General features: G+C 37.9%; 1 protein-coding gene across 1 annotated transcript; it reads right to left on the reverse strand.

The window, feature by feature from the left end:
- Positions 1–11,882: 11,882 nt before the first annotated feature.
- On the reverse strand, positions 11,883–29,622 carry UNE5 (thioredoxin family protein). Its single transcript, XM_089419152.1, has 11 exons — positions 29,301–29,622; positions 26,751–26,835; positions 26,148–26,245; positions 25,923–25,978; positions 22,286–22,403; positions 21,978–22,005; positions 21,702–21,793; positions 14,805–14,961; positions 14,591–14,715; positions 12,532–12,631; positions 11,883–12,419 (listed from the first exon to the last, which is right to left on the reverse strand). Exons 1-11 carry the CDS (start codon positions 29,447–29,449, stop codon positions 12,348–12,350), a joined length of 1,080 nt encoding a protein of 359 aa, XP_089275278.1. The 5' UTR covers positions 29,450–29,622; the 3' UTR covers positions 11,883–12,347.
- Between the last annotated feature and the right edge of the window lie 42,467 nt (positions 29,623–72,089).

A 72,089-nucleotide genomic window follows, 5' to 3' on the forward strand; every position in this document is an offset into this window, starting at 1 on the left:
GACCCTAGAAATCTACAACCTTATTTGCTCGAGAAATTTGTATCAAAACAGTCAAGAGACTCCTCCTTATACTCGTCCTCCTTGCTACCTCAGATCCGCTTCCATTTCAGAGATAATCCATGATGAGATTGATATGTTCTAATACATCACACACAATATTTATTTATAGGCATCAAGTGGCTCCAACGAATTTTTCCAAGGTTGATTTCCAATTGTCATAAGGTGACCAAAAACACTAGGTCATCCTAAACTTTGTGATACAATCCCACTCCACAACTTCAAAAATTAATCTCTCCAACCACAACTCGAACTCAGGTGATTTTCGTGCGTCGGATTCGTCTCGACGTGTATTATCATCCTTATCCATCACATGTTGAAATCTCTCCATAGTTTTGTCCTCGACATCAATGGGTGCAAAACCCCGAGCTTGGGTTTCAATTCCACAAGGCCACTTGTGGAGCTCCTTCCTCCAAACCCTCGATCCTTAAGGCTTGGAGTACCTCCCAAGCTACCAAAAATTAACACTCCCTCTTAGTAAGGAAGGCACTTCCAAGACAAGAAAGTAACGCATCACCATCCTGTGAGACTAGCCCATTTGGTGTCCATCACTGCAACATACTCTGTAGAAAGAACCCGACAACCTCGATATTGGCTCTGCCTCATCACATATGAACCTGAAGATCCCAAACCTCCATAAGGTTGCTCCCTTTGAGGCTAGACTCCCTTTGAGCCTATAGTATCTCCACTGGCTTAGTCCTACAAGCACGCATCCTCCTAGATGAAATACCACTTGAGTAAATCCCTCCAATCTAGGATATGCAACATCATGATCAAATGAAGAATCTAGCCTACCAACCAGTGGTCCATCACATGAAGCAATCTCGATCATGTTGATCTCACCCATGCCAAAGAATTCCTCGAGTTGTCCCAACCATCCATGGAAAATCAACGGAAGTCTTACCTACAACAAATTGTTGTTCACCAAGCTCTCCACCAATCCACCAAAATTCCCAGCTAGTCTCACTGCCAAGACATTCAAGACCACATCTCCATGTCTTCAGTTGAATCCTCTGCTCCATAATCTAGACACCCACAACTCTCTCTGAGTTGATTCGTTGTGCACACTATGATTCATTGTCCCTCAAAGTAGCTTAGATATGCTCTGATACCATGTTGTTTTTCCACGACCTTGGTATCTGGGATAGAATCTTAAATCTCTGACGCTACCAAACCAAGAATCACAACGAAACTACTTTGCACAGTGGAATATAAACAACAGTAAATCACACATGCACAAAAAAATAGACAACTTTTTAAAATTTTCAACCCAACTTTGTTATATTAATCAACATATAATACAACAGTCTAGGGCTCCCATACCAGGGATAATGGCCCTCATACATCCATTGATACAAGACACAAAAGTAGGGCTTGGTTTCAATCAATCAACAATCAATATTCCCATACACGATACACTGACCATTTGGTTGATGTAGCATGCTCTCTTAGCTCCTCTCGGTTTTACCTTGTATCTGCCTGGTCCTTCGGCTCCTGATTTGCAACTCTTGCCTCTATCAATGCTCCAAGTCCATCTGGCCACTGAATCTTGGCTATTGAATTTGCTCACTAGTTGTGCCTTAGTCCATCAAGGGCACAATACATTGAGACTCTTGTAAAGTTGTTCACAACTCCACTTGTGAAAAACTCTCAATTTGCCCACTGCTGCTCCTCAGCAACTTAGGGACTTCAACCCACTATGGTCTTCTTGCATTTCTCTAATGAAAATTAACATAGGGCATGGAGGGTTGCCACCTATCACTGCAAGATGTCCATCTCCCACAATGAACACGGACTAAGAGGATTGTCCATCATCTGTTGTAGAAGTCCTTCCCCACACACAAGTCTAGAGTTGCTCAACTGCTCCTCTCGCTAATCAAACCTTGACCTCAACTTTTGCCACTCAAGCAACCACCTAGGTCCATGAAGATGGTGAACATCGCACTCCAACTTGGGCACTATCACGCTATCCTCCACCATACCATAAATGCCCAATCACTATCTACACTTGGCCACTCTCATGTTTCCCTCCAACATACCACGAGTGACCATCTTCTCCTAGTTAGGGCATCCAATCATCTAAGAAACCCCTCCTCTTGGCTGCCAATGGACTCCATCAAATATGCCTCTCCAAGGACACAATCCACCTACAAGTCACATCAACTCAAGAGGACTAACATACCTCTCCTCCTGACGCATGCACAACTATTGATGAAGTTTCTCTTGGGATGATTCAACATTGTCCTCTTCTAGGACCCATCCACCAGTGATCAACCATCACCAGGGAGTCATCTACAATAAATTGTTGTTGCCTCTTTGTCCTCGGGATCTGTGCATTCACAGGAGTGGCATTAGGTGAATTTGAGGTCTAAAATGGGTCTCGTAAGGAAATTATAAGATAATAGTGGAAATAATAAAATAAGATTAGATTACATCATCAAATTTTAGAGGGAAAAAATAAAAAACTATTTTTTAACTCGTATTTTCAACTTATCTCCCAATGGCTTTATTGAAATTTCGAACAGTAACACTCGTTGGATGAATAATTTGATTCTTCATCCAAGGAGTACCCATGTTGCATACTTTCGATGGAGTTTGCTACACGAAAAATGAGAAATACATGAAAAACGTAATTGCAGTCACGTTTTTCATGTATTTCTCATTTGTCGTGTAGCATGGTCCATCGAAAGTATGCAACATGGGTACTCCTTGGATAAGGAATTGAATTTTTCATCCAAAGAGTACTCCAGCTCAAAATTTGAGTAAAAACTTAGGGAGATAAGTTGAAAATACGAGTTGAAAAATTAGTTTTATTATTTTATTATTTTTTAACCTTTTTTCTTTTTTACTCCAAAAATGGTGAATCATCCCCCATGGTTGACATCATCATCTTGAATCGTATTGGTTCTTATAAAGTTTATTTTGTTTGTACATTTTTCTTAGGAGACCCATTTTAGACCTCAAAATTCCCCCAATGTTAGGGCACACAACAATAACCCCAAACCACTGTCCAAATATCGTGTTTCCCTTCTATACTTGTTGCTCTCCTTCGTTTCCCTTCAAACCCTTCCTTGACATCGTTATAGGCCTTGGCATACTACACAAGGCACCCTACATCAGTCTACCTGCTACAGCAAGGAGAGTGAGTCTCCTTTCCAAGGGTTACATCGTATGTTCTCATGCGCTGACTTCTTTAGAGGTTGCAACTAGGATAGAGACCCTCACTAGGCCTCTCGACCCTCTTAACAAACCTCCATACACATTTGTACCTCCATCTATCCCTGAGGCCCAGAATAGAGTACAAAGCACTACAAAACAAGCACAGAATCACCCTCAACCTTACCTCTGATCTACGACTCTATTCTGCAAGGAAGCTGCACTCATAAACTATCCAAAGGTTACCCCCCAAGCATCCTCATCGGTTGTCACAAACCCTAGACATCTATGGCCTTATTTGCTCAAGAAATTTGTATCAAAACATTCAAGAGACTCCTCCATCTACTCGTCCTCCTTGCTACCTCAAATCCACTGCCACTTCATAGATAATCCATGATGAGATTGCAACTTAGGATATGTTCTAATACATCACACTTGATCTTTATTTATAGGCATCAAGTGGCTCCAATGAATTCTTATAAGGTGGCTTGCCAACTATCACAAGGTGACCAAAAACACTTGGTCGACCTAAACTTTGTGATACAAGCCCACTCCACAGCTTCACAAATTAATCTCTCCAACCACAACTCGTAATCGGATGATTTTTTATGCATCAGATTCGTCTCAACGTTTACTATCATCCTTATCCATCACATGTCGAAATTTCTCCACAGTTTTGTCCCCAACATCGATGGGTGCAAAACCCCAATCTTGGGTTTAAAGCCCACAAGGCCACCTATGGAGCTCCTTCCTCTAAACCCTCAATCCTCAAGGCTTGGAGTACCTCCCAAGCTACCAAAAATCAACAATTTTGAGGCCCAATACTTACCTAAAAAATTCTCTAATGTTTGGAATTGTTCTCCAAGAACCATCTTGTTGATCTTGAACTTTCTATTTTACTAGGAAACCTCTTTCCTTCTCAATAGATCCCCTAGTAATTTATGCATAAGATTTTTTTCCATCTTCCTTTTTTGTCGTGGAGTTTGAGCCTTTTATGAATGTTTCCTGTAGCTCAATCCTGTCCTGTAGCGGCCTTTGACTACTTATGAGCTTATCCAAAGTTATGGAGCTATTTGCAAAGTTATTTTAACATTTCTTCTTTGTGCTTCTTTTCGTAGACAAACTATCTTTGCTTCTAGATCTTCCCTTGCTTTGTTGGTTTTTTCCAATTCTTTGTTGAGTGATTCTTCAAATTTTTTGGCTTCTTCCAACTACACTTTAAGGTTGATGATGGTTTTATTCGATTCTTCATTCTTGTTGTTGAGGCTTCTAGCGTGTTTTTTACTTCTTTTAATTCAGCTTCCAAGGATTTGAAATTTCCTCTTTCAACTTTAAGATCTTTTATAACTCTGGCCATCTCATTTTGAAATTTGATCTCGTCCATCTCTTCTTTATCTCCTTCTTCAGAAGTTTCCTTTTTGTTTTCCCTAACCATGAATAGCGCTCTACCTATGTCATTTTCTTCGTCGCTATCACTTTCTTCTTCCGATGAAGAGTTGTCTTCCTTAGAGAAAAAAAAATCTTAAATCATTTCCTTTCACCTTGCTCGTTGAATCTTCTTTGACCCTTCTTCCCTTTCCTAGGTGCTTCATCTTTGTTACCAGAGTTCTTGTGAGGACATTTAGCTATGAAGTGACCCATCTCACTACAATTGAAACATATTAAGGGAAGTTTACCTTTGAACCTACTTGTTCCTCTTTTCAACTTTATTACAAAGTTAGCAATTTCCTCATCTGAGTATCCTTCTTCTTTGTAGTTGCTATAGCTTGGTCTTGATTCCTAATTGTTTTGCCATGTCTTCTTGGATACTATGAATGTTGATTCTCGGTTAGATGGACTTTCTTGTTCTTTCCTTATTTCGTATGTTGTAAGTATTCCATGCAATTGGTCCATGTTAAGATTTTCCTAATCATTTTTTTTCCTAGCACAAAGACTTCAGCATCGAATCTCTTTGGAAGAGATCTTAGAACCTTTTGGATAACTAGCTTGCTTTCCATTAGTTCTCCTAATGCTTCTGTCATTCACTATTTCATCAACACAAAGAAAGTAAGTTGCAATGTTTTCCTCTTCATTCATTTTCAGTTGCTCAAATTGACCTCGGTGGGTCTAAATCTTGGCCTCCTTTACCTTCTTGTCTCCTTCATATGTATTTCAAAGCTTGTCCCAAATTTCTTTTGTTAATTTGCAGTGCATTATTTTGACATACATAAAATTTGTCACACCAATCATGAGGGCATTTTTGGCTTTACCATGGCTTTTGTAAACCCTTCAATCGTTATCATCTAAAGGAGGAGTTATAGGTTTCATGTATTTGATCAACACTGTATTCCAAACATCAAATCATTGTGCTTGAAAATATGCCTTCACCTTTCCAATCCAAAATACATAGTTGTTCTCATTTAGTACAAGAATTCCTAACTTATTCCACTCCATAATCTCCTTCCAGTTGTTACACTGTTGGTGAAAGAACATGCTCTAATACCAATTGTTGGAAACACTGAGAGGGGGTGAAACGGTATTTCTTACCAATTAGTAAGACAGTAGACACAAGAATTTTTAGGTGCAACCCCCCTCCGGGACAAAAACCATTGAACGTTTTTCTAATAATTTATGAGTACACTAGTGCTTCAGCTCCAACTAAAAAGGAAAGCCCCAACTCCCTAGTACTCAAGAAAAGTGTTCAATTTTCTAGCTCTAATTGGAAGGACACTCCAGCACCCTGGTTTTATCAACAATTGTTGAAAGTATGTTCCAACGCCCTAACAAGCTCCAACTTTCCCTAGCACCACCCTACCACCTTGAAGTGTTTTCAAGCTCCAACCTAAAGGTGACTTCAACCACCTACCTAGCACCACCCAACCACACTAAAAATGATAAAGAATTTGACAACCTAATGTGGAGTAACATACCAGTGACAATGACCCATTTGCAAAGAATAGACTTCTAAGTATTGTGGGCACCCATACCAAGGACAATGGCCCACTTACAATAAATGTTGATATGACAATAAAATCTCGAAAACCCTTATTGCAAAGAGTGATACCCTTATCCAAACTTCATTTGATCAAACATAAACATCTTATTGTGTTATATAAACATATCCATACTATAGCAAAATTGTGACAGATACACAAGTAGATCTGCAAATCTAGTTTCTGCACAAGATGTGATCATGAAGCCCTACTTCTGCAACCAACTTCACAACTACACCTTTATCCCCTTGATTGTTCATGACATCAATGTACAAGATTACTTATAGCCACCCAACAAAAGTCTTCAACAATCTATCTTCAATACTCATCTTGTTGAGGGATATAAATTATGTCTTCAAACAATACCACTATATTGTGGCAGTGATAATGAATGATTGCAAACATACCTTAATTGATCAACTTTCATGTAAACTTCTTGTCTTTATGAGCAAATTTGTTACTAGGATGAATATGGTTTGAACTGTTGCTTGAAATTGTAGTAGGGTTGGCTCAATCTCTAAATAAGTCGGCTTCTTTCAGAGTTGTAGACGCATGTATACTAGGTTATGATTTTTATTTGAAACCAAGACCTCCTGAGCATATAAAATAATCTTTAAATCCCTTCAAGAAATAAGTTAATCCTTAAAATTTAAAGCTCAAATCCCTTGATGTGAATGGTATGTTGGCCAATGAAAGATTGCCACATCATCTCCCTATGGGGTTTTTCCCTACAAGATGGGTTCTTTATTTTCAAACAAGCATAACTCTCAAACCATGAGGCCTCTCATGGCATACCACATATCACCAAAATTGGCTTGACGAGGAGAATCCAACAAGAATGATCTTGACTCAAAAAACAATGATTTGCAATATCATATTGGTCAACAAAGACAAGGCATTTCCTGGGGTTGCTTGGATTGACATCAATGACAACCACATGGCAATTATTTGTTTAATTACTTATTGGGTACGGGAGGGATTGTTTCACTTTCAAAGGGAATTGGAAAGTTTCAATTCAATTTCGTCATTAATAGCAATGAAACTACTCCCCTTATTATCATTTGCATTCCTTTAATTAGAATATAAATCATTGCATTTTTTACATTTTGCAACTCCCTTTGTTTCGTTCCCTGCATTCATCCCATATTCATTTACACTTAATTTCATTACGTAAGAACTTAAAAAGTATAAACATGATAGTTTGAAGATTTCTGTGGAGGGTATATTGAGTCACAGTGTTTAGAATAAATCCCTCATTGGTCATTTTTGAATTGATGTTTCGTGTCTATAACAAGACTCGTCTCGAGTCTATAACAAGATGAGTCTTGTTATAGACTCGAAACGTCGATTCAAAAATGACCACTATGGGATATATTCTGAACACTATAACTCAATAATAGAACATCTTACGTTGAAACAACAATGGGGCCAATACTGGAAGGTTTTCATTTTCAACAAAGAAAAACCTAATTAGGCATTTATCCATGTTTCATTCTCCACATTTACCTAACTCTATTATAATTTTTTACTAGTTCATTTCATTTCTGCATTTGATTTTCAAAGTACATCCAAGTGCACGTAAACATATATTGCACGTAGAAAGATAAGGCCTTCATTAAAATGAAATATCTTCCAATTATAGATGTGAAGGTGTGATAACCACATGCAATGGATACAAGAGGGGAAGGTGTGATAACCATATGCAATGGATACAAGAGGGGAAGGTGTGATAACCCTATAGTGTCCTTGATATCTTCACAAAGTAGTTGACAAAGGCATATTTGTCAAACTCTAATATATGTAACATTATGGGAGAATGTTGTAGTAATGCTAATTCAATTTCTCCAACTAATGTTTAAAGGGAAATGTTAGAATATATGTATACCAAACTCATATCAAGTTTCACAAAACCACTTTAGTAAATTAAGTTAATTATAAATTAATTTGAGTGACTAATTTAAAATAGTTTGCATTTATGAAAATTCAATGTGTAAATAATCAAATTATGTAAATAATGGAAAATATTTGACATTTTTTTTTTACATAATCGGTAGTTGTTTATATTCCAAAAAAAGATTGAGGAGGCTGAGCTCCTGCATTAGAAGGCATTATGCCCGGGAAGCAAAGCAAGGAAATGCTACAAGAAAAACAAAATTCCTCTTTGCTCCTCTCATTTCTGACTTTTGGAAAACCTAAACAAGTATAGATTCTAATGAACTAGAATAATAAAAAATAGAATTTGCAGGGCATGCTTTGTCTACGTTTATATGACTGATCTGGTGGGCTGTGGACTCTTCTAGCTTGTTGTCAACATCAACGTTCCTTAGACTTGAAGAGCTGGTGTTGGGAACATTTCTTTTTTCCATCATGAACTTCAGAATGTTGATGGACTCCTGGGCATGGCTGCATTTGTTGGAGAGATCATTAAACTGCTCCTGGAGTGAAGAAACTCTGTGGAGAAAAAGATTAAGGTCGGCCTCATGCTTCTCGCTAGTGATTCGGGCATGAATGCCGATTTTGGTATCCAAAATCTTTTTGATGAGCACGGATTTGTTCCAATTCTGCTTGCAGATCGACGCAGTGGAAGTAGTCTTCACTTCTCGCCATTGAGGGAGGCCGAATTGTGTTCTCGATGCTTTGAGAGAGAAGAGCTCTACTAAACTGTTGAACCAACGAGGCTGGGAAAAGGGAGCTTGGTGGAGGAATGAAAGTGAAGAGAGAACGGGAGCGATGGCTCAGAGCAGAGGAACAGCTGGAAGCAAACGACAGAAGGAGCGAATGCTGCCAGGGAGAAGAGGAGATGCGAAAATGAGGGAGGGAGAGAGCGGATAAGTAGGCGGGTTCTGACAAGAGGTTTGACGAGGGGTTAAGGGAGAGGGGGGTAGAGATCATGGGAAAATGACGAGGAGGATCACGGGGGAGGAAAGGGCGGGGCAGAGCAACATGGGCGATGGGACAAAAAAGAGTTGTGCGGATCATTTCCAGAGATTCGGTGGAGAAGTCATAATGTTGTCGACTATCTAGGCGTATTTTAGCAGCGATCAGGACCTGAATCTTCTTGAAGACGCTGCGATTGTCAGTGACAGTTGATTTGCTGCAGGTCGTTCTGAGCATTGAGATGATTCTGATCATGGTAGATATTGTTGGGATTCGACTGAGTTGCATAGGAGATTGCCTATGGATCTGCTACAAGCTCTATTGGCACAAGTGTCGACCTCCTTGTTGAAGGTTCGAAGAACATGGAAGAAGCGGAGGTCAGTCATTTGTTGAACGAGAGCTTGACACCGGTTGATAGTTTGTTGTAGTAGCACATTGGAGGCATTTCGGTTGTGAACCATTAGACTAATGACGGCAGCCGAGTCGCCAGAGATCATTGTTGTGTTTATGCCAAGTTTTTGAAGTTGGACAAGCCCTTGGTATAGCGCTAAAGCTTCTGCCTTATTGTTGGAGTTGGAGAGGGGGCCTAACCCCCACTCATAAGTAACTTTGATATCTCCGTTGGCATTGTAGATTACTCCCCCTGCCCCTGTTGTTCCAGGGTTAGATTTGGAAGCACCATCGAAGAAGAGATAGCAAGTGTTGTTGTTTCTAAGCCAAGTTGAGAACTCCTCATCTTTCAATCTTACTTTCCAACTGTGACTAGCATTGTTGCGCTGGTTGTTGATGTTGCTCCCGCTCTGGCTACTATTGCTTTTATCCAACAAATAGCCTATGAAGTTCCTTTCTTCAACACAGGCAAGCGATATCAATTTTCTTTTGACTTTTAACTGAGATGGTTTCTAAAGTAAGACTCCTTGCCTTATTATATAGTTTCCTTGTGATGGTTTCTTCGTCTTTGAAGACCATGTGGTTTCTTGCCAACCAAATGTTCCACAGAAGAGAATAAGAGTATCCCAAACCCTTTTGGCTATATTGTTAGTCTTTTGTTACCACAGATAGTTCTTCTTCCAAAGGTGCAGAACTTCTCCAATAGAATTATGGGAGCTCCAAGGGAGATGGGCGTTGGAGGATATTTCTCTCCAACAAGTGGTGGCAAAGGGGCAGGCGACAAAGAGATGTTATATGGTTTTTTTAGCAGCTTGGCAATTTGGACAGCGAGAAGGTCTGGTTATGCCTCGCTTTTGCAAGTTGTCAAAAGTGAGGATTTTCCCTTTTAGTAGAGCCCAGATGAAAAATTTAATTTTTGGGAGGACCTTTGACTTCCAGACAGTTTTCCAATGTGTCCAAATGGGCATGGGGTGTTCACTGCTACAAATATATTGATGGGCAGCTTGAATTGTGTAATTGGAGCTTGAAGGATCCCAACAAAAACCATCAATACCATTTTTTTTAATAGCAGTTATGCTATGAAGATGCGCCTGGAGAATAGCAAAACTCGACTTTAGATCTATGGGTATAGCTGGAAAGGTCCATCCCGTCCAAATCTGAGATTGGGTATCCCATTGAGAAATTTGATCCAAGTAATGAAGCCCTATGATGTCAAAGAAGGAGAATTTGATCAGTTCCAGTTTGGCTATTGATAGGCCGTTGTCCCATAATTTTATCTGCTCCAATTTTGATATTGGTGCCACCCTCGGGAACTTTAGAAATGTTTTGGACCAAAAAGGGGATTACTTTCTTGCACAATCTCTGGATTTTAAAGTAAACTCTAATAGGGATATCATAATCCAAGAGGTGTTGTCTTGGAAAGTTTAGATATTTGGCCTCCAACACTCTTTTTCACCAAGTGGAATGGCCGCTAATGAATCTCCAAACGATCTTGCCACCAAAAGCCAAATTTAGGAACTTGGGAGATCTAATTCCTAGGCCTCCACGATCTTGAATTTGAATGAACTACTTCCAACTAACATTTTTATGATCACATTACAAATCTAAAATCCCCTCTCAAGCCCTCCCTTGAGAGAAGTTGAATATTTGTATCCAGCTTTCTTAGAATCATCCATTAATGTACTATACAATGGATACAAGAGGAGTTGGTGTGGCTTTCTTAGAATCATCCATTAACGTACTATACAATGGATACAAGAGGAGTTGGTGTGGCTTTCTTAGAATCACCCATTAATGTACTATACAATGGATACAAGAGGAGTTGGTGCGATAACCTTAAAGCATTTACGGAGTATCACAGGGCAGATAATAAGTTGATATCTTCACAAAGGAGTTGGAAAAAAGTCAAGTTTGTCAAACTCTAACATATGGCCAAGGTTCAAAATTACTAACATTATAGGAGAATGTTGTGGTAATGCCAATTCAATCCCTTCAATTAATTAATATTTAAAAAGAAGTGTTCAGATAAGTTCAACAAAACCAAACTTATATCAAAGTTCACAAAGCCACTTGAATAAATTAAGTTAATTATAAATTAGTTGGAGGAAATAATTTTAAATAGTTTACATGTTATGAAAATTTAACACCTAAATAAACAAATATAAATAATGAAAAATATTTGACTTATAATCACATCCCTTTGCTGACTACCACGTGCACTTGGAAAATAACATTTAAGGGTAAAGGAATTCCATTCCATAATCCTGTGTTATAAGGGAATTAATTTGTAACTAACTCCATTTATGACCAATCCATTTAGTATTAACATAGTTACAGAACAAATAATATGAAAATTATTAAACCATGAGCAGGGTATGTTATTACCTTGTGCATCCGGGTTAAGACAAAAATGCATGATACCCACCAGAATAACCAAAAACTATTAACTACGGCCTTTAAATAATGAGATCTCTAGCATTGTTATCAAAGTACACTGGTGTAGTATCGTTAGCGTACATGGTCACAGATATTTATAGTAATTATTGTTCGGGCAAGTTAAACTAGATGTTTGCATATTGTTTACCGCCTATTTCTCGTTCAACTAGTAATCATTGGATGCATTCACTGACGTAACAAAGACTGGTAAAAAGAAATAGGTAGCGGTTACCAGTCACATGCATCCAACAAAGATTACATGCTTCATTGCACCCGCGACATAACATAGAGTAATCTATATGCGGCTTCAATAGCCATAAAATGGGAAAATTGCTCAAAAAGTCTGATCGAGCTTTGAAATCATTTTTCAAATGCTAAATAATTGAATTCCCATGCAAGACAGTTAAATCAACTAAAATGATCTGGGAACTTGAAGTCTGTGAGAACTTCAAAATCCCATCACTGTGCCAAGAAGGATGAGAGGATGTTTTTCTTGACAATTAACTCATCCGCTTTTGTGGCACTGACAGCCTGCACCGAAATGAACTTAGCTTAGTAGAGTAATCTGGAGGAACGTTTAGAAAGAGAACTGAAAATGGTGGAAGTAAATAAGAACTCTATTAAAATCCAATAGAAATCTTACCTTTTCAAGGATACGCTGCAGTCGCTCAATCTCATTCTTTGCATAGTCTGCACCCTTCTCAGTTATCTTTTTGGCAGCCTTGACATAAATCTTCCCATAGCTGCAACCATTATCAAGAACAGTTCAACTTATAATAATTGTTGTCAAATAAAAGCCTAAGTTGTAAAGCTTTAGAGTCGTTGATCCACAACATTTCACAAAAGAAATCTACCTCCTATTATGACACCAGATGCAGAATGCGGCTACTAGGAAACATACTACTAAGGAGATTGTAAATGAGCACGAAGCTCGGAAAACAGTTATAAGAAATGACTTCAAAAAAAAGTGAGTTAGGATCTTTATAAAAAGAATAGAAAAAAAAAAAGATAATAGATAGAGCTTTAAGGATCTTGCAATCTGGTAATTAATAATAACCTTGGCAAGTAATGTCAATTTGACATTGTTTCAGAATATTTGACAACAATAGGCCCAGAACAATATGATTGCAAGTTCAACTCAGCCAAGATGACAGAATCCAGGTTAACTCAGACAACTTTTGAAAACACAGGTCCAACCCATTCAGAATTCAGCATACAAAAACATTTTTCAGGATTTTGGGATTGGAAGGATTATAGCATTTCCACTAGATTGCACAATGATGAATTTTTATGGTACAAATTCTTATTGTTGGGAATTTATCATTAGTACTTTTTATTGCTATAATTTTAGAAATAGAGACTCTTATTCCAAGGACTCCCATGTCCCCCCCATCCCCTAAATTTCCCTGTAATTAGGGGTGCTCCCACACATCTCCCCACTCCTGTGCTCCCTCATCCCAGAAACTTGGTGGAACATTGCATTTACAGATTTCTCCATCAGCAGAACTCTACACGAGATTTTTTCATCAGATCTCTAAATCGTTTTAGCTTTTTCTACTTTACAGTTTGTCTTTTAATATTTTTTTAAATTTTCTAACAGCCAAATTAGAAATTTCATAGGAGGAACATCCCTGTGTACACTTATCTAGGAGTGACCACTAAGGGTCCCCCCCTTTTGGGAAACATACCACATTTTTGGAGAATCACTTCCCGAGACATTTTCCCAAGTTTCCCATAAAGGTGGCATGGGGAAATGACACCCTTGAAAGTTACTCATCCGAGAAGCATGGAAAAAGAAAATGTTTTTTTTGACAGGAAAGACCCAATGGCTAAGCAAGAGCCGAGACGTCCTGTATTGACCACGGACAGAGTGAAAACTCCCTGGGGCCACCTACTCCTTGAGCCTAATCAATACAGGCTAGAGCATGTCTCCAGAGACTTGAACCTGCATGGAAAAAGTTGGGAGGACACCCCCACCTGGTGGAGAGCAGCCCCTCATAAACTGGATTTACCGTTTTCGGTTCATCCCCTTTATCTTATTGTACAGTGTTTTTCCCTTTAAACTAGGTTTTGGACTGCTTTAGAGATTGTCTAGACATTCTCTAATGTTTTTTTCAAAAATTGTCCATTAGACCTATTTTGGCGGCATTAAAGAAGTTTTTGTAGTTGAGATCAATTGGCTCTCTAATTGTACATCACATTCTATCAATATGCATAACCACAGAATAGGGATTTAGCAAACAACTAAACACTACCTCAAAGCCACCAAGGTCTGCCAAGAGTTGTGCAAGACTTCTGCTTTGGATGTTCTAATCCCATGATGTATAGTGCATTATTGAATAGAAACTGTAAACAGGATTCACAGACAAACACTCACAGAATGTTTGGAACTGATTACTTTCTGCATGTAAACCAGCAGCACTTGTAGAATTATTAGCGGTATAGTTTCCACTGGTGAAGAAAGTCCAGATAAAGCCACAACAACTGCTGTTTGGTGTTAAATGGCAATAGACAAAGCAGCATTCACTGCTATTGTGACTACTACACACATTGCTGCTCTGCCCATATTTTGTTCACATCCCATTTGCAGGAGGCTATTTATTCAAGATTACCAGATCAAGGCATTCAGAAGGCTGTCACAATACATGCTAATCGTTTATTAAACTGCAAATTTTAGAAACAGAAGCATTTTAGTAGTGTACCTTGCATAAGGGCCAGTCAACTTTTCAGACGCCGCTTCAAATTTGGCCAATATAGCCTCATGTTCATGCACACCAGCACTCAACAGTTTGTTTGCCAAATCATCCAAGCTATCAACTTTTCCAGCCTGCAGCAGCTCCATAAAATGGAATAAATGTTTCATGAAACAAACAAGGTAGAAGGAACACTATATTTAGTAAATGTTGTGAATATTACAAGGGATGTCAGACGGCCCTGCCCATCACGGCTTGTGCCAGCCTTTTCATTGATAAAAGCAACAAAGGCATCCAAATCACGACCACCATCATAATCTTCACCAGCCTTATTGGTCTTTGGAAAGAACTTCAAAGTGGGAAATCCACTAACTCCATACCTGCAAACATCATAATAAGATCTTACTGCTCAAAAAGGGCAGAATTTGTTCTTCAAATAAAACAAGACTTAAACCAAGCAAAACTGCCCAAAGATTCAAGCCACACATAAAGACACATAAATATAAAGCTAGTGCTCCCAAAATAAATGACTGCATGAGAGAAACAAGTTCTGATCAACCACAACAATCAGTGAGCATGCTTCGAAATAGTATTTAATTAGCTAGATTCTTGCTGCTTGGAAATCAAATTCTTCCTCTTTTGAGATTAAATCCCGTAAATAAAACTCAAAGATAAATTACCCAAGATTTAAAAGTCCAGAGTTCCTCATGATCATGTGCACACTGTGCATTACAGCAACTATCCTAGATATTGAACAATTCCACTAAGTTAAACATGTTTGTTAAGTATTATGTGTTTACATCATTTATTGTATTTTTATTTTCATTTCCTTCAGCAAGGAGTTGATGGTGTACCTCATCCCACCACTTAGAACTATCCTGATGGACAAAAATAGCCATGCAACCAATTTTCCAAAGAACAAATAAAGCAGAGCTCATCAAGCAATGCCAAATCCCTGCAAACATAGGATGAACCTATAAGAAGATCCCAAAACAATGCAGTACCACCAGTGAATCCTGCCCTGTAACAACCCTGAATACTGATCCTCAAGAGACTCCCAACACTGCTTGACAAACTAACACACAAAAATGTGTTTAACTGTCTCCGGAAAATGGTAAACAGGAGAAAGTCCCATTGGAAAGCCCAGTCTTGGTCAACCTCTCCTTGGATGGCACCCTCAGATGGATCACCAACCATGTAAAAACTCTCAACTTGTAGGAAAACCAAAATAACTGAACATTCTGAAGGTGCCAAATCCATCTATTCTTTGAATCCATGGAAGCCAAATAATGGCAACACAACAAGGGCCAAAACCTAAGCAAATCAACATCTCCAAGATAAAGGACCAACCAACCTAATCATATGCCTTGTCAAAATCAATTTTCAAGATAGAAGAGAACTGTTGACTATGTTAATCAGTTTAATTGGTCCTATCCTGATAGGGTCAGCACAGAGTTCAAGCTGTTGACTATGGTAGTCTGTTCAATTGATCCTATTCCTGATAGGGTCAGAGCAGAGTTCAAGCACAATTGGATCGTTTCTATGGTCCTCAAAAGAACATGACTTTCTCACAAAAAGTTTGACCTATAGATGTGATAGGCTCAACTCTCATCTTGTGATTCAAAATGTGATATCCTTAGGTCAACAACCCCTTCTTCATTGTTCAGTTATTATATTTCTGCTACTTAAACCTTATAACACTCAATGGATGGACATCATCTGGCCATGACCTAAATATATTCAAATATGTTGTCAAAAAAATCATAGCCAACAAATACAACTTTAATACATCATAGCATAAGAAAACTAATTTGAGAACAATTTCATCTATAAAAGAAAAATGTGAAATGACATCACATATTTGATGACAAATACTGGCAAATACATTCACAGCTCGAATATATTCAAATATGTGGCCGAGAAAATCCATTGTAGCAAATATAGCATCAGAAAACATCCCATCAAAGAGTTCAAAAAATAATGAGAATGTTTTAATTCACAAAATAAAGAGTGGTATTTCTTCTACCATAAGTGAAAGAACAATGTTCCTCAAGAAGATTGGACAAGCCTTTACCTTTGGTGAAAACCCTGCAAACACATTGTCACTAAAACAAGGGGCAACACCGGGCCTTATATTTCATAGATAATATCCTTAACTAACACTTTATGGAGGTAAAGCATAAAGCATAGTCACATCATCAGCCCGAGTATACCCATAGCCTAAAGCCATTAGCCTCTTGTCTCAAATTCCCACTCAAACAGTTGATAGAATCTCCTATCAAGGCCCGCTCAGTCAGATTGATTACTCCCTTTTTCAAACCAGCTTCAACACTCAGAACACACTGTAACACAATAATCATCTAAATGACAACACAGTAGATACTAGATGAGTACAAGATTGTACAAGATTTGCTTAAGACCTTGTTAACTACCCTTGAGGCCATGATGGAGTCCCCTTTTCCGACATTGATATGGATACAGGGCCCATCTAAACCATGCTCCTATCACAATCTTATTTTCATCAACCTCAAATATTATAAGTATTGTCACTACCCGTGGTGCTCAAGCTCCTCCCAAGGTCAACCAACTATCCCTTGAATAAAATCATCAATCCTGTTATTACTACTAAAGTCCTAACAAGAAACCTAGGAATCGTCCAAATAGCAATAGGATCATGAACCAACGTCATCTTGCTCAAGTCTTTTCTCACTTCAGTTTGGTGCTTTGCCAACCACAAGGGAGATTTCATAATTGATCTAAGGCCTTAACAATGAATTTCAGCGGAATATTTGACCTTACATCTAAGAGAAAGGTCTGCTGGCCTACACTAAAAAGTCAAAAATATGCAATCATCAAATTTATGATTGTGTCAAAATAAGTTGGAATTTTTCTGTAATTTCCCCTTATTTCTGCAACTATAGTTGTCGAAGACTTGCAATTAGTGTTTTACTAGTGGTCTTAAGCATCCCCCCCGCTAGCCCCCAGCAGGTAGAATAGTTCACAATAGGGTGCACTGTTACTGTGCACTCGTGATGTCGCTGGTTCAAACCTCAACTAGCTCATGTACACTGTGTTGGGCCATGTGGATAGTAGATACACATGGAGGTTAAGACCCTGTGTACCTCAACTAGTTCATGTACACAGTGTTGGGCCATGTGGATAATAGATACACCTGGGGGGTAAGACCCTGTGTCACATGAGTACAAGCCCAGCCTAGTTGACAATTATGCCAGTCAAAAAAAAGAATATCCCCCCTCACAAATTATCAATTAAGTTCAAAAAAACAATGATATTCTTTTATCATTATAAAACATTATATTTTATTTGTCTTTTAGATAACTAGTGTCATGTCCTTTATATGGAGTTATAAGGTAAATAGGGCAAATGCTAAGTTGTACAAAATTTAAAAACATAATGTTTAGACGTATTGTTAGATTTAAGACTTTTGTGATCCATAATGTAAATACCAGTCTTTCGGATTAATCACATCATTAGGATTGGGTCGACATTTCGAACCAACTAATGTGGTTCATCCTCGGGACAAGGTCAACGTATTTTCAACTTATCTCTTTATAGGTTTATTCAAATGTAAAGTGTAGGCACTTGTTGGATGCAGAATTAAATTATGTACCCAAAGATTACCAACTTTGCATACGTAAACCCACACCTAAAAATTTGAAAATACATATAATAAAAAATAAAAATAATAAACGTTTCTCTTGCTTTCTGTTTGTCAAGTGTACCCATTAGGGGAATTTTGAGGTCAAAAATGGGTCTCAACAAAAAAGTGCTAACAAAACTTACTTTAAAAGAACCAATGGGATTCTAAATGTTGATGTCATCCCCAAAGGTAAACATTTTTGGATGAAAAAGGGGAAAACATATGCTTGATATTGGGGTTAGGAATACACTCCTTCAACATTCATTCAATGATGAAAACAGGCCAATGACTATGCCAATAAACCACAACCCCTTCCTCCTTACAACTTCACAACTCACTATTAGTGGAGAAGACATGAGTTCACTTTGGCATCAAGTATGGCCATCTCAATTTAGATTAATAGGAAATTAGTAAATATAATTGCATATAATTTGCATAAGCAAGACATTATCTTGTAGGGAAGCAAAATAGAATGCTTTTTGATGGAGGGACCAATGTAGACACTATCCATCTCCAGTAGAAGGTAAAATAGAATGCTTTTTGATGGAGGGACCAATGTAGACACTATGGTTGAGATGCATCAGATTTCAGCACTAATAATGGTGGTGAGTTTTGTTCCGGTACACTAAAACAGGAAATAGTGATGCACCTACCCTAATAAAAAAATTACCCTGGGCCCTGTAGGGTGGACCCTAAGGGTGTAACTTTTGTAGGTAAATCACTAAAATGGAAGGGGAATTTAAACAGTAGGCTGTAACATACCTTTCAGATCTATGGAAGAATGCATTCACTCGGGATGACAAGTCCATGAAGGGAGAGGACCCTTGTCTCTGCCAGATTTAGAGAAACATCTAAAGAAATCAGGTGTACCAGTGCCCTATTTCAGAGTGACTTTTTGTGGAATTAATAGTATTAACCAATGTTGCGAACATCAGCATCAGGATAAAATCGGCATGGGTCCGGAAAACCAAAAAATCGTAAAAATTGGGAAAATAACGGTAAAAATTGGCAAACGTCAGCAAAATCAAGATACCATCAAAATATCAGTAAAAATCGGCAAACATCGGCTAGGCCAAAAAAACGTGATTTCGAGATAAAATCGGGATGTTATCGAGATGTTCGCAACACTGGTATTAACAACATGGTAAGAGTTTTAAATTTTAATAAATTGGTTAAGGCCTGTTTTAATAAAGAAGACTCAGCGCCTAACTCCACCTTCTTGGCACATGTTTTCTGGCTCTTGGACAAGGAACCCGAGGAAGATGTCCACACCTAATTGGTGTGTGGAACCCCTGTAGAATTGTTGAATGCCAACTTATCAGTGTGGCAAAGGTAGATTTCATACACATTGGCAGAGAGGTTAGATTATGGTTAATTTATGCCATATCACGGAGGGTAATCAAGCATTACATGGAGGAAATTTGAACACTTGGAAAGAGAGGATGCTTGAGCCTTTTTCTTACAAGTGCCTGGACAGAATTCTGTGGGAAACATTAGTGCAAAGTGCAACAAACAATGAGGCTCAAGCTGAATATTATGCAAGAGATATCACTTGCAGTTCAATATTGGGATGATGCTTCCAAAATATGGAAACATCTAAGGAACATGCATGAAACATCAGTTGAAAATTATATTTAAAGAAAATGTTGTCTTCAATAAAAATGGACGAATCAATATTGCATCACACAAGACCAGTATCTTTAGTAGATAACCCCAATGGGGAAACACCAGGTTCAATTAAAAACAAGTCTATTGGGCAAGCAAATGTTTACAATCTGCAACTTTACAGCTCCTATGAGATTTTGTTCATAGGTTCACAATTATAGTGCCCTTCACCCCTGTAAATAATATACGTTCACTAGTCAACTATAATCTAATTGACAATAGACTGGTCAATTTCTCTCGGTTAATCTTATCTGGTACTTTCTCCTTTAGTCAACTATGCCTACTCAATATTTATCGAATGACTCTTCTTAGACAATCTTTACTCCAATCTAAGTTCAGATCATGACAATAGTAGCAAGTGTGCTAGTTCAGATTCGCCGCGAAAAATGTGCTAGTTCAGATACTGAAAAACCGAAAGGTATCAAATGTTTTTATTGTGGTAAGAATCAAGATTAGACATAAAGAGTTGAGTACAACCACGACCTTCTTCTGAACATCAAATTATAAAGAAGAAAATCAACGTAAATGAGCAAAAGGAAGACTTTTATGTTTTATGGCCAGTGATGGATAAGTTATTGGAACAAAACATACTGGAAAATTGATTCAGGTGCATCACAATATTTTACTAGTCCAAAAGAGTTGTACTGATTTTGTAGATAACAGATCAAACTCTGATTCCATCGTTTTGAGTGATGAAGAAGAACAAGTTAAGAGAAATGTCAACTCAGAGAAGAGGTAAGTTGCTGATTACAAATGTCTACTACTGCCCTGGTTTGCATGGCCCATACTATGATGTTTCCTTCAGTAATAATCTATGTTTTAAAGTAGATATAAAGAACAAAAAGACAATTGGCATGTGTGTGCCAGAACAGGCTTTGTTCCAATTGGTGGATAATAAAGACAGGATGACCTAGCAGATTGATTATGGTTTATCTGCAGATTTACTATGCTTTATCTGCATGGTCATTTTTCAAACAATTGAAATTATTGTTCTCTCATATGCAATGGCGTGTTTCTGTCCAAGTCTTTTGCGTGTGTAATCTAATACATATTTCATATCCAGATTAATATAAAAGTTCATGTAAATTGTTCAATAGAATGTAAAAACAGCTTACTGAGATAGATAAATTATCATCCCTAACATCCCTAGGCTTCTATTGCTTGGTTGGAAGCAGATTCTCTATCAGATCTTTGTAATTTTCACAGTCAAAACTCTAGAATTTCCACACATTCTCTTGCCTAATGTTGCATTTTTCTTTAATAAAATATATCTCTATCCTATGAATACTTCATGACATAAAGCCATATATCTAGGACAAGCAAAGTCCCACAACCTACAAAAGCCCCTTACATGTATCCCTCCTTGATTTCCATGAAAATGCAATATTACCTTCGTTTATCTAGAGGAAAGAAAATACGTGATAATACAATTTTTAAAATGCCTACAAATTAAGTGACCAGAGCATGCTTCCAAAAAGCTTTCCCTCAAGGTTGGCAATCTTCACTTCAGGCCTACTTCCATTGTTTATTCTTAAATGATTTTCTCAAGCTTTGATAAACACCCAGATATCAAAACAGCTAATAAGTTCAAGATTCCAAAAAATCATAGACAATTAAAGAGCATTAAGTAACAAAGCCAATAAAATGCCTAGTAGCATCTCTAGAAACTTCTCGACCACAATATATAAGTGATTTTATAAACTTTGCAACACGATTGGATCTAGAAGTCATATAAGTCAAATGTAACAAAAGATCTTGAAGTGTCGCTGCTGTGATTGTCGCCAAGGTACTTACCTTTCTCCAAGGTCCTTGTATTTATCAGCATCAATATTGGCAATCACAACATCTTTCTCTAATTTGAAAGCTGCCGCAACCGTTTCATATGTCTATAAACATAAAAAAAGAAAAAAATAACGTCATTACTTGACCGATTATCCAGCCTCTTTGTATGGAAAACCACATTTGGAACCAAATCATCTTACTAAACTATCTTATATATGAAGTTAATAAAAACATAAATTAGTAGTATCATCATTTTGAGCATCCTAAGTAGGATGAGCAACTACTCACAGGAGCCAGATTTTTGCAGTGACCACACCTACAATCAACAAGTCGATCCAGCATGTTAAAAAATTATCAAACGCCCAAAATACAAAAGGAATGCAGAAGAGGAAAGATCGTTTGCCACTAATCGAATCCTTATTCGACACATGGAATTAAAAGAGGATAAAACACATTTGGAGCAACACCTCCAGTTAAAAGCTTTACATCGCGTGACAAATTCCACAATCATATTTATATCAACTTCAAGAAAATAATAAGAGCGCATTCCTTTTACATGATTAAACAAGTTAAAAGATGCAACAGAAGAGATTTACCATGGAGCATAAAACTCAACAAGAACATCTTTTGATTCATCAAGAACCACTGAATCAAAGTTTTCTGATGTTAACACCACTACCTCAGATGGAGGAACAGTCAATTTCACGTGAGTTCCTGCATTCATCCCATTTTCTCAAGTGAGTAGAAAGAAAGATAAACCTAAGGTACACCTAATTAGTCAAACCTAATTAAAGTACACCTAATAAAAACATTTACAATATGAAATACACTATTCATGTGAAGGTTCTCATGCTATGCAAAAGAATTTTCCAAAAAAGTTGAAAAGAAAATTGAAATGACAACAACGACAATATCCACAAAGAGATATACACAAAATATACCATGAAACTATATAAACAAACTAAATTTTGAACAAGAAAAAAAAAACATTGCAGAGTTAAATACTACATTTTAACATTTTCCAAGAAAATTAACATAAACCTTCTTTATTTCTTTTTTCGAAGGTGGTAAAACTTATTATAACTCAGCTGTTAACCATCAATGAGGAAACCATCACTGGCTGTTATCGGCAAATGTGAACTGACTCAACACTGTTATTCAAAGAAAACCATCGCACCTGAAATGACCCACTGGTGGTCTGTAACGGAGAAGACTTCCACTCAAGCAAAATGCCTCTAGGTCTTGGACCATTATGGCCCATGGGAAGATGAACAATTTTGATGAAGCTTACAGTTCAACGCTGCATGTCAGTTGTCTGAGATGCATCTTACAACAAGTCCCTAGGATCACCTTGTTGACAGACCCATAGAATTTTCTATATGAAATGTAACACCTTCAGACTAGAAAGTTCACCTTGGCAGATGCAGTCGTAGCGGGTCTTTCCAATGGTGATGTGAATCTGCATGTTAATCCCTGTTGGTTTTGCAACAGAGCTGCAGTTTCGTTTAGATTCTAGAATGTATCCCATGCTTTTGGGATGGCCTCATTGAGGGGATGGAGACCCCTACCATCATCCTGATCCTTGGGCACTCAACATCGGTGAGTTTATCAAGAAAGAAAAATCAGCTTCTCCTTTCATAAATCGGGGGGGCGGGGGAATAAGCTTCAATTCGACCTCTTTTAATTAACATCAATAAATTACATCAATTGGGTTTATCTCAGGTGGTGGGAAATTATTGTTATCCTCCCCACCCAAATTCAATCCCCACAAGTGACATGCTCAGCTTATAATGAGTATATTATTGTAATGGCTTTGAGTCACATTGTTGATTGGCCTTGTGCCCTGAAAAATTCAAAAATAAGGTTTACCCTAGGTACCATCCTCGAAATGAGAGTTGTACTCAGGAGATTCCCCAAGTGTGTAACCTAGAAATAAAGAATAAATTAAAAATAAAAATAAAAACATCAAGGAATTACATTATCAAATGCTAATATGTAGATTTATGGGATTATGGCTAGCATGACAAATTATTGAAATAGATTCTTAAAAATTTTAAGATGTGAGGATATTTTACAGTGATTGTCTTAGCTAGTAGTTACATGGAAATAGATGAGGAGAATTAATGTAGGACAAAATCCCAACATAGGGAGATTCTTAAAAATTTTAAGATGTGAGGATATTTTACAGTGATTGTCTTAGCTAGTAGTTACATGGGAGTAGATGAGGAGAATTAATGTAGGACAAAATCCCAACATAGGGATATACCACTGTAGAGATCACATGTAAGATCACAGATATAACAACAAGCTAAATGGAATGAAATCCCAACATAGGGATATGTCATTGTAGAGATACCAGAGGTTATGACATAGATTAGAACCACAAACTAGAAATGGTCCATTTGGCATGACATCAAAATCACTGGTAATATTGGTATCAAAAAGAGCGAGGATGATATCACGTCAACCTACGGATTTTCACCCCAATAATGCCAACTTCCATATTGACAAGTTTTTGCGAGTAAATAATACCTTATAAACCATCTTCCTTTAACAGTTGTTATGCACGCATATTATTCATAACACACTCTCAAAACAATCATGTCTACACCCACAAAACAGAAAAGGAGCACTAATGTGGAACAAAATCCAAATATATAGATATGCCACTATAGATATAGCATGTAATAGCACATATGTCATAGATAACAATGACAAGCTAAAGGTCACCCACAGGGCCACAAGGCATGACATGAAACCATCCACAATGTTACTTTCAAATTGAAGAAGGATCAATCGTTCTCTTTGTGCCCCTGTTTGAAGGTAGTACCCTGAAAAATGGTGTGATCCTCTGTGTGGGGTCTGGTCTGATGGGAGGCTGAAGAAAATGAGATAATGAAACCCCCACTGCACACAAAATTGTTCAGGACTACTTGATAAATCCTATGGACATTTGAGCTGGAATATATCTCTTAACATGTATGCAAAAAAGCATGGCTTTATTGGGATTGCACACCAACTTTTTGACAAAATTATTAAGTGAAACTCAATAGACTTAATGCAAAATGTTTAAAACAATTACTAAGTGAAATTCAATGGACTAGATGCAAACTGATATAACTTCTCAATGAAACTATAGGACACATTGCCTTCAGAACATGTCCTCTGTGTCCTATATTTTCAACTAGCTCAAAACGTAACACCCTGTCTCCACCCAATCACGGATGTTGTTGCCACATTAAGCTCTGAGTTATTCACACAATATGTTGAAAATGAAATAAAATGGTCCATCAGTACAAACATGTTGCACGCATTTATGACAAATAACTTACTTGGATGTAACAAGTATGCATACACAACCCTTAGAAACACATTTTGAAATGGAATGCTGCATTGGGGACACTGTGTACGTAACAGGTAAAGCCCATACATACTCAATACTTTGGGTACTTTAGGGTATGCCAAAGCCCCCAAAATTCCCATCCCATCTCCCTAAAGGTACGGAAGTGTGTCTAAATCACTATGTATGTAATTACTTTTACATGACTTAAGCCCAAATTACATTTTTACTTTTATTTTAACTTAAGACAGCTTATTTTATAAAATTAACAATAGTCATAATTTCTCTAGCAACATTTGGAAGAGAAGTAGCTTCTTCAAAGTGAAGACTTAAAGCAAGAATCAAATGATTCTCCAAAGTGACTTGCTCAACAGATGACTGCTCGCTTGATGAAGGCTACATTTGTTTAAAGTTCATGGAAATACACAACCAATATTTTCCCCTTCGGTTTAGCTTCTCTGTAATTGAATAGTTTTAAGTTCCATTGGATTCTTTTTAGAAGAAATGAAACTGATCAAGTTAATTTAAGCTTATTTTGCAATCCCTGATATTGTTAAATAGACAGGTGACGGAATTAACTTTTTGTTCCAATTTATGGCCGAAGCAACAATTACATGTAATCTACATATTTATACCTTAGGTGTGAGAGAGAGAGAGAAAGGGATTTATAAGTTGTGAACAAAGAATTCCAAGACAAGAATTTGGAATAAATTTTGTATGTGTGACAGGTTTCTAGTGCTAGGGCTTAGTTTCGTTAGATTGGCACAACCATTTTTTTTATAACTGTGAATGTAATAAAAATTATCAGTTATTTAACTTATTTTTATAACTGCATCTCTGTTCATTGACTAATTATTTGATTCAATACAAAACTAAACAAATCAATCATTTACCTCCTTCAGTATTCACAAAGTTGGTAAGGTCTTCTGCAGTGCGACCACCATTATAGCTGCAACCCAATTACCAAAGGCATGTGACAAGTAAGTTTTGAAAGTAATAAAAGGTAAAGCCAAAGAAGAAGAGAATAAACCAAAATGTAAATAGATTGTTTATTTATTTCTCGGATGCAGCTAACAGGAGATAGATATTTATGACAAAGGGGTACACCGTACACTTACTCTTTTGGCTCTAGTGATCCTTTAGGGAACCACTTAAGAGTTGGAAAACCAGAAACACCATATTTACTGCAAAGGCTTTTATGCTCATCACAGTCAACCTGTTAAGACAAATCAGTCGGGCAAAGTACCCTGTGAGGTGAAAATATCAAAAGATTGTCAAGCACAAGCAACTACTAATGCGTTTGTCATTAGGTTTTGAATGAATAATGGAATTATTGGCAAAATTTCATGTCAGTATTCGCAACCAGTATGCATGGTAAAGCACTGACTAATTTTCAAGACTTGCAACCCTCGCTTTAATCGATAATTAGTCAAAGTTTACTTGCAGATCAAGATTAAAAGGCATATGCACGTTTGGAAAGTAGACATCACAATAAACCATAATATGGATTCGTCGAGTAAAAAGTAACCCCTGAACAAATTTCAAATCATGTTTGACACAGATGTTGTGTATGACTACCACCCTACAATATGTTCAAGAATGTACCTTGAAAACCTCAAACAACAAAATATGTGGAAAACGGTTAAGAAAAATAATCTTAAAACTGACAACTGGAAACATTACATATACTGATTCCAAATATCTCTATAAAAGATATTTACCTTTGCTATCAACACAGATTTGACCTTCTTGAAACTTGCCCTAAGTTTCTCATATTCAGGTGCAAGTTTTTTACAATGCCCACACCTAGAAGCAAAAGCAAGAATGGAAGTCAGTTTGGCCATATAGCTGAAACCATCAAAACTTACTTAACACTGAAGATGCCTAAAGGAGTAAAATATGTTGGCACCAAGTTGCATCTGAGCATAAGATAAGATTCTTTCACGAAGAGCTAAGGACCAACAAAAACATTATAGATGCAAACAACAAATGTCGTAATGGTAAACACAAAAAAAATATAAGATGATCAACTGTCAATTTAGAATAGCCCAATGGTATAGTCAATTTAAAAAGAACACTACATTCTACATTTTCAACATTTCCAGTTTGCCATCACCAGAATCCAGCAAAGGAAAATTTTGCCAGAATTACAATTTTGGATTTGATGAAATTGTTCATTTTAATAAAGTTATGGACTAAGCACCCCAAATACCCCTACTGCAACTGGATTGTGCAATGTTGAAATCTGATATCTACTATTCCATCAATTCAAAATGATTGATTTCAAACAAATATAGTACCATCAATTGTTTAGTCTTTATTTTGAAATAGGTTATAAACTCTACTGAAAAATCCACCTTGATTTCTAAATAATCATATTAACATGGAAGATAATCCTCAACAGAGAATATACAACTTTATGTCTTAGTAAACTTGAAATTAAGAAGAAATAACATACAGAAATCATGAGGAAGTGAACCCATAAAACACACAAGCACCTCTGAACTAGAAGACCCATACATGGTTGCTCTAACTGATATATTAATCTAAGCCCTTAGCCACCATTCTTCATCTCCATCCTTGTGAGTTAGAACAAAGATACACTACTAGGCTTCAACTCTTAACTCTTCAACTTGATCACCACACTTGCTTTATCCAATTTACTTAAATTAGAAAGATTGCATCTGTGCAAGAGAGGATTTATTTGAAAAGGCCTGACTAAGAAGACAAATTAAGCCAAAGTTAGAATCCATTAATATGAACCAATGGGGCAACGCATGCCAGGCCATCCACCAAGATTCAAATCCCATAAAGTCACAAATAAAAGGTTGGGATCAGGTGCAACTGCCCTATGATTTTGATAAAAGAGTACTCGTGTGCTTGCAGCTTGGACAAAAGAAAGTGCTTGTAACTAATAGTTTCCCCATTCAATACCATCCTGCCTGTGAAAATGGGCCACGTATTCGTAGGAATCTAAAACAATGTATAGATAACACTGCACATGAAATTTTAGACGAATTTATCATATTAAAACAGCATATACCCAAGCAACCCAAGAACCATAAATAGCATCTACCGTCACACTGATAACCATCATGCATGTAAAATCAGAAAACAAAAACATAAAATAAAGATCCACCTTCACACACATAACACATGAACAACTGGAGGCAATACCGTGTGTGTACACACACATGCGATTGATGTTTTGGGGCCAATTGGGATATAAAAGTAAACAAATTCAAAAATGTGGAAATAGGGGTATAATACACAAATCAAGGATAATAATATATGCTGTGATTGCAGCTCAGACAAAGAAAAATGCTTGTAAATTAATAATTTCCCGTTGAATACCACCCTGCCTTTGAAAATGGGCCACAAATTTCTAGGAATCTAAATCAATTTGCAGATAACACTGTAAATGAAATTGTAGCCCAGCATTTATCAACATATACACAAGCAACCCAAGCACCATAAATAGCATCTACCATCGCGCATGTAAAATCAGAAAGCAGAAACATAAAATACAGATCCACCATCACACACGCAACATATGAACATCAGGAGGAAAAACCATTTGCGTATGCATATGTATATATTGACATGTGCTTGATCTTTTGGGGTCAACCAGGGTATAAAAGTATGCAATTTCAAATAATTGTGAAAATAGGGGTACAATATACAAGTCAAGTACCCAGGAACCTTAAATTTAATGGAGAGCGTCCTAATGATAAGAAAAATGGCTCAAGTCAGAGGGATATTTTAAAGGAAATCTTCAATTTCAGGAAGATCGTGACCCAATCACATGCTTGCACTTCACTAATGGTTGCAAAAATTGTATATGGCAAGGGTCAAAAATAAATATACAGGGAAATTTTGGGAAAAAACTAGCAAAGAAATGATTTTTTGTGATTTTCAGCTTTCAAAGTGAGAATTTTTGTGATTTCCAGCTTTCACAGTGAGAGAAGTTTGACAAACATTTTCCGGTATAGTTACGTTGTATCGTCTATCGACCTAGGTTCGAAAGGTCGATCAAACAGCAATAGTTCTACAAATTTTGAAACATTAAACAATATTGTTGCACGGACATCAGATTTTGATCTGCTGTGAAAAAACACTTTTAGAAAATTACATATATTTTTTGGATCTTGGATCTCAAGATGAAATGGGTTCAATAAATTCTAACCTGCGCCTGCATTTACAGATCCGATCGGGAAATAAAACTATGAGATGATAACAATAATGAAGCGATTTGCTTAAATTTTACTAACCACGGTGCGTAAAATTCCACGAGAGCGCCCCTGTCTTTGCCTACTTCATTCTCGAAATTGTCAGGGGTTAGGACTGTAACGTCGTCTGATCGAACCGCAACAAGCAGAAATGTGAACGCAAACACAACCGAGATCCACCCTCTGCCCATTGTAAACCGCCAAATTTAATTCACAGATATCAAAAATAATGATGGCTTTAAAACCCTAGAGGTATAACTCCGCTAAATCTCGGTCTGCCCAGAAACCAGACTGAAATTATTCACGCTGTTCTTCCTCCTCTCCCCTCTTTATACAGACCTCTTCATTAGACGTGGTCAATGTGAGGACTAAGAAAGTTTTTTTATTAGATTATATTGACTTTAAAAATATAAGAATTAAGGAAAAAAATTCAAAATGTTTATTTTTATATTACATAAATTTATAATGTTTATTTTGAGGGTTAGTTTAAAGCAGTTAGGAGTGTAATGAAACTTGTCTTCGTCTTTTGGGGTTATATTTGATAATTAGGGTTGGGGTTATAGTTGATAATCAGCGTTGACTATAAAGTGGGTTGATTTTTTTTTGGATTTTTCCAAAAACGTATTTGGCAATTTTTAGTTTTTCTAAAAATTATTGACCCAAATTTTATAATATAGAATTATTTTATTTTAAAAGTTGCTAAAAAAATCTATAGTGACCAAATAAAGTTATTAGAAATTTGAATAATTTTACAAAATTATAATCAAATATTTGATAGTTTTCATATTATGGACTAATAAGATTGGTCAAAGTTTCTAAACTTCAAAATAAATTTCCATCCTTAGACTTTTCCATATCCATTTAGCATCCAGAAATTTTACAAAAGTATTTGAATGATTTCTCTTAATGTTACAAAAGTATTTAAATGATTTCTCTTAATGGATAATTATTGTATGTCATTGGTTTTTCAAGAAAATTAGTTAGAATTGGTCTTGTTGTTTATCGTGGAAGTGGAATTATAAGATAACTAAAATAATGTTTTTCTCATTATAAATCATTATTTAAAAATTAATAGTCATGACATAACTATAAAATAGTTTACAAATTAAAGCAATCTGTCTCATTTAAAGTAAAGAGTTTAATCCAACGTAATTGAGCATAAAGATAGGTAATTTGCATTAAGGTTTGTTCTCATGACCATAAATATAGTATACTTAGTAAAACCTTGAGCTTAAAGATGCTAGTACTATTTAGAAATGGAGACCTCCTTCTTGAAGATTCAATTGAATTAAGGAAGGAAGTTCAAAAAATTAAGGAAGTTAGCAAAGAAAGACAATGATCAATAATCAACAATAGAAAAGCTATAGTTAAGGCTAGAGACTAAAAAGATAGTAATATATAAGAATTTAGGACACTCCAGATCCTCTATTGGAAATGTTATGGCTTTCCATGGAGCAAAGTTCACAAGTTAAGTCCTTCTCGAGAGAATTAATATTATATTATTCGTTGACACCTAGGAGCATGAAGAATACAAGGCCCTAATGTAAAAGGATTTGTCTTGAGATCAATGTGTAACAATAAATCACATCATAGAAGGACTAGAGGAATGGCTTGCTACATAAAGAATAAATATTAGGCTTATCGTGAACAATGGAGATTTCAGGCATTAATGTTAATATAATATATAGCAATGTATTAGTTTGCATATATTAATTCTATCTTTCATAAGAAAAATAGTTTAGACAATATCATCACTATAATGGCTTAGAACATGATGATTATAGTATGAGAAATGAAGGCATTATCCTCTTGCTAGGAAACTTAAATGCTAGAACAACAACTAATTGAATTATTATCGTAAGTGATGATTCTAACTCTAATCCTTTATGGTTAGATGAAGACCTTGTTTTAGCTCATAAATATGAAATAAGCTATTAAGACTTGGTTGAGAATTTGTTCGATACCAAATTAATAAAGCTCTACAATTCTCGAGATCTAAAAATTTGTAATGGTTTAATGGAGTAGTTGAAATCCAATCACATGGCATATATACTTGGGCTTGGCAATGGTGTTGTGGATTATGTAACATGAGATATCCCAAATTACAATCAAATAGTAAATTTAGACATATTAGATGACCATGAGCCAAACTCAAATTGCAAACATTTGACCTTAACTCTAAGCTCTGTTAGACACAAAATCCTGATGGAAGAGAATTCTAATAACCAAAAATACTCAATATTTGACAAAATATAGCCAATGTTTTTCTAAAGGATTTGAAGAATGAATTAAATATCCTATCAAATAATGACAATATTGAAGACCTTTATTATGATTTTACAACAACCCTCTCTACTTCCACTAACAACTTCTTTATCAAAGTGTTATGTACAGAGGAAAATAGAATGGTCAATCCTTGGCATCATAAAGAGTGTCAGATTGCTAGAAGATCCATTAGGGATGCTTCTAATAAGTCCCTAATATTTGATAAGATAAATAAGTACAAAGCTCTAATCAAAAGAAAACAAAAATGGGTTGCATAAATAGAAAGAAAGAGAAGCTTTTACATGTCTCTAAGTTGGATCTTAAGAAATTCTAGAGGTAAATTCTAACTCATGAAAATAAATAAAATACTATTATTTTATTAAGGGACTCGAAATTGTTGGATCACTTTATGTCTAAAACATATCGTGATCATGGGATTACATAACTACAATGCATACTAAAGAGACACTTTTACCAAAAGATTTATTCAACCAAATTGATCTTAACTCATTCCTAAGTGTCTAAATATTTTAACAATAAATTTAGCATTCAAAATATGTTTCAATGCTTATTTTGGAAACTATCCATATTTTTTAGAGTTTTCCATATGTATAGTCCATCTGTATTTTTGAAGCCATGGTATATGTGTATTTTAATATGGCTAGTCCAAGTGATCTTCTCTTTACAAGTTCAACCCACTTCTGATGGAATCCCAAAGAGAGGTGTACTACAAAGTAAACAGTGAAAATTTTAGGGGCCAAATTTATCCCATGGGCTAATTTTCCACTTTTTTTTCCAAAAACATCAAAGTCCATTTTCTAAAATGATTATTCAATAGAGGATTTATCAAAGGTTACAAGGAGGTGCTTTGTGAATAGCTTGCTAAGGTTTTTAACCCCTACGATCTGCCCTGCAACTACCTGAACCTTGTGCCATAACAATCTCAATTGGTCATAGATATAATGTCGCTAACACTGGATTTGGGTGACCATATGAGTGCCCAAGGAGGGAGGGGCGCAAACCCCTCCTATAAGAATATAGTGCCTAAATAAAACTAGTTGAGCTCGACCATCGAGGAGTGTTCTCGAAGTCAAAAAGGAGATAGAGAAACAACTAACAACACTCTACTAGGAGCTTAATGACAGAATCGATTCAAGAGTAGATGCTTGTTGAAAGCAGCCAAGGACCCTAAGTACGAGGTAAGGTCCAATAAACTTGATGGAAATATTCAATATATGAAAGATCGTGCCCTTATATTCAAATTTATAGGCATTTGGTCCACTCAAAAAGACCTAGTAAGATGGATACAACACAAATGGAAACCAAAAGGTCATGTTGACCTAGAATTAGGGGCTAAGGTATTTTCTATAGGCATTTTGACAAATTTGGAAGATAGAGCCAAGGTTTTGAAAAACAACCCATATTTTTGCAATAATGTTGGGTTATTCATGGGGATTTGGGGAGGAATGATATAATCCAAATAAAGAACAATTCTTGGAAGCTCCAATTTGGCTGAGAATGTTCTCACTACCTAAAGAATTTTGGGATCTAAAATTCTAAAAGGAATCAAAAATACGACAAGATCCTTTGTAAAATTCTTAAAGGTCACAAGAAGAGGGTGACACACTTCCTATGCAATGTGCATGAATCTGTGTTTACATGAATATATCCCAGCCTCTTCCTAAATCTATTGAGATCACATATCGAGACGAAGTGTGGAATCAAACCCTGGATTATGACCATGTCCCTTTCCATTGTCAATGATGTCATGAATATGGTCACCTGTACCGATATTGCCCTCTACACCAGGAGGAGACTAAGCCTGAACCTCAACCTGTTGACTCAAAGGGATTCAGGATAGAAACACCTAGGAGACACAACCAAAGGATCCCTCTAGCCAACTAAGAGACAACCCCCATCCAAACTTCTATAATATTCAACACTTAAAGATCAGGATGAAGAAATAGAACTTCCAGAGGGTATCATGAACTTTGAATCCAACATGGAGGACATGCAGCCAAAAGTACATCGAAGAGGAAGACACCAAAAACCCTACAGGAGACACCTACTTAGGATGAGGAACCCATGCCAAATGTGCCAAGAATGAAAGTGGAAAAGTAAATAGAATTTTAAACAAGGATGAGCAAACCTTGCTAAAATTGATTGAGGAGTAGAAAAATAAAGATCCAAACAATATTCTTGAAGACCAAAAGCTCCAGTACCACCAAATATATCTTAGGGTAAAAGACCAATTGCAAGAATCAATGGCAGAGATGAGGTCAACCAGTCGAAGCTTGGGAATCCATACTTACAATACAAAATGGAAAGTCTAGCAAATTTAGAGTTTTAAAAAAGGGGAAGAAATACAAGCAAAGCTTCAATACAAATAATGGGAGAGAACCTAGTCAATACAAGGTAGGCTACATTGTTGTTGGAGTGTTTACCTCATCAAAACAACTTTCACAATGAAAAATATAACTTGGAATATCTGCAACCTTATTAACAAGGGAACCCAATGAATTCTTAAGGAAAGGATTTGAAAGGAGATTCCATCAGTCATTATGATACAAGAGACCAAGATCTCCAGTGAAAGAATTAATGTAATAGCCCCCTAATGCTGGCAGGGATACGATATTATTTCCATCGACGCTAGAGGAAGCGCAAGGGGGACTAGCAATACTCTAGAACTCTTGAGAAATCTCCTACAATTGGATCATTCTGCCTTAAATCCTTTCTAGTCAATTTCAATGTGTGGGATCCAAGGAAATATGTTGTCTAACAGTGGTCTCCAACCCCCATATAAATTTATATAATCTAGAGTTCATCACAAACATAAATACCACTGAGCATCCATATGTTGGACACCTAATCCTCTAAGGGTTATGGTGTGGAAGATAAACCATCAAAGGGAGTCTAAGAGACCTTGGAATATGGAATCCAATGGTCACTCCCATGTATTATAAATGTATATAATTTGTTAATAGAAAATGTATTCATGCTTTACCTTATTTGACTATCGACATTCCATGTGCATCTGACATGGTATCAGAGCGTAGGTTAGGCATGGGCATTTCCAAATATTGTCAGCGCTACATTCTTTCCAGAATTTGTCTGCCATCTCCCTATTTATAGAAATATTCTAATGCTTCTCTGCTGCACCTGGGCACTTTTGCTCTTTGACGGCTTGGCACTGACTCGTTCCTGCAACTGTCATTGTACCTTCCACTAGACATGTTATTATATACCTGAGTGTCTGGTATAATTACCCCATTGATGTACTTATCTCCTCCATACTCCTTATTTATAAGATCAATATATGAATCAGGTAACACCCAGACAACGCCCGGCAGGCCCTTCACTTTTTTAGAGAGTTCCTCTGATATCTGAGCCTGAAACCCTGTATAGGTTGTTGTAGACAAAGCATAGATCCTTTTTTAGCTTCCTCTTCACTTCCCCTTCGCCAGGGTTTTATAAACGTATCAATATTTTCCTCGCAAGTAGGTTGAGGATCAAGAAATTCCATTGTAATAAGCCAGTGCTCGTAGTCATAGCCTTCGAAAAGAATAGTAGTGTCTCCTCACTTGTTGTCCAAGTCTTCAGGGGTGCAAAATCGTCCATAAGTTGAAACCCTCCAACGTCCTATAAGACATTGTGACAGCGGCAACAACAAGTTGAAACCAGTTAAGTGGCCTTCAACGGAGAAGGCTACTGGTACCAAGCGGGAAGAAGGCTGAGCCCTGTTGTTGTTGCATTGGTTCTTCAACAATGTGGTTATCCCCATGATTATTGTGAATCATTGATCGCGTTGCTGCATACAGTTTCACTTCCTTATATCCTCTGTCCAAAGCTATCCTGATTTATTGTCTTTTTGACTATTTGTGCATATATATAACTAAAGATGGAACAACTTGCTTCTGCTTGGTGCATATAAATTAAACAAAGTCTTTTGGTAGAAATCACATGAGAGAATTTTTTGGCCAATGTGTTTCGAACCAACAAGTGTGGTCGTATTGGTGCATATAGTTTCTAATTATCCTCTAGTTAGCTTCCCAGACTCATTGCGCATAGGAGGGCCGAAAGGAGTCGACTTTGGTGTTGTCATGGGTTGAACTGCAAGGGGTCGATGTGCAGAAAGCATAACCCATCGGTAGTCATAATCCACCAAGGTTTGCGCCCACACAAGGCACGAAGGCACTAACCCACGTTGGAGCCGATACTAGTGCTCAACACACCATCGATTCCCGCCATCACCTTGCTCCTACTCTTCAAAAGGAACAAATTCTTGCGAGAGAAGCTATTATAACATGAGAGCAAGATAGTAGAGTGGGAATGCTTAGTATTCTATTCATTCTGATTGTTTTCTGCTCTGTGCAAACTTTCATTTTCTATCGTTAAAATTTGCTTCCAAAGCAACATAGATAGATACGAAGGAAGAAATGGAGGAGGAATGTTGCTAAATGCAATGTCACTTAAGCTGCAGATGAAGGAATTCAAGAAGGCATTGGAAGAGTCTCGATGGTCGTCTTGTTATGTCTTGGTATGTCAAATTCATTGAAAATCGTTGATTGAAGCTTAGAATCTGTGCTTAGGTGTTGAATTGGCTCCAAATTGTGCAAGGATGTATATGATGAAGATCGTGAGTTTGGTTATATGTTAGTTTGCACATTTAGTTATATGCACATTTGTTTGTATGTCGTATTGGTTGCCCAAATATCCAACGTTGTTTGTTGGATTATATTTGTTGATTCACTTGTGCATTAAAGAAATTTATTGGGCTCATACTCTCTATATGAGGGTTCTGCTGAAATGCGAATGAGTGAACAGAGTTATACTTCCTGTGGCCATGGGAGACCTACAAGATTTTTAATTGGATTTTTTGCTCCATAAACTATTTCCATGTTGCAATTTTGTGTGCGGCTCCCTTTTGTGGAACTAATCCAGTGTCAAAACCCTAAGCAGTGATATGAAGGCAACTCAACACACTCGTTTGAAGGCAACTCAAATTGGCATTCTGCATCAACATGACTACATAAATTCTCAAGAGTATTTAAGAGACCATGTGCTTTGGTCTCTTCGTGAAGAGTATTTTGTTGAGCATGATCCAGCAGGAAACCTAGTTATTTACGGTGACCCATAACAAACTCACTGCTCTATATTTTTTACATGTGTTTTTCGCTAGTTTGTACATTAAAATTTTTAGATTCTCGGCACCTAGTTTGAGTCTTCTTCTCTCTATTAAGGATATCATTTGAGCATGCTACTATACCTTCCGCATTTAGTGGTCAAAAGGGACAAGTGGTTCAACAATTATTCACCAACATTGCAAGGATATTGGCCAACATTGTTGCTTTTCAAGAGCTCTTTTCCAATAGTAATCGTTTGCGACCATATGTCATATTACAGGGTCTTTTAAGCACCAAAGCCTTCTCTTGATATACTCTTTTCCACTAAAATCTTTGTAATTTTTATTGCAATTTGTTTTGAAGAAGTGGAGTGCAAGATAATTGCATATGTTATGGATTGATAAGTTTTTTTGCTATTATTCAGTCTGAAAAGGATAACAGTTTGTTGCTCCTAATATTTATATTCAACACTACACTTACATTTGGTGTTGATACTCTTGGCCCTGGTGTAATATTCCAATACATCTTCCTTTAGTAAAGGGGGTACTCTTTTATTTGCTTTTGAGAGCACATTCAGATCCAGTAATTTAAACTATTGGAAAATGGCCAAAGTTGATGAAGTATTAGAGTTCTTGAAAACTCTAGTACATTTCACTGATCATGATACCGTGAAAATAAAAAAGAGCACTCTTTGTGATATTCAAACATGTCTGCAAAATACATATGAAAAGATAGAGTTTTTGCAACTTGAATCCCAATTACAGCAAGAGGAGTTACAAAAGTATAGTCATGATTCTGAACTTGTCTTTATTCATGACAATTCTTTGCTTGAGGCACACTTCCATCAACAACCAGAAATTAACCAGATCATTGAGCCCCTCTCAGGAGAAATTGTACATGCAGACGCAGAAATTTAGCCTGCACTTCCCAAGTCAGTCATCAGACCTTGGGAAGAGCTTGTCCATAACAAGCACAAAACAGGTCTTGGATATGATAAGGAGGTTTCCTTTCATATTCCAGATTACTCAAAGCCCATCCAGTTTCAGAGTGCTGGATTTCTTCATGACAGTTCACCTTCAGCTGTTTCAGATTTTGTTCCTTTTCCACAACAACAACAATAGAATGTTAAATGCCAACATTATGACAGAGTTGGCCATGTGAAAGATCACTGTTTTGATCTTCATCCATGTAAGCACTATCATAAAACCACTCATTCTTCAAACAGATGCTTCAAAAACAAGCCTACTGCAAGAACAAAGATTCATCTTTGATGGATCGCTTCTTGGCAATGGGTTTCAACAACCAAGAAGATATTTCAGTCATATGTTAGAACTTGTTCTAGAGTATTGAACAATCGTGGAGTTGAGTTTTCTCCATCATCTCACCTTGTATCTGACAGTGGGGGAAATGATGGTCATCTACAAACTTCAAAGCCACATCAAGCAAGCCTAAGCCACAACCTGCCATACTAGATTCAGAGTTGTAGCCAAAGAAAAATATGCCCCTGATCGTGCCCTCAGTTGGTGATGCCTCTTCAAAGAATTAGGGACACTTCCTCTAGCAGAAGACTTCAGCTTCTTACCAGTTTTGGAAGAGTTCCAGGAATTTCATTAATCATTCTAGAGTTGTTGGTCATCCTTAAAACATCACAAATTGAGACCTCCCTTTTAAGGTTGAAGGTTTCCTTCTTCAAAACATCAGGAGCACTTCCTCTAGTAGAAGATCTCAGCTTCTTGCCAGACCTGGAAGAGTTCCGGGAACTGCACTAAGCGTTCCAGTGTTGGTGGTCATCCTTAAGCCACCTCCCTTTATACCAACATTTCAGAGAGCACATTTAGCCTAGTGTTGCCATGCATTTTTGCACGTTTTGTATTATAACTCTCTTCCTGGACTCATATATAACCCTTCGGATTAACGGGGGGAATGTTGGACACCTAATCCTCTAAGGGTTATGGTGTGGAAGATAAACCGTCAAAGTGAGTCCAAGAGACCTTGGAATATGGAATCCAATGGTCACTCCCATGTATTATAAAGGTATATCATTTGTTAATAGAAAATGTATTCACGCTTTACCTTATTTGGTTGTCCACATTCCATGTGCATCTGACATCATCAAGAAGAATTGTGGATCTTAGGGGGAAACTTTAACCTCATTAAATATCTGGAGGAGAAGAAAGGAGGGATCAAAAGACTGGAACCAAAACCCCAACAATTTAAAGATCTCCTACAACAACTTCAAGCAACTGATATACCAATGGTGAATGGAAATTTTACCTGGAACAGTTGCCACAGAGGTAAACATAAAATTGCCAGTAGATCGGATAAACTCATTGTCTTGGAAGACCTCTTGGAGTGGGATATCTTTGTTGAAGCCTCCATACTTTTGAGTACTAGCTCTGATCATTGGTGTATTCTTTTGGAGCTAGATCTTAAAGCAATGCCCCATAAATCACCCCTTCATATTTGAAAGCCTATGGTTACAAGACCCTAATTTTCTCACAAAAGCCAAAGAATGGTTACAAAATCCAAAGAATGGTGGGAAGCAATTTATTTTCAAGGAATAAATTGCATGCACACATTCCAAATGAAGCTAAAGGAATTCAAAAAAAAAAAACTTAAGTTTGGAACAAAATGGAATCTGCCCATATTGTCGAGGAGAAGCAAGTGTTGGAATCTCATATGTAGCAGGTGAAACAAAAAATCATCTTAGAAGGTCACACAAAGGACCCTATTCTAGAATAGGGACAATTAATCAATTAACTTGAGGCATGGAGGAAGTGAGAGTAAGTTCTCTGGAAGCATAAATCTAGAGTTTGGTGGTTAAAGGAAGGGGAGAGGAACACAAAATTATTCCACAAGGAAATGGTGAAACACAAACATAATAATTGAATCTTCTCCTTAACATCTGAGGAGGGAAAGATATTGGTGGCACATGCAGATATATAACAAGAATTGGTCTCGTATTAGAATTCCCTCTTAGCAGAACCAACACCAAACTGGATATAAGCAATCGAAAGGATAACATCTAATATACCAAGTCTCATCCAACTAGCCCAAAACGAGGCCCTGGTGAGGGAGGTTTCATTTGCGAAGGTGGTGGAAGTTGTGATAGCAATGCCTAAGAAAAAGTCCCTGGGACTTGATTGTAACACCCCCTTCCAGGTCTACCCAAAGTAACCATACCAACCGGGGTAAACATGAGAAGAGTGGCTGCTATGATCAAATTCTACCTCCTATGTCACCTTAAGGAAGTGGAATCGACGGAACATCACATACAGTTGTCCAACATCATCAACAAAGCCCTCAGTAGACAAGTCAGCCACTCAGACAACCAGTCCCTCGGTCCCATTGCTATTCTGCAGCTTTTAGACCTCAGTTGCTCTCATGCTATGGGCAAGGGAGTGACCAACAACCTAAGGTCATTGTCACAAGCATGCCTGCCAACAACTGTGGTCCATAATTTCTAGTTCTGTGCCAACGACCCCGGGATTTGAGCCACTTTTTTAGCCTATAATCCTTGCCTCTGCCCAGAACTTGTTGTAACTTTTAGAAATCATTAAAAACATGATAATCGTCTAATCAACCAAAAATAACCCTCAGGAGTAGGCTTGAGCATCCCCAATCGAGACTGACATTCTGTCAAACACTTAGCATCAATGCAACCTATAGGTCTAGGATACAAGACAGAGCATAAATGATTGAAACAACTTATGAAACATAACTAGAAGGATCACCTCCTTTTCCATTGAACTACTACATCATCAATTAGGTCTTGCATCCATCCATTTAACAGTTATAAGTAGATATATGAAATAACCATGACATGAACCAATCATTCAACCATGCTTATAACCAACATAAAACCATATAAATATCAGAGATACGACAAGCATTAAATCCATATATAAATCAATGCAAAAGTAAGAGAACTTAGCTTTTATTAATCATAGGCAAATCTAACCAAGTTTAGAACTTCCACATACCACCCGACCATAGACATGGTTGAACCAAATCTCTCTTACAGCTAGTCACCCCCATGCCATATTCCAAGCATGAATGTGGGGTCTCATAGAACAACCAGTCCAAGAACAATAAAGGGAATTCAAAGTTTAAGCCACCTCCACCCTCATCCAACCATGATCACACCAAAACTGGTGCTTCGATTACAGCCGAATAGAACTTGGAATGCCATCTGGAATCCATCATTATCCTTGAGGAATTTTTCGTCTCCTTATCTCTCAGGCTTTACCGCAATCCAAACCCGGATCACTAGGCCCTAAACTGAGACTGCTCCCCAGTCTTTACCATGTATCTCACCAAAACCGGTCAAGGGATTCCTAGGCCTTTGGGAATGAACCTTGAGACCACCTCCGCCCCGAATTCTGAAATCCATATGATAATTCCAAAGCTCAAAACCGAGATCAACATCCCAACACACAATGGAATCCAGAAAAAAAAAGTCTAGACTAGGTTGAAAACCACAGTCATAACCCAACAAGACCATGCCACCGATAGCAAGAGAACCATACACCAACATGCAAAGCCATGCATGTCCAAACTAGCCAGAAAATCACACATGCAAAAGGCTACCTGCAAGTATTCTTGTTGAAGTTGCTTGATCCTGCTTTCCTTTCATTGTCCCTTGCTTGCTTTTCCTTTCCTTTTCTCCAAACTAGAGTGCTCCAAGAAAATCTATGTGACCAAGAGAGTGAGAGAGAGAGAATAATGAGATAGCTTCAAACTTGAACTTGACCAAGTTTACACTGTCCAAACTTGAGCCAAGAGCTTGCCAACTGATCCTTATAAGCCTTTTTATTAATGAGGCCTCTATTTTCTTCATTTTCCATTATTTTCCTTCATTTTCCTCCTCACGTGCAACCTCTGACCTTTCACCTTACTTTTCTCCTAATTTCCTTTATTTTCATCAATAAATGTGCCAAAAATTATTTTTTGCCTTGTAATGTTTTTTCCAATTTTCCTTAGCCAAAACACACGTCAAGTGATGCTCACTAGGATATATTTGCCCAACATGCAGGTTAGAATACGTGTCCCTTGCCTGTGGTCTTATTTTGCCTTTATTTACTTTTGTTACATGAAATTTTCACCAGGGTTATTACAGAACCCTCCCCCTTGGGGGACACCACCCTCGATGTTAAACCACACCATGACCTCAGCAAGACCGCTAAAAAGAAAACATACTGGCCATGGAACTTATAACTTATCTCGTTGCAGTATTTTCAATGAAATATCTACTTAAAAGAAAAACATCATGTCAACCATACCGCGTACTAGAGGTTTATAACATAGCGCATTACAGTATTTACAATAACCACATATACATGTATGCAAATTTGTTAAAATAACAAATAAAAGGATATGATGGCTGTATCAATCAACAAGGGAATCCAGAGGATCACACCTCCGCCCTCAAAGTAATACTAGGATTCACCTCCTTCCTAGGAAGTCCAAAATCCACTGTCACAGTGAAAGTTGCATCCAATGTCCAGCACTACAATCCTGCGCCACTTATCCTCTTAGTGAGCAATTACCGACTCATTGTTCTAGGGCGCACTCTCAATGTGCATCTAATTCCATATGGCAATGCTAATGACCAAAACAAATACATTCACGACCTTCCCTTCTCTGCTACAGAGTCCCCCGGGAAATCTAGTCACCATCTTTCGTGCAGTCGCTTACCTTCCAAGTTCCCCGGAATCCCCTATCCCGGGTGATTCATCCCTTAGCAAGGTTTCCTTGCATCAGAAGATCAAACAACCAAGGCATATACCTGCCTCAAAACCATCACACCAATCATATCATGCTCATGGAAATCAATGGAGACTATTGGTTACCAGTGTCCCACAACAGCCCTGCTCCTGAAGTGTTTTACCAGCATACTGCTACATTCCAATTCTTTTGTTGTTGCTGCCAATTATTGCAGTCAATTTCAACCACCCAATCGGGCTTGTTCATGCATTCCTATTCTAAGCACATAATTTCCATTAGATTCAAATAAATTGAAATAACCTCAATCATATCTCATTGGTAGTTCGTCAATAAGGTACATTTGCAATCCTGTTCTCTTCCTGTCACAACAAGTCAAACTAGCATATTTGACCAAATCGACACATATAAAAATATCACATCACGTTAGCTCAAAACATAACCATCAAAATCATAAATCACATGTAATCATCATAAACCCAATCATAGATCACATGTAATCATCATAGACCAGAATCATAAATCACATGCATAATAAAACTAAAATAAAATGTTGATACTTATCCTTTCATAAATCATTAGCTTCTACCTTTGTCTTTATTACATACACACTCCAAATCATTTGCCACACCAGGCAAACACCTAGTGTCTTCTCCTCAATTATGTGCACATACACATAGTGTGCTTCACACACATACAATCACACACGGCATACAACACCATGCAATACTTGCACTTAGTACCGCTTGCCTTCAACACAACATGTATGACATGTGCACAATACGTATAAAGCACCACCTGTACAATGTGTACATAACGCCATATGTACATTGCACCATTGTATAACGTGTACACAATACCAAATGTACACTACATCACATGCACAACATGTGCATCACACCACATGTACATAGCATCACATGCACGACATGTACACAACACCACATGTACATGTCACCACATGCTCACAATACCACTTGTAAAGTAATGCACACAACACCATATGTACGTAGCACCATGTGTACAACATGCATATAACACCATATGTACATAGGATTGCATATCCAACATGTACATAACATCATCTGTACACAACACTACATATCCAACATGTGCACAACACCATATGCACACAACACTGCATATCCATCATGTACATAGCACTGCATATGCAATATTCACACAACACTATATGTACCATCTTGTACATAACATTGCATAAACAACATGTACACACGCTATGTATACACAACACCGCATGCACACAACATCATAGATGCAACATGTACAACATATACAACAATAGTACCTCACATCCACAAGCACACTGTCTCTACCAAGAAACCTTGCTCCCAGTGTCTTATCCATGCTTGTCCCAACATGCCGCAACCACACTGCTTCGTTTCACTGATGTATCTCTCAACATTACCTGTCATAACATAACATAGGCATAATATAATCACATAATATCAACTCATAAACATATGATACTGACCTTGTATATTTGTCATGACTACTCTTCTCAATTGATTCCTCATAAGACCAGAAACTTCTTCATGCCATTCGCTTGTGTAAGCAATCATTCCTCCACAAGAATGATCCTTTCCAACCCTGTCAAACAGTGACATAGATACATACATATATAATCATTAACATAAAACAATCATCATCATGTCAGACAATGACACACATACATACATGCATATATATATATATAAACATCAACATAATCATGATCATGACATAATTAGCAGATAACATAAGGTCTAGGTTAAGAGAACTTAATTTCTCTGTGTACAACATGTACAACATTGAGAACAATGGTTCCCAACACAGCCAAGGCATCTGACACCTCAGATCCATTTAATTTAGCTTTCACATGTTTGTATTGCCACCATCCATTTACCACTATGGACCAACCAGTCCAACCGGCTGTCATAGTCTTACCTTCTGTTGCGCTTACTCATGCACAGAGCTTCATCTGAATCTTACCTTACCTATTGGGTACCATATGACTCTCCCCGAGTTCCATTAACTTTCATCTTTCCCAACCAATTCCTAAGACTCAAAAAATAAAAGGCAACCCAAGAAACAAACAAGAAGAATATCATGAAAACCCCTAACAACAATACGACACCACAACAAAGTGGCATAACTATGCACCATACACACACAAAATCACAAATCAAGCACAACAATAAAAAAAGACCAAAAGCAAAAGACTAACAACAAACACATTCACTCAATCCCCATGGTTCTTAGTGCTTCCAAAGGAAAGCTCAACCTTAGCCTTCTTTAAGGTTCATGGAAATCTCTCTTGCCATGCAACTCCTTGCATTATACTGCCATAAACACATAATGCTAGTGCATAAATAAACATAACAATACATCAATTACCTTATCTTGTCGTGCCAATCTTGTTGCATTGCAATTGAACACATCCACGCCATCTCTCAAGGGACTCCAATTATCTTGACAGATCCACCTGTAACTAGAGACTAGCTAATATACCTATCAAGTACATGTTCATGAGTCTAACACATATCCACATAATGTCAACAAAATAAAGGTTTAGAAGACTCCCTATATGCAAAGCAGCCATTCGTTTGGATTTAGGGTTTCCAAACATAGCCAAAGAAATTCTTGCCCCATTCCTTTCTTTACCTTTTTCCTTGTTGCAATCAAGGCTTACTATGCGTTGTCGCATCACTCAACTATTAGTTATATAAACACATCAACTATTACCTTGTCACACTAATACCAAGCATGTTTCCTGCAACTGCTCACAAATATCAACCACATGTTCCACATATCAAGACAATCATATCTATCAATTTGAAATCAACCTTTACCAGGACTAACAATCATGTCATAATCCATAGTCATCAGTCATAATACATTATGCTACAACTATCACCTATCATACTCAAGTACATGCTAGCTATCTCAACTCATATGTATTAGCACAATCATCTTAAAACAATATCATTTGAACACATACTCATATTATGCAATTCATCAAACATTCAACCTACTTGCAACATACCGTGTTAAATAAATCAACTAGACGATATAATCAAACAGTGAAGCACCAAATATATAACATAAGAAAACTTGTACCTTACTGTGTCTTAGGGGAGGCTATCTTATCTATTGGTGTCAGTATTTTCATAATGCCATCAGTGATCAAAATTCCACTTTTCATATCATATTAGGGTCCCATTCAGAAATTTTTGTCATTCCACTAGGTCGTCATGCAAAAATTTGGTCACTGAAGGTTGAATTAGGGTTTCCTTTACTCTTTTTAGAAATTTACCCCTTATTGGCTCATTTCAACCTTGTTGATTATCCATTGTCCATAAATTTAATGACATCATGCCATCACATCAGTCATGTCATCTTGAAATTCAGTCCTTCAAGGTCTCATTAGGTCTTTTAGGGTTTTTAAGGTTTCATTAGGTCATTAGGGTTTCTAAGGTTCCAATAAAATTCTATTCCAGTGCATAAGACCAAAAAGTAAAGGGTGATCAAATAACATCTCTTCACCATGTGAAGATGATTTGTATAGAGAAATGCTTATTTCATCATGTAATTTTATGTCCACTATATTTAATAAGTATTGTTCCTAATTTGCCAAATCAATCTCTATATGCCAACTTCATTAAAGCAAAGTCAAATTCAAAGAGTTCTCAAAGACCATCAAAAGATCAAATTGTCAAAGGAAATAGTCAAGTGAAAGGGTAATGTTTCAAAAAACTAAGTGAATGCCAAAGGGATTTGTCTTTTCCCAAGGGTGTCCAAATCACCATTTTCCACAAGCACTAAACCCTAATTTCCTCTCCCATTGAGCTAGGGTTGGCTATGGAATCAGAGACATCTAAGTAGAGGAGGCATAAGGGAGGTCATTTCAGCAAGTATGAGACCATTCCAACTCATAAACATCATGTCTCCATCATTTTTCAAGAAGTCATTCCAAGGGACAAATCATTTGCCACACATAGGGCCAGTTTTGATTCAAAGTATGTTTGCAACCAAGCATTGATGAATTTTACAAAAGTGAGAAAGGTTTTTGTCCATAATAGTCCAAGAATGAAAAAACTCCTTCAGTTTGTACATAGGTGTTATGGTTTTGGAGAAATGTCAAAAATACAGTTTCTACAAGAGAGTTGTTGCACTTCTTGAGTGACCTTGGGAAAATCATTTTTTATCCTAGCTGGAGTGTCCAAATGACTTGCTCGATGAGTCAAATGATAACTATATAGAAAGATATTTCCAATTATCTATCATGAGCTCAATTTGAAGTTGATGAAGACCTCCAACAGTTTCCTGCAAGATCACACTTCATTTCTGCACCCTCATTTTGCACTTTTTGACCAGTCTTGGGAAAATTGATTTTTGAGGAGCTATAATTGATCATTTTCAGTACTTGATAGGTCCATTGTAGCCAAGAGAGAGATATTTCCAACGACCTATCATAGGCTCAATTCGGACTTCGGGAATGCACTCAAAAGTCAATTTGAAGTCGGCATTGCGCACTTCCTTCTGATGCTACACACTTGCCCAGAAATCAACGACTTGGTCAAACACGCAACACCCTAGGTGCTCCACACTTTTTTGGGGCACTTTTTGGAGAAATGGAGACCACCACTGGATTCATAATGACACATACATCTAATAAAACCATGTTTCCATCCCTAGTTTGCAAAACTGGCAGGTGAAAAGGGCAAAAAATAGCAAAAATTCATGTTTTTGCCTCGTTTTTGGCCTAGGCGTTGTGCATTTGACAAGTCTTGGAATAATTAAGTTTTGGAGGGTCAAATCATGTCCATTTTTGAAACTAAAGGCATATTTGGAACTAGATAGGACAAGCTTTTGAATGAGGTATCCTGCGCGCGATTTGGACACCGGGAAGGTAGTCAAAAGTAGTCTGAAAGATGAAGGGCGCACATGACACTCTGAGGGCGCACTTGACAGAAAGATGGTGCACTTGACAATTTTCTTGATTTTTCACTATTCTTCTCCAGATTTGATTTTCACCTATGGAAAACAACTTTTTACTGATGTAATTGATATTGTAAATGTAATTATGGTCTTTTACTATTACCTAGGAATAAATTGATCTGAAATGATCGTATGTTAAAACTGATGTAGAATTGATTAGCCATTATTGAATTGATTGTTAACTGAAATTGTGGAAATCGAGGAAACTGCTTGAAAATAAAGACTTTACAATAGCTGATTAAACATAAGTAAGATGCATAATAGAAGGGAAAATAGTAAAAACATAGCGATACCAGACATCAAAGTTGGTTACGGAGTTCGTCCCTGATGGACTACGTCTCTGAGTCCGCTTTCAAGATGGGCGACCGCTTTATTAGGATTGAAACCATGGAGTTAAATTACATAGAGAATAGACTAGAATTAATGTGCACGAAGGCACTTCTAATCACTGTCAAAAGGAAACTCTTTGAACCAGCTTTCCAATGCCTGTCACGGTTCCCAATTCCGACTCTGGATGCTCCTGTTACATTGAAAACAAAAATGACTATGACCTCCAGAATGTGCATACAAAATCCAAAACCACCAACATCCCTTTAATGAAAAAAACTTCCTTTTTAACATCCACCGGGTGCATTCGAACTCCTTAGGTTAAGTTTAGGAATTAATAGGCTGCAATCTGGGGGTGGTTTGGTCTCAATCTAGTCATACAATGACACCTAATGAAGAGGTTACATGGTATTTGTATTAAAAATAGCACAAAACCATAACAAAAAACCCAAAATACACATTGGTTATACAAAACCTATTGGTGGTCAGGTTAACTGGGTGGAGGAGGCTGATGGTTACATGTGACCAGCCATAGGCTGCCACCTCAGCGCTTGCCCCAACGGTCTCGGTTGACGGTGCTCCGACGGTTCTGGTGTAACTTGTTCGCAAGTCAATAGTCTTCTCTTGCGGTTACGGTGATGCATTAACCTGACGGTTCCGATGACCACGTCACTGTTACCCTGTTTGCTCACATAAACATGGCTCTAGTTAACTTCACCGCGCGGTTACATAACCCGATAGTCAATTGCTAACCTCCATCATTGTCAACACACCACTCACATATTAACGGTTCCGTTGCGGTTATGAGAACGTGGTTAGGGATTGTTTTATGTATTTGCAATTTTTTTTAATGTTTTAACATGTTTTAAACAAGGCCGAGGGTATTAGTTAGGGTTTTAGACTTAGGAAATGTATTTTTTTATATACATAGTTTTGTATTGTAATTTGGTTAGGGTTTTGAACTTAGGTTTAGGTCTAGCATAGGGTTTTAATGGTTTAATGTGTATTGTTTAACACATAGTTTGATACAATGTTGATTCATGGGTTTAGGTGTTAGGCTAATGTGTTAGGTCTTAGGTGGTTTTAGACATAGGTTAAGTGTTTAGTCTTTTAGACTTTTACACACCTTGGATTAAAAACCCCTTTACAACACATTTGTCATAATGTGACATTCACCCAATCGTTCGACGACAACCCATATTGAACCCCTGCAACGGACAACACACCCATGTCGATGATCAATCCTAGCGGAACTGTCAATGAATGCTTGTCGACAACTAGACACAAAACCATCACTATGAAAGCCCTGAACCATGAACAACACTATCGAAATTGAGGACACAGAACTAAGTACTTATGACAAACCTGTGCAACTGATCTGACGATGATCCTCCTCAATCATTCCTCTCCACTTGAAATATTTTGGACCACAAAAGTTTGACTAAAAATATAGTCGATGAGGGTAGAGCTCCCTCACTTTCCACCTTGCCCTGATGATGTACCAATATATTCGATCAATCATCTGAAATAGATGACCCTGATGATGCTAACCATGGCACATTTTGAGTCAGTGACCTGCTCCATCCATCTACAGTATGAACAACTTGCGAAGATGGTTAAACAACCTATTATGAACATGGCAATTGAATTCTTTCCACGACATACCATGAGTTAGTGATTCATAATCATCTTTGAAAACAATCTCTACAAGATATTGTTCAATACCATTGACATGTATTAACAATTTATTTTGCGAAATAATAGAGACAATCAAAGATGTTTTTGACATCAACCAACTACTTGAGTTGTCATACTTTCCTGCTTCCCGATTACTAAGTGAACTTGCTGCCATAAACCCATCAAACTATAAGGTGAAAATTGTAGTTTGTCTTTGAAAGTATTGAATTAGCTGTTGATTTGTTTGAATCACTTGTCTTTTATTCATTAAATGATGTTTCCATTGATTAACACTTTCCCCTGATGCATTAGTTTCCCTTAGATACTTTGACACTGCTTTAGAAAAGGCTTTGATACGAAAACAAATAGGTTTCCTCTCCACTTGAAAAGAGGTTTCCAAACTGTTTGAAACATGAAATGGTGATAGAAATATAAGAGAAATTGAACATTGACTTTCCCCAATACTGACATGTATCCCTGTAACTATTAATTTCCAAACTTGGATTGAATTGATTCATTTTGACATTAGGAAGAGGAGCTTTAGGCACAAACTATAATTCATGTTGTAATCCCTGCTTATGAATAAGATTTTTGGTTTTACATAGAACTGGAATAGTTTCTATTTCTTTGATCAAACTATCTTTAAGTTGAGTCTCATAACTTGAACAAACATCATGTTGATTCTTATGTTGTCCTTTTACACACATGATTACAAATCTCTTATTTGAGCTTATTAATCGCTTCATCTCATTAGCATTAACTAAATTCAAGTGATTTTTGTTTTGATGTGCCCTGACAATAAATTCAACCCCATTTTTCTTAAGGTGATTTTTATGCTCTCTCCTAAAAAATACTGCATCACGATCATAAAGCTAAGGACTTCCTAAGCCAACTCCACATATGTCTACTGGAACCACATCTAATTCCATTTCATCAATGTAATTAGTTGTAATGGCAAATCTTAATCGACACTGTTTGGTGACTTTTATCTGAGTTGATTTATTTAGCCATCACAATGGGTAAGGTCTTGGATGATTCCATGTTTCCAAACCCAAATTCTTAACTAAATATTTAGATATTAGATTGGCCTGTGATCCACTGTCAAATTTTGTATCTATCTTTGTGTGCTTAGAAGTTATCCTTATGTTAAACAATTCAACTCTTTTATCCTCATTTGAAGGATTTATGTTTGATGAAGATGCAATAGCTTTCAAACTTGAACCCGTGTCAGAAGTTTTACCTGTCGTAACCATGGCGGTTATCCTCCTTTCATCACCTGAATCTGAACCTAGATCTTGCTAGACTATTGCCTTCTTTTCATCCTTCTCCTTAAGGAACTTTTTGGGCTTAAGTTCTGGATGAAGTTTCCAACACTTAGATTCATCATGACTGATTCTCTGGCAATGAGAACAAGTAGGTCTTTCCTTCTGAGCTATCATTGATTTCTTTCTCTTTGAATTGTTCTTCCCTTTACTATCATTGGAATCTTTGATTTCCAACTTTTTGGATGACTGTAATGAAAACTTGAATGGTCTACCACCTGATTCAATATGTATGGCCTAAACACACACTTCATCAAAATCATCAGGATTAAACATCAATAATATATGCTGCAAATATGAATGTAAATTGTTGATGTATTTTAATAAAGTTTCACGTGTATCCAATGAAATACCAAGCGCCAATGTTTTTTTTTTTTTTTTTTCTGAACTCTTGAGTAAACTCCTGAACACTCTACCCTTTTCCATGCCTCAAATGCTACCAATCAATAATAGCTTGTTGCATGTATCCTAAAGGATATAATTGTTTCCTAAGAGCTTTTAAAACTTAGACCCTGAAGAGATGACTTTTCCTTTTTGCTTTACATCTATCTGAGTTTCACTTTCCGACCAGATTAAAATTGTTCCCCCCATTCTAAGTGTAGCTAGCTGAATTTTTGTTTTATCATCAGAAATGTTCTGAATATGACAATACACTTCTAATTGCTTAATCTAATTATCTAACTTTTCAGGATTCATTTCGCCATCATAAATAGGTAACTCAAAATTCACATAAAGTTTCAAAAGAGATGTTTTCTTAAGTTTCTTTTCTGTTTCAGATTTTGTACTGGAAGAAGAAGAAGAAGAAGGGGATGATGGAGATGATGGAGGTGAAGGTGGTTTATCAGCCTTGCCTTTACCTTTGTCCTTCTTCGATGTCTTTGAAGAAGAAGCCGCATCTCTTGCCTTCTTGTCTTCGTACAGTTCTCCCAACATCTGCTGCATAGTCAAGAATGCTTGCTAAAACTGTTCATCACTCATGATAGTTTCAGTTTTTTTGCCTGCATCAGATCCTGTCATGGTCGACTTATGAACGACTCATCGCTTTCCAATCTTGGATCAATCTACTCAAGGATTCATTCTCCTCGTTGCAACTTTGATCTGGTTAACATTTAATTGAAAATTCTACAAATGTAACCTGCTCTGATACCAAATTATATGATCTGAAATGATCATATGTTAAAACTAATGTAGAATTGATTATCCATTATTGAATTGATTGTTAACTGAAAGTGCGGAAATCGAGGAAACTGCTTGAGAAGAAAGACTTTACGACAGCTGATTAAACATAAGTAAGATGCATAATAGAAGTGAAAATAGTAAAAACATAGCGATACCAGACATCAAAGTTGATTACGGAGTTTGTCCCTGATGGACTACGTCTCCGGGTCCGCTTTCAAGATGGGCGACCACTTTATTAGGATTGAAACCAAGGAGTTCGATTACATAGATAATAGACCAGACTGAATGTGCATGCAGGCACTTCTGATCACTGTCAAAAGGAAGCTCTCTGAACCAGCTTTCCAATGCCTGTCATTGTTCCCAATTCCGACTCTGGATGCTCCTGTTACATTGAAAACAAAAACGACTATGACCTCCAGAACCTGCATACAAAATCCAAAACCATCAATATCCCTTCAATGAACAAATACTGCCTTTTTAACATCCACCAGGTGCATTCAAACTCCTTAGGTTGAGTTTAGGAATGAATAGGCTACAATCTGGGGGTGGTTTGGTCTTGGTATAGTCATACAATGACACCTAATGAAGAGGTTACATGGCCTTTGTATTAAAAATAGCACAAAACCATAACAAAAAGCCCAAAATACACTTTGGTTATACAAAAACCGCTAGTGGTCAGGTTAACTAGGCGGAGGAAGCTGACGGTTACATGTGACCAGGCATAGGTTGCCACCTTCGTGCTTGCCCCGACGGTCTCGGCTGACGGTGCTCCGACAGTTCCGGTGTAACTTATTCACAGTCAACAGTCTTCTCCCATGGTTACGATGTTGCGTTAACCCGACGATTCCAATGACCATGTCACTACTACCCTGCCTGCTCACGTGAACACGGTTTCGATTAACTTCCCCTCGTGGTTACATAATCCGATGGTCAATCGCTAACCTCCGCCATTGTCAACACACCGTTCACATATAAATGGTTTCGCTGCGGTTTTGAGAACGCGGTTAGGGAATGTTTTATGTATTTGCAAATTTTTTTTAATGTTTGAACATGATTTAAGCAAGGCCAAGAGTATTAGTTAGGGTTTTAGACTTAGGAATGTATTTTTTTTAATACATAGTTTTGTATTGTAATTTGGTTAGGGTTTCGAACTTAGGTTTAGGTCTAGCATAGGGTTTTAATTGTTTAATGTGTATTATTTAACACACAGTTTGATACAATGTTGATTCATGGGTTTAGGTGTTAGGTTAATGTGTTAGGTCTTAGGTGGTTTTAGACATAGGCTAAGTGTTTAGTATTTTAGACTTTTACACACTTGGATTAAAATTCCTTTTACCACACATTTGTCACAATGTGACATTCACCCAATCATTTGACGACAACCCATATCGAACCCTTGCAACAGACGACACATCCATGTCAATGATCAATCTTGGCAGAATTGTCGATGAACGCTGGTCAACAACCAGATACAAAACCATCACCATGAAAGCCTTGAACCATGAACAACACTGTCGAAACTGACGACACTGAACTAAGTGTTGACAACGAACCTGTGGAACTGATTTGAAGATGATCCTCTTGGATCATAAATACATTAGGTAAATAGACTTCATCAAGCAAAATGAATCAGTTTCAATGTAATTAGGGATGAGTCACTTTGACCACCCTACACTCTAACTATATGTTCAGATTTTGGTGGAATTGCTCCTCCTCTCATGGATTCGACCCCTGAGGTTGGGAGGAGTTTGTTTTGATGTCTATATCTTCCCTTTCTTCACTCTTTTGAGAGGTTGGACTGAGTTTGATGTTGTACTAGTGATCAGAGACACTATTGTATAAGATTTTGGCTAGTATTAATTGATGAGTTGCAACTATTTCTTTGGGATACATGTGGTATGGATGTTTAACATTGTTTCTTCTCTGTTATCATTTGTATGAGTGTTTTGTAAGTTCATAAACCATTTCATGTCTGTTATATGGTAATTTTCAAGTTGATAGGCATAATACATGTTTGTTCATGCTATGTTTTGGGAAATTTATCATAATTTGTCCATTTTTTCTTCAGTTTAGGAAAAATACATCTCATATGCTCTATATAACTCCTCATCAGTCTTAAAACCATCTCACCAAATCACCTTTTAAGTGTTAAGCCTCCTTCCTAACTTGCCCCTTTGAATATCTGCAATAATATCTAATATGCCATGACCTAGCCTCTTTGACCTAATATCGTCATCTAGAAATAACCCCATCAAATCAAATCAAAACAACCTCTGCACTTTATACCTAGCCTAAAACCCTAATCCATCCATCCCTCTTGGCTGTGATCCTTTGGAGAGAGCCCTCTCTGGCTTGGTAAGGCTAGCTACCAAGCCAAAAGATTGGTCTGTGGTTACCTCGGTTGGACTCTTCCTCAGCCTTGGAGATCTGGAGGAGTGATAACATTATCTATACAATCAATCTAGTTAGCACGATATAACTTCATAATATATCAACTCAAACATAAATAAGATCATGATATCCAAAATAGTCAATAGCTAACATGTTTACATCATAACTCATACACAATTATCATTCAGACATATGCAAAGTCAATCTATATTAGTACAACACCATGTCACAAATATGTCGGCTCATACCTAAATATCGTAACCATAACCATCTGCATTGGCCAATCCAATTTAGCATGATACATATAACATCAAGGTATAAATGTTATAACCCTAATCATCAAGCTAAGTATCATTCTCATCAACAACATATAACCTAATCATCAAGCTAATTGTCATATAACAACAACAAGTTAACCTATGAAATACTCATCAACAACATATAATATAAAATAATAATCAAGTTATCTAACCTAACCAACAACAACAGTGCATACCATCATAGGTTACTGTCATTCATGACTATCCGACACATATGCATATGGCTATGATAATCAACTATCATCTACCATGTATGTAACCATAACATCAAAAAACATGTACATAAACCTAATGTATATAACAATCCTTGACTTACATACATGCATGCCAAACATACAATACATGTATGCTCTTACCCCAAAGTCCAATGTTGCAACCTCATTATGATGATTTGCATCTCCTGCTCTATCATAGCCAACACATTAGCACCATAACATACCAATATCACTCTGATGACCTAAATTGCATACCATGACTTCACAAGGCATGTTTGACCTACTATTCATGCATAACTATAACCAAGACCATACATGCATGACCACAACCATTACTCCATTATACACATTGCTACCTGCAACCATCAACATGCATAAGCAATGCCTAATCAATTACACATACGTATGAACACATGTAGTTGAGCATAAGGCATCAATTCTTGTAATAGACCTACAAGATTGATGCATGTAATCAAATAACCAAAAATTCAACCCAACATACAAGGATGTAATCAAGTTGCATATAATCCTTTAACCAGACATATACTTCTAAAGATGCATTCCATAAAATCAATAATCAAGTTCCTCATGACAACTCTACTACAACCATGATAAACATTAATCAATACAACAAGCACACAGAATGTAAGTGTAGGAGACACACATGCAATTGACAAAAATCATGTTTTTTAATGCAACTTCCACGTACCACCCGACCATAGACATGGCCGAACCAATAAAAATAAAAAAAATTAAAAATTAAAATTAAAAATTTAATAATAATAGAATTAATTAATGAAATTAAATCTGATTCATAGCATTACCAAACCTGTCGGCTCCTTACATTACCACCCCTACCCAATCCTCTATTTATTACCCATGAATCTCTGACTTTTTCACATATCTAATCCTGATGATGAACCATAGAGGTTGGTTCGAAACATTGATATAAAAAATCATGAATGCAATGACTCTGGAAGACATCACCACACAAAATGTAGATCGTAGAAGCCTCAAATCTATTAATTGTTGTACTGTTCAACAACCCCCATTTTAATATATTATAAATTTACTATGAAATTTATTATATTAAAATAGGGACCCTTTAGTTTTAAAAAGCCTTTTATTTTATTTCTTAAAAAAACAAAGGATTAAAAAATAGAAAATCAACATAAAAAACTGTTAATAAAATCTCATAACCAAAGTTTAATACTTAGGCTTTTTAATTAAAACCCAAGTATTAAACCTTATTATCAAAATTATTTCTAAATTTTCCCCCGAGACCAAGACTCATACTTAGGATTTTTAAGCCCTAAGTATTAAACAAAGGTTATTTAAAAATAATAATAGGAGTTTAGTCCTTACCGCTCCCCCGCATCGCAAAAATTCGAAAAGATTAAGTCCATACCCCATTGCGATTGCGATATTCAAACTGGATCCGATGGGATTATACATACTAGTCCATAAATCCCTCGCGTCCGCAACTATCACAAAAGTTCCAAAGGCTTAAGTCCATACTCTTTCGCACCACCGATTGTGATATGCGATATAATCCCTGGACCCGACGAGATTATACATTCTAATTCATAAATCCCTCATGTTTGCACAATCACAAGTGCACAAAGTTAGCACTCCACTCCTATCCTTCCAGACCCACCGTGATTATAAAACGCTATATAAAATATCGCATCCGCAGTTACCAAAGGGTCATTTATCCAAGAACTTGCCATTAGGGCATGCAAGCTCTAAGTTACTGGAAGGGAGTCCCTCGGTCAACTTCTCGGATAATGAGCTGAAGTCGACCGAAAACAATTGTGTCGAAGGAGGGCCATAATGAATCCCACATCATCGACGCAAGACAAGAGGATGCAAAATAGTTTTGGATGATACAAAGAATTAGAGGTAAGTGTAACCGCAAAAGGACAACCCTTCAACATATCGGCGACACAACTTGGAAGTTTGGCAGCTTTTGGATCCATGGGATCAATGGTCATAATGACGTGGCAGAGATCAAATGGAAGGCAAAAATGAATGACCCAAACCCAGGAAGGTCAATGATGCAAAGGAGGATGTCCCAACCCGAGACGAAGCAAAGAGTGTCATGTTCAAGAGTGAGTTGCCGACACAACTGATAGATTTCCAATTTTTCCCCCACCATTTCTGGCAAGTACCCCAATTATTTTTTGATCGCAAGCTTGAAGGGGATAACATATTCTTGCACTGTAAGTTCATCCTTTGGACGAATCTAACATGATAAGTTTAACGAGCCTTAGGAAGGAGAAGCTCACGTTCGTCATGTTGACGAATTCTATGTCGTTTAATAGTTTAACGAGTCCGACAAAGGTGTAACTGGGTATCTTTTTCATGTTTAGAGAGTTTGAAAAAGACACATAAAAGAAAAATCCACATGGTCCCTTTTCATACATTTGTGTCTCTCGAGAAAACAATACTTAAGAGAACGGCTTGACCATTTCAGTCAAGGATTACCTTTTTCGTAAATAGTGCCTCCCAGCCTGAAAAAGGGGTAAACTTATACTGAGCACACAACATTTCGCATCCGTTAACGAGTTTGAAACAATAAGGGTTCGACCACCTTTTTGCTTTTAAAGGGTCGGAAAAGAGTTGAAATCGGAACCACCATTTTTATTCTCTTTAATGAGTAAATAAGGGAAAAAATACTCGATGACATTTTCATTTTGTATGTGTCAGAAAAGAGCTTAAAGGTGACTCGTCCTGGAGGAACGACTGGTATAAAGGGTAGCAACTAGTTTCGACAATGGAGGAACTGCTCAAAACATGTAATGGTCAAGAGGCTAGCTAATAAAACCACTCATTGTTGCGGTCCCTCAGGAAAGGAGAACTCTGCTTGGATGCGGTTTCATGTTTACACAAGCTTGAAACGAAAAACTATGCCTTCTATAAGTTTTCATGCCCCCAGCATAATGACTAAATCGAGGTACATGCCCCTCAAGCTTCATTTCAGTCAACTAGGCGGATGAAATGAAGTTTCACTTTCGAGATCCAGGAAAGACTCGATTGGGATTTTACGAGATCTTAATCAAAGACTTGATTTGGAAAAGGGAGTTGCTTCATTTTTTAACGAGGTTGACACAGTAAAAGAACTATCCTCGAGACCCTTGTTTCATTTTTTAACGAGCTTGACACAAGACAAAAAACTATGCTCATGACGCCTTGTTTCATTTTTTAACGAGGTTGACACAAGACTAGGAACTATCCTCATGATGCCTTGTTTCATTTTTTAACGAGGTTGACACAAGACCAGGAACTATCCTCACTAAACTGATCATGGACCATACGAGAACATGGCTCCCAAGAGATCTTCACTAGATGGAAGAACCATGCTCTGGGAAGAATACATGTCATTTGGTACCATAGACAGATCGGGTTCCAATGCCCCCAGTACATAATGTACTATACCATCTGTGTGATCATCAACAGATGTGGAGACGGAACGAGTAGCCACATAATTGACCTGTGGTAGGGAAGGTAATGCTTGCAAACAAGAGCCAATAGGGGACGATGGTTTCAAAGGAGGTTCTTGGTGACCAATGAACGACAATTAATCAATATTCACAATTCTCCCTTCGTGCGAAAAACAAACCACGCATAAAAGCGAAGAAACAAGAGCTCCCATGACATAAACATAGTCGCATCCAAGGAGAAGATTGAAATCTAAGGACCTTGGACTACCATCACGTCTATATAGACGGTCTTTCCTCCCAAAGTAATAGGAAACTTCAGAAGGATCCCTAAGGGCTGACTGGTTCCTCCGTTGAAAGCCAACAAATTTTGAGTGATGAGCACAAGCTGTGGGGAACCCAAAGCTTTCTAAGTAGTAGAAGACATGATGCTAATAGACGCACCTTCATCTAATGTAGTGCCAGGTACTACCATGTTATAGGCTTGTATTGTGATCTGAAAAGGAACATAAGATGGGAGGCGGAAAGAAGTCAATGGACCCTAATCGAAAGAGATGACATAACTACTTGGTGGGGGTATCATATGATTGCCCCCACGCCCCACAGGAATAAGAGAAGGACACTCCTGAACAACTGGGATGGGAGGGTCACTCTTCGATTCATGAGAATTTGAGGAGACGAGAAGAACATTAGCAGTATGATCACCACTCTCTTCCAGAATAGAGTGAGCAACTGGTGGTGAAACCAAGTCGACACTCTTTTTGACCAATGGTTGGTCTGGAATAGACACAAGAGAGTCTCACTCAGGAAGAGCAGTATGGGAAAGAGATGAATCCAAGTCAATCTCTTTACCAACCGGGGGAGGGTCAGAAGAAAGACTTTGATAACAAACTGAAGTTGGGGTTGAGGAGCTGCATGGTTTTCCAAAACTTTGGAAGCTTTATCCATAAGAGGACAAAGGTGAAAAAGATGCTCTCCTTCACATAACTTACAGGGGAATCTAATCTTCCCTTTCTTCTTACCATTGCTAACCGAGGGTGCAACATCAACATGATCTCCAGAGGTCGATGGGGATGGTCGATCCAGATTTTGAGACCATACCTCTAAGACTTTGGGAATACCAGGATAGTCTCGAAGGAGATGGTCACCCTTACATAGCCTGCAAGGGAATTTTACCTTCCATGAAGGATCAGAAGGTTTGTCGATGGGGGGTGAATTTGGAGTAATAGCTGCACGATTGGCCTCTCGCTTATTTGACTTCTTCTTCTTCTTCTTCTTAGCCTCCTGGTTACTGGATTTCAAACTTTCACCAAGCGAAGTGGAAGAGGAGGGTGAAGAAATGGGGGAAGAAGGCAACGGGTCAACCTTAGAATCATCGTGACGCGATTCAAATGAAGGAGATGTTTGCACATGAGTCGGGACACTTGGGACCACCGAGGTCGAAAATAAGCAGACAGGTAAACCAATGGTTAACCCAGGGAGGGACAATGTCGCCATATAAGGAGCACCAACATTTCCAAAAGAAGGAAAAGGACCAAAATTCCCATCTGAGGGGAACCCTTGACTGGTAGACTTTGGGAATGTTGCCATTGGAATCGACCCTAAAGAATCACTAAGGAAGATAACTTTAACTAGGAATGTTTCGTGTGCAATTAATTTTAAGACGCTGAAACAAAACTTTGCCTTTTCATATTTTAAGAGTCGAGAAAAGGACGAAAGGTGATTCTATCAGTTTAAATTGGAAACAAGCTCGAAAGGACAAGCACTCGAATGATCCTTTAAGTTTAATGAGTTAGTAAAGATAAAAAATGATTGCTCTAGATGATCTAGGTAAAAAGGATTACCAGGCAACCGTGAATTGCAAAATACCTCCTGGCGAATTGAGAAGTACGGGAAAACAATCTCCCTGAATGCTGTGTTCATTGTATCATGTTTGCAAGGCGGCCGTTTCAGTTTCCTATGGATAAAGGATTGTAGCCTAGAGGGGTCTCCCATTATATACTCTACAGTTTGGGGAGCACAAATCCATACTAGCACTGTCTAATGCCAAAGCTAATGACAACTGCTAGGTTTAAAGACGTCAGAACACGTCTCTAGCCTAGACCACTAAATGTGAGCGTTAAGTTTCAATGCTTCCTCAGGTTAATTCAATCAATTTTAAAGGTTGATCTTGAATTAGGTTTCAATTACAAGGCCCTACCGGTGTCATCTGAAAACTCCTATATGTAGCTATATGAGAAAAGAGATCTTTGTCTTTGATGAAAGTTCTCACTAATTGAGAGATAGAGAACACACAACCAATGCAACAGTCGAAGAATGAAAGCTTTCACTTATGCATGTCATAAATCCACTTAATCTTCCCTTAACAACAAAAAAAATTTCATTTCATTTTTCATGCCTATGTTGATGCAATTCTATATTCTTAATGACGCTACTAATGCAATATTTTCGCTTAAGTAAACTAGAATGATGTTCTTCTTTTCATAAAATGCAAAATTAATCTTTCACATAAAGCACTTTAATGAAAATTTCATAGTTCTGAACAAACAAGCATCAATCAAATCCAAAGCATGATAAAAGAAACTAAAAGCAACATCTTCCTTGAATTGACAAAACCAAACACATAAAAGCTTCAATCGACAAACCAAGCAATGTAATCTATGCTCGGAATGAGAAAATAGACACTCGAAATAAGAGAACAAATGAGATTCTTTCACTCATTTAATATGAAAACAAAGCATCCTAGTCACTTCTGGGAGGAAGAAGAGAGTCTGAGGGTCAAGACACACTGGCACTGGAATGGGAGAAATTCTGATTTTTTCTTACCCCTAAGACCGGAGCAAATTTTGGGCCAAAAATAGTGCTAATTGAGGGATTCAAAGAAAAAATAAAAAAGAACTTCACACAGCGCCAGACTTAACACATCAGAGGGTGGGCTAAACCAAGCAAGCACACAAAGCAAGTTAAATGAAGCTTTCTAGTTAGGGAGAAGACGGTCCAAAAGGCTTACGAGGTCAAAATCACAAGAGCATAACACACTGGCCAAGATTGGGGTCAAGCCCTAATCTTCACTTATAGGCATCGGCGTGACTGCCTAACTGAAAACAAGCCCTAGAGGCTGGTTAGATCGACTGTTTCTCAACAACTCGTGCTGGTCGGTGCGACTGTCAGCGGATTAAGCACGCTAATCGAGGTAGCTAAGGAAAAAAATAAAAAATTGAAACAGGGACCAGATCTGCTACTATGAATTTTAGACTCAAACCAGTAAGCAGGAGAAAAGAAACGAAACTAAAGGGAAAACGTGAAACTAGAAAAAATGCTCACGAAATCATGAAATCGAAAACAAACAAAAGGATTGGGTTCCCCAGTGGAGTCGCCAATTTATGGTGAAGTAAAATTATAAGTGCGGACACGAACGAATTTATCTAGCCCAATAATGGGTCTAGCCACAATAGATACATTCTATGGAAGATTTTCTTAGGTTAGAATCAATCAAGAGGGCCTGCCTCTTGGTCGCTTATCCTGCTCGATGATGTCCTCGCTTGCTCACTCTAACAATTTCTCGCTTCCTTCTTCAAGCTCCTGAAACAAGTAAACAACAACAACATACAAACATAATAATAGACAAATTGCAATTCAACCTACTTAACAAGTCAAGAAATATTAAGACATGGATATGCAATATTACAAAACATGTAGGAAATCAATCAATAGTTGCATATATTAATATCAAAGAGAGATTACAACCATTCGTCTTGACATTGCAGTCTTCCTTTGACAAGACCAGGTTCCCACACACTTTTGCTAGCATTCCACGATGGCTTCAAACAACAATAGTTTAAAATCTCTTCCCTTTAGGCTTCACTCCAAATCAAAACATACTTCTCCCTCACACAACTAGGTAGCTACAACTAGTGATAGCTAGCTTGTCTACTCCAAAATAGCATCAACACTTTGCAACTATAACACTCACACTCAACCAAAAACTATCAATTGTGACTAGTTTGTGCCTGGGAAGAAGGGAGGTTTATATATGAAGGATGGGATATGGATCCTTTTCTCATGGGAGAAGGACTTATCCCTTGAGGTAGTTCCATTATTATAGGGGAAAGGAGCTCAAACTGTCATTCTCAACCCCATCCGGCCAAACCATTTACCAGACTTTCGTTACGGAGCTTTTAGAGCTTGAAGCTTCGGCTCTAATTTAAAAAACTTTCCATAACAGGACTGACGTGATTGAAACACAACTTAGCCACTCTGGTTGGTGCGAGGAGTAGTGCTAATCTCTGCACATCAGTGCAGGGGAGACAAAGGCCATTAGCGTCAGTCTTGTAAACTAAGCAAAATAGAAGTTTCAAGGGAAATGGTGCAAAAGGGAATTTATCTGCTCATGAAGAGGGACACAATGGAAGTTTCTTCATGAAGGAAAAGCATGCGGGGTTCACTGTATAGGTCCTCCAGGATCAAGGAACGGGGAGTACAGGGACAGTGACAAAATGCCATGTAACAGTCCTAGAAGCCTTGGTTGGACAAATGCTCTGGATGCCCTTGGTGGGTTGATTTACTAGTCCTAGAAGCCTTGATTGGACAAACACTCTAGAATCCCGACAACAACTGTGGGTTGAGTTACTAGTCTTGGAAGCCTTGGTTGGAAAAAACCCTCTAGAAGCCCTGGAAGGCTTGGATGGAGACCAATCTGATGATGGTTTGTGATGTTCAACGATGAGGTGGAATCACTGTTTAATGGGTTGATGTGGATGGCCTCTGGAATCCTTGGATGAGTTTTGATTTATGTGTTCTATGAGATCCCACATTCATGCTTGGAATATGCCATGAGGCTGAATGGCTGAAGAGAGATTTAGCTTAGCCATTCTACGGTCGGGTGGAATGTGGAAGTCCCTTTTTGGGTTTGGATTTTGCATCATTAATGAATGGTTATTTATTCTTGTATTTATATTGATGGATTATATGTGGTCTATATGTCTTTACTTTCATGAGTATTTTCTGCTGCTATTATGTTGGTTCTGTATGTGTTTTATGACAACAACCATGTGTAGCTTTCATCATGTTTTTACTTATAATTGAATGACCAATGTATCTATGACCTAATGGATGGAATGGCAATTGATGCGTTGAGGCATCAATGGTTCTTAGTGATTCTTAGCTAAGTATGAGATTCCTATACTCAGAATTGTGAATTACACTTGTAGATTACACATTTGCAATATGTTTGATGAAATGTCTATCATGTCTAGTAGGGGTCAAGTCAAGGTCTTGAACAAGTACTTGATTTAGTACTACCATTTCCATGTTATATTACTTATTTGAAAAGATGGATCAACTATGGGTAGTGACCTAGGCTATGATCCTAAAAAAATGGCTTAAATCCCAGGGTCAATGGCACAACACTAGAAATTCTAGTCCATAGTCACCGTCATGCAGGCCTGTGAGAGTGTTTTTAGGTTTTTAGTCATTCCCTTGCCCATAGCATGAGAGTAACTATGGCCCAAGTGATCCAAAATGGATCTAAGATAGACTTCTAAGTCTAAAGTGTTCCTCACAGAGGAAAATGAAAGTCCAAGGATGCTCTTGGAAATAGTCCCATTGCATAGATCTTCTCATTCTGAATCTATTGCAACTTGAATGGGCTAAAATGGACTTTGGATGAAGAAGTTATCGCAGAAAGAAGGTTGCCTTTGTCCTTTGGAAAAGGAGGCATTTCTTCTAAAAATGGCCTAAAAGGCTCCTTAAGGAAATCACATTGGAAAGGCTCAAAGGGCGGACTTAAGCCAAAGGCATGAAGGATTCGCGATGAGTGATTGTGATATTAGTGATCGGGGTGATCGGCGATCGAAGGAGCAGAAGGCATAGACCCCCGCCGATGTGATACGTGAGGTGCAATATTGGCAATCGGAGGAGTAGAAGGCATAGACCCCCACCAATGCGATACGGGAGGTGCAATATCGGCAATCGGCAGATTGGCGATCGGGTGATCATTGATCCTCGATACAAAGGTTCGTTGGGCACGCGACTTGTGATAAGCCGATAAGGGCCGGATCCAATGGGAATTGTAAGCCCGATTGCATAATATTTGAAATTCGGAAATTCAGATTTTCAATGTATTTCCCGTGTAAATGGGTTTTTGGCCATTACGCCATGCGATAGCGATTTGCGATAGAATGGTGGACCTTAAAGGTTTATAAATGTAGCCCTATAAATTTTGAGTTTCGTGGTAAGCAGGATTTCGGGCGAGCCTCAGGCAGTAAGTGGTATTGGACGGGCTCCGCTCGAACCTATACACTGGTTGACACATGGCATGGCATAGGAGAGAGAAAACCACCTTTTTGGACGGGTAATCTCTATGCACATAAGCCACCCGAAATGGATTGTCAATTGTTGGATTGGAGATCACGTAGATCAACAGTGGGCTTGGGATAGCCATAAAAGGTGGACCTGAAAGGGTTTATAAGCGCGATTTCAGAGAATTTGAAGTTCGAGATTTTGCGCCTGATAGTGTATTTTCAGGAAATCTCTGTGTATTGGAATTTTGTTCCATTTTCTGGATTTCGCATGAAGAAAGGGCCCGACTCCTTTGTAACAACCCCTGATCATTGAGCTATGCGGCAAGCAGGCGTTTTGTAAACAATTATGCATTTGTAACGCGCAGAGCCACAGAGCCAAAAGCCAGAGGGCTAGATGAAGAGACAAAGGAATGATTATGCGCAGAGAAATGGACAGGAAGCCACAGAGCCGGAAGAATTCCTCAAAGAAGCTAGAGAGCACAAGAGAGTAGGTAGAGCGGTAGCGCAAAGCAACTAAGGAAGCTGGAGTCGCTTGGAGGTCGAGCGAAAAGCCAAAGAGCTAAAAGTTGTTGAGACAATCGCTTGGGGATCAAGTGAATTGCAGAGGCACGTAGAGGCTGAGAGAGAGCTTAGAGAAGCTAGAGTCGAGAGCCAAGAGCTAGAGCAAGAGTGAGAACCAGAGCGAGAGCCAGGAGCCAAAGCCAGAGCCAGAAAGCCAGAGAGTTTCAAAGCCAGGTGTTAGTGTCAGTCTTTCCAGCCTTCCTCCAGTGATCAAATATGCTCTTACAAAGTGGTCTCAGAGTGTCAAGGTCAAATTTTGTCATTTCAGTGAGTCTTCAATCAAAATTTGGTCACTAGGCATTAGGTCTAGGGTTTGCTTTCACTCCTTTCAAAATTGCCCAAATGCCAATATATGTTACTATTCAGCTGAGTCTATCATCATTCATAGGGTTGTCACTATCATGTCAGTGTCTAATGAGTCATTTTACACCTTGTTCATGCTTCAGTTGCACCTAGGCAAGGTCATTTCCCTCTCCTAGGGTTTTGAAGGCAATATCTCTTGGACGGTCAAATCATCAGCAAAACTTGTATCCTGATGTTCATACAGCTTTCCCTATCCTTAAAGTACCTTATTAAACACTTCCCATCCCTTAGATCCGCCAAATTCCTCATTTTTGCACAAACCCTAGTTTCTTGCTACAACCTGGCAATTTTCTAGGTTGGGCCTGTGTTTTGCCCTTTTGGACCCCTTCCCCTCATTCAATCTCTGAGATTCCACTTTCCCTTGCTTCCTAACATCTCTCCCCACTCCCAAAAATTTCCCCAAGAATTTAGAAGCCCCTTATCCCCTTCATTTCGCTTCATTTCGGCAAAATCCCTTGTTCCACACATCGGGATAAGTTTCACTCAAAAGATGTTTTAGAGAAATAAAAGATGAATTTTGGGAAAATGAGAGAGGTTTTTGTCCACAACATGCCATAGAAGAAAAACCTCCTTCACTTTTTGCACAGGTGTCATGGTTTGAAAAAAATGTCAAGAATACCGTTGCCTCAGGAGAATCAAAGACACCTCTGAAGTGACCTTGGGAAAATCAAGTTTTCTCCTAGCTTGGTTGGCCAAATGATTTTCTTGATGGGTAAAATGATAACTAGACACAAAGATCTTTCCAATTATCTATCATGAGCTCAATTTGGGGTTGAGGAAGGCATTCAAAAGTTGACTGCAACAGCACTCTTCCTTGAGGCAGCCTCATTTGGCACTTTTTGACCAGTCTTGGGATATTTGATTTTTGACAGGGAAAATGAACTCCAAATTGAAACATTCTAGTTGGGTTGGAAAGTAGACTCAAAGACCTTTCCAACGAGCTATCCTGCACCCGATTCTGACACAGGGAAGGATTCTAAAAGCCTCCTGCAAAAGCGCGTGACCTGTTGGGCAAGCACGACCTGTCAGGGGGGTCTTACCAGTTGAGAAAATACACTGGCGCGACCTGTTGGGCGCGCGCGACCTGTTGGGAATTTATCCACAAAAATTGCCTGTAAACTGCCAAACATCCCCAAATTTCTTCAAGATTGCAGGTAGGCCTTTGATCATCAAAGTATTTTGCTTGATAAGGAAAAATGGGCATGAGAAATGTGTTTTAATGCCATCAAGTTGAAATGAGAGGTTCATGTATATTTGCTTTAAAAATGTCAAAATTACAATCGCCAGATCCAAGGAGGTTGGCCAAGGCACTAAAATGACGGAGAAGGCCCGATCCCCTCCACATCTTGGCTGAGGCTTCCTTGAAGGAGCATGATATTAAATGACCTCACTACAACACAAATTTCAAAAAAATTTGAGCATTTTTGGTCACTTATGAATTTTTGGGCAAAAAACAGGTTTTTCTCCCTGACAGGCCGCGCGCGACCTATTCGATGGGGGACTTCATTTTGGGAAAACTCAGCATTTCTGGATTTTTCATGCAAAGATACACCTGCTCAGTAATTACCAAGAGATTTCATCAAGTTTTGAGCCTCCAGAAGGTCAAAAAACATGCAAAATTGACTTTCTGCCACCTTTTTGACAAACAGGGAGCAGTCTTGGGAGATTGCAATTTTGGAGGGGCAAATGGCCACCAAATTCAAAAATTCCACTTGGGTTGGAAAGTAGACATCCAGACCTTTCCAACAAGCCCACTTTTGCCTCATTTGGACACCTTGAAGTGCCTCAAAAGCAGCTCCAAAGAAGCGCGACCTATCAGGATTAGGGTGCGACCTGTTGGGCAATTTTCACAATTTTTCACCTACAGCTCAGAAATTCGCCCAGCTTTGGCCAGTTTTGACATGGGATGGGATTTTTCACCCTCTTTGATGTAATTAATGTATTTTCATGTTGATATGACACTTATTTACCTATTCTAGAAGATTCATTCATGAAATAGCAAACATTTAATGAATGAATTGGTTTCCTAGCTTATAGAGGCAAGTTGTTTTGACTGCCTAGATTTTAGTGCTCAGTTTAGAATTGGTTGAAACAACTCCTAGAAGGATGAGCTCGACCCCTAGAGGCAAGGAAAGATGTTAGATTGCCTATATTATGTACTTTCTTGGTCATTTTCATGGTTGGACTCTTGAGGGAGAAAGCTCTATTGTATTATTCATTGTATCTCTGCAATTTTGGCAAAGGAAGAAAGACCAGGGTTTTGCAGTCCTTTTTGGGATTCCTGTGGTTACATGTATTGATGGTGTGCTTCTCTTTGTACTTGTAAGTGTGTTATGTGAAATCATCCTCTTTCTTTTTCTTCTGAAATTAGGCAAATGAAGTGTTAAAGTAGAATTCATGATTTCCATGCTCTGCTTTTAAGTTTGCTTAATATCAATGTTTTCATCTGTTTAAGGAGAACTCAAGGTGATTGCTTGCTCTCCTTAGCTCCTCACCGGTCATTCCTACCCATTCACTTAATTTAAAGGCATCAATACAGTCTCCTACCTTGCCCCAAAGAACCCCCTGCAAAAACTGTGTCCAATCCCCGCACCCAAAATTGCCTTTCCCCGATTTTCCACCAAAATCCAAAAATCCCAAAACAAACCCTTTTATCAGTTTACTAGCCTAAAATCAGCGTTTCCTTTTTGTTTATCTCACCCATTGAAGATCTTTACCGAGATAGACCGGAGAGAGCCCCTCTCCTGCCCCGTAGGGCTAGCTACGAGGCTAAGTGGTTTGATGTTGCCTTGAAGTTTGCCTTTCTCAGCCTGAGGTGAAATTTCAAGCGCTAACACCAGGGATAAGATGGTGTTCTAAGACCATTGTGTTCGGTGTAAACCAGTGGAGTTGAGCATGGAGCTTGTAAAAGGACTTTGCCATAATCCCAGAGAGCCTAGTCGAGTTGACTAGAGCTCAAGGAGATGTAGCCCAAGGGTTTTGGGTGAACTCCATATTAAGATTTTTGTCTTATGGTTTGTTTTCTTGCTGTATCCTATCGCTGTGTATGATGTCTGTTTGCTGCACTATCCCACTGTTACAGGCTGCATATCAGTTTAAGTAAATAAACTAAAGGCATTCGGTCAGTTTAGAACAAACATAAGCATACACCCATTTCAAGCATCATTAATTCCGCAATTGGTTAATCACTAGAGCTTGGGAACATTTAAGCTTTTGAAGTGGGAGAGGTTCTTGTAAGCTTGACAAGAAGCCTTTAGTGCCCCATTTTCAGATTAGGTGGTATCAGAGCCTAAGTTTGATTAACCCCACCTTCAGAGAAGGTTATATCAGAATGCTTGATTGACAGAGCATAGATTGCTTGTCTGAAAGGTGCTTAAACAGTCATAGGTTGATTGTATGCTTGTTTGCAGACTGACTATTGTTCGAGTTTGCAGAGGTGAAGGGAAAGCTATTGATAGCTAAGTCTAGGAAGGACAAGAAGGAAGAAACGCTGAAGGCATTCTTCTTATCCCAAAGGACCTCAAGGCAATCCTTGAAGCACAAGAGGTTTGTTGCAAAAAGTTGTTGAATAAGCTCTTTATTAATCTTGTTTGAAGTTCTTTTGTTCATTGGCATAATGACTACTTCTACAAGTGAGTCCTCAAATTATTCTTTCTTCACAAGAGTCTTTGATGAAGATAAGAAGCAAGACTTGTTCACCATGATGGATATGGTGAGAGAGATGTGTGAGGATGGAAGGAAGAGCAGCATACTTAGAGAACAGTTGAATTCCGTGGAGGAAGAGAAGCAGTTTCTTTCTGACAGATTGCAGGAAATGGAGAGGCAACTTCATATTTCTAATATGAACCTGAAAATGATGCATGAGTTGGAGTCACAACTCTTTGCTGCCAAAGAAGCCTTAGTCAAGTATCAGCTTGAAGAAGAGGTAAATAGTTCTTGTTTGTCTTCAAATTCTTCTAAGAATTCTTATATTGGTTTTTTTGAAAAACATACCAGAGGCATAGGTTCCAAGCTAATGTCCAAGATGGGCTATGAAGGAAAAGGCTTGGGAAAACATGCACAAGGTATTGTTGAGCCAATAATAGTTGAGGAAATGCCTAAGTATTTGGGTCTTGGCTGTGGATAGTCTTATGGAGAAAATTCCAAAGATGTCATGAAGGCCATTGAAATAGCTCCAAGAAGGAGTTGCATTATAGGTCTTCTACGTCGGCAATGTGAAGATTGTATTCAGGAGAAATGCAATAGCTTGAAACATAATTTGTAGGATGCAGGTGTTCAAAAGCACACACTTGAACTAGAGAGTTGTGGAAACTCTAACAACCTTGAAGAGATTGATGGTGTTCCAAAGGGAGCCACTTCTTCATTTGATTCACCTCCTCATGAAGGCAAAAAAGGTGAAAAAGAAAGGTATAAATTGTTAGGATATTCCGACACATAGGAAATAGTTAAGTACAACTTGATCTAGTATAGAGTTAGGTAAAGTGTGTTTCTTTACTATGTACATTTTGTAACTTGCAATCCGACGGTCACGATATGTAGTGATCTGACGGTTCATTCTCTCCTTGGTATTACCGACACTTGATCTGTGGCTTAACACCCGATTGGTCCATGATCTCTATTTAAAGGGCATGGAGGGTCATTTGTAGGTTAACCGTTCATGAGAGAAGCTTATGTAAATTTTTATTCTTTTATTAATAAATTGCCTGAAGTGGCCGCATTGGCTCAGACCGTGGACTGTTTCCCTCTTTGAGGGTTTTAGCCATGTCAAAAGCACTGGTGTATTGATCTGCGATCTGTTTGTGAGCGGTGTCCTTTGGTGTTCTGTCTGAGGAACTTACCCTGTAAATTCCTACATGGTATCAGAGCTATTTGAGGGTCGCGTCCATTGGTGATCGAAATCTGAAGCCGGTAGAACTGCATCCGACAACCGTTTCTTAGATCTACTGTCTCTGACTGCTTTCGGGCCGAGAGGACTGCTCTGTTGTGTTGGGAGCATCTGTTCCAGTGAGGAACCCCTTTCTTTTCACACGAAAAGGTTTCCGGTAGCCCTAGCTGCGTCATTTTTAAGATCTGGAGGTATACAATGTTTATTTGCAGTTTACAGTTATTTTCTCTCTGTTATTTTCTTTCATTTCTGCTTATGCTCTTTGCCCTGCGACTCTGTGCGATCTGGGCAAATCAGAAACAGAAAGGAAGGATTTTTCTCACGCGTATGCTCTTTTCCGCTGTGCCTTAGTGTGATCTCGGAAAATCATAAACATTGAGGAAAATATTTAGTTTCTGGCTAAAGCTAACTTCGAGCCGCAAGGTTCGTTTTTTTTTTGTATGTCCGTGTTGGGTTTTGTGTTTTTTGTTTTGTAGGGAAAAAGAGATTTCTCAAAGCAAGCACGCAACCCAAAGCATCAACCACCCCCCCCCCCCCCCCTCCTCTCTCTCTCTCTCAAACTTTTTGTATAGCTCACTTGGTGCAAAGCTAATTTATGAGAGTAGAGGTCTTGGGTTCAAGTCTCAAATTTTTCTTCAAAAAGCCATAACTTCTTCATCCGGAAGCCGTTTTTAGAACCGTTTTTTTTTAAACAGCCTAATTTTTCGAGATCTTTCCATTGAAACACTTAGTTTTAGTATCTATAGCTTCAGTTTTTTTTTTAAATGGAAAGTCCATGCCAAGTTATTCTTGACAACACCAACTACTTCCAATGGTGGTCCTACATTGTGGATTTACTTAGAAGTAAAGGTCTTTATAGAATAGCCACAGGCCAAGAGACCAAACCGAAAGATGAAGACAAGGCAGCTAAATGGGAAAATAGACAAGACCAAGCACGTGGGTTGATAGGGATGTCTATTTCTCCAGATCTTAGATTCCATATTGCAGAACTTGATACTCCTGATGAAGCAATGAAATAGATTACTAAAGTCTTTGGAATTAAAAATGTGCTTAAAGCCCATCAACTTGAAAATTAATTGCTTACATTGGACCCCAATAATTTTTCTTGCATTGAAGATTTTTTGTCCAAGTTCAAGACTCTTAGACTTCTCTTGGAAGGTGTTAAGGTTAAGAAAGAAGATAGTAGCCTTATCTACTCCATTCTTACTAAGTTGGGACCAGCCTATTCTGTGTTTGTTTCCACCTTCCATTCTACAAGAGAAGCCTTCATTTCTCAAGGACAAACCTACAAGTCCCCTTCCTTTGATTCCTTTTGTGATTCTTTAATAAGAGAACAAGAAAAACTCTTACACCTTGGTCTTCTTCATCTTGGAAACTCTTCTAAGAAAGCGTTAGCCGCCCAGCAGCAACCAAATCCAAAGAATCCTAAGAAGTTGTATCCTAAAAAGAATGGTCCTAAACCAAACAAGGGTCCTAAGCAATTTCCGCCTCAAAATGAAAAATCATTTCAACAAAATGATAAGACAAATAAAAACGAAGGGAAGAAGACTGATAGACATTGAAACTTTTGTAATCGAGATGGACACTTAGAATACAAATGCTTTAAGAAGATGGAAGCCTTGGAAGCAGCAATGAAGAAGCATAACATCCATTTGGAGCAATCTTCAACTTCAACTTCATCTTCAGGAATGGCACTTTCTGCATGTGGTTGTCAAGCATCTCGATCTGGCTATGCA

Source organism: Pinus tabuliformis, chromosome 4_1, assembly GCF_031772625.1.
Source record: "Pinus tabuliformis cultivar Carrire ecotype Pingquan chromosome 4_1, CPIR1, whole genome shotgun sequence".
Classification (NCBI taxonomy): Eukaryota; Viridiplantae; Streptophyta; class Pinopsida; order Pinales; family Pinaceae; genus Pinus; species Pinus tabuliformis.

Coding starts and splice junctions, on each gene's coding strand:
- UNE5 (XM_089419152.1), bottom strand. CDS start 29,449: ATGGGCAGAGGGTGGATCTCGGTTGTGTTTGCGTTCACATTTCTGCTT. Junction 25,979..26,147: donor GGATCACTAGAGCCAAAAGA/GTAAGTGTACGG, acceptor ATTGGGTTGCAG/CTATAATGGTGGTCGCACTG. Junction 22,006..22,285: donor GTTGAGTTTTATGCTCCATG/GTAAATCTCTTC, acceptor TGTTGATTGTAG/GTGTGGTCACTGCAAAAATC.